Genomic DNA, 72,089 nt, shown 5'->3' with positions numbered 1-72,089 from the left:
GAAATCTGCTGAAAGCCTGATAGGGGTTCCTTCTTCTGCCTTACTGTTGTTAAATTTTTTTCTTTGTCATTAACTTTTGCCAGTTTTAATAGTCTATGCTTTGGAGGTCTTTTTGCATTGACATAATTAGGAGTTCTCTATTTTCCTCATGTACTTGTAAGTCCAGTTCCTTCCTCAGGTTTGGTAAGTTCTCAGCTATTATTTCTTTGAACAACTTCTCCACTCCTTTCTCCCTCTCTTTTCCCTCTGGAATACCTATTATCCTTATGTTGCTTTTCCTAATTGAGTCAGATATTTCTTGAAGAATTTCTTCCATTTTTAAAAATCTTAGTTATCTTTCTTCTACCTCCTGAAGCATTTCTATATTTCTATCCTCTAAATCACTTAATCTATCCTCTGTAAGTCAGCTGTATTTTTTATTGATTCTAGATCTTTTTAATTTCATTAATTGTGTTCTTCATAACCAGAATTTATGTTTGGTTTTTTTTCCAGTTTCAGTCTCTTTTGGTGAAGTATTCCTTCTGCTTGTTAATTTTATTCCTGAGCTCATCGATCTGCTTTTCTGGATTTTCTTGTAACTCTCTGAATTTCTTTATGATAACTATTTTGAATTCTCTGTCATTTAGATTGTAAATTTCTGTGAGTACAGGCCTGATTTCTGGAGACTTGGCATTTTCCTTCTGGTGTGAAGTGTTAATGTAGTTCTTCATGGTGTTTGATGAAGTGATCCTTTGCTGGCACATTTGTGGGAGTGTTAGGTTGCTAATTCCACCTGTCTCTGCTGGCGTGGGCAGAAGTTGTGTTTTCTGATCTTGCCCTGTGTACTCGAAGTTGTGCCAGTAGGGCTTCCTTGTGTTTGTGTGCTGGCTGCAGCCACTTGGCAGGTCATGCATGCATGCACAGGTGGGGCCTCTGTGCTCCACTGGTGGGTGGTTCTGCTGTGGGACCACTGTGTTCTGCAGGGGACTGGCCGTGCTGGTGCATTAGGCAGGAGGGAAAGTGTGCCTTCTTCATGTGCAGGCCAGCTCAGCTGAGCTGCTGTGCTTGGTGGGGGCTCCTTCATGGGGGCTGAGCTGTGCCACTCGGTGGAGAGTGTTCCCATGGGCAGGGCTGCTGTGTCATGGTGCGCACTCCCATGAGCTGGGCTACAACTCCAAAAGGGTTCATGTGGGCCAGGATGCCCCTGCATCTTCTTATAGTCATGCCGGCTGCTGTGTAAGGACTCTCGACTTAGATCTCTGTTGCTGGGGAGGATGAGGGGTACTCATCTAGTTCCACTGCCTCCAGGGGATCCAATGCCCCTACCTTCAGATGTATGGCTGCATGGATCTCTCAGATGTCCTGTTGTGCTGTGCAGGGAATCTTCTGCTGGTTAACGAATGCCCATTTAGTTGTAACTTAGAGAGGAGAGACAAAGGGAACAACTTACTCCACCATGATGCTGACATCACTCCTTCATTTCAACACTTTTTTTTTAACTTAATTTTTATTAGAGTTAAAAAAATCAGACAGTTCTATAAGACTTAAAATACAGCAACGTCTTGCCTGACCTCTCTTTAATCTAATCATTCTGGATTCTTTCAATAGTTTCTTCAGATATTTACCTCTGTATTCCTATTATAATATGTTTATACTGCTATTTCTACTTTTTCACTTTAGCTATTATCCATTGATTTTCTACTATGAAAGATAAGGATTTAGCACTCTTATCTCCTTCCTACCATCTCCATTCTTCCCTATCCCATCCTCCCAATATAGTTGTATAGTTATAGAAATATGAACAAATATTTAAGTGCCTACGTCGTTATGACTATGTAATAGTCTTAGCTGAGCCAGGTAGTATACTACAGTTAAATATCCATTCTTATACAGGTCTTTGTTTTTCTCTGAAGATAATAATTGCCTTTTTCTTTTTCATTTGCTCTGTACATATTGCTATTTCAGCTCTAAACTTTCCACAGAATTATAAAACTGCTTTCAATATAGGCAAACGCATTAACCAAACCATGTGTTCATATTTGCTTAGAGATATCCCTCCCAAAGCCTTTTGTAGAGGAGAGAGAGTCAGTTACCCGGCTCACAGGAGTGATGCAGAGATCTAGTGGTTGAACTGCTTTTACAGGAGCCATCCACCAGCCCTATTTTTTCAGCTTTTATGCTTACCACATTCAGAGACAGCTTGTGGCTCTAATTTCTGGGCTTTGAAGGGTTTGGCAACCTGCATGCTTTTTGATATCCTCCACCTCACCCCTACTGAAAACATTTCATTTCAACTTCCTCTAGTCTGCTAAGTCAGATATCGTGTCTATTTTGTTGACATCACTTGGCTGTTATTATCTCCTCTCCCGTTCTCTCTTTGCTTGTGAATTTTTGAGGTTTTCTTTATAAAATTTCCTTACCATCATTTCAGTGAGATTTTAAGTAATGAGAATGAAGGTAAACAGGTGTTTTACTTTGCCATATTTGAATGGCAGTCCAAACTTCTTGCATACTAATATAAATATCAATGGTGATTGCTTCCAAATGATCAGGCTTGTGGAGCACCTATATTCTTGGGCATCAGGAGACAACTGTAGCACTGTCTGCTAACTATTCCCCACTAATTTCTGGCCAATGGAATATAAAAAATTGACAGATACTAGTTCTGCTACCTGGAACATAAATATGGACAATGTGGATGAAGGAGGCACCCTAGAGATGGCAGAGCAATAAGATAGAAAATCTGGAGCCTTGACACTGTGGAGCTCTCACATCCTTATGGTTGGAAAGGTTGTTTGGGAAAAAAGTTAGCTTTAACTTTCATTTTGTACAAATTTCTCCTGTTGCTTTTTATTTATTGGTTGGGTTGTTTACTGCCACCAAACCAGTGTTTTACACAATAAACAACAATATTTTTTGTTGAAAAAGTCAAGGCAATGAGAACAGTCATAAACAGGAAGAGTGAAAAAGAAAGTTAGGAAGGAAAAAGAAGTTATTGAGAATTAAGTTTTTCCTATGAGCAATTTTATATTTTATTAAAACAAAACATCATTCTTATAAGATTTAGAGTACAAAAATTCTCATTCTGCTTTTGGAATCCTTTCTAAAAACATCTCCTGAGTACCATGTAATTCCGATTTTTTAAAAAATATAAAAATGTTGTGGAAAAATAGCATTGTGTTCTACTTGGTAGCTGACTAATCTTAGGTTTATTTTTATTACTAGTGAAAATGGAACTCTTTCTTCCACTCCTACATTTTAGTCAGACATGCTATCATGCAAACCCTACATTTTAAAAAATAGCTTTTCTCTTATGATTCAGCATCTTTGTCATTTATTACTCCACCATGTCTAGGTTTTTGGGTTGGAAGAAAATGATATTAGACTGATATGTTTTATTTAACATTGACTAAAAGAGTTCTGAATGGTGATATTACAACTTTTTTTTTTAAAGAAATGAGATTGGATTAGTTTTTAAAGATTTATTTTTATTTTTTCTTTGTTTTTTTAAATGGAGGTATCATTTACATAAAATGCACCTTACATGTTCTTTTTAACGAGTTTTGACACAACAAGACATAGAACACTTTAGCACCTGAGAACTTTTCTTCATGCTCCTTTCCAGGCTATTCCCTTCAAACATCCAGAGTTAAGCATTGCTGTGATTTCTGTCATCACTGATGAATTTTACCTGTTTTGGACTTCATATAAATGGAATCATATAGTGTGTATTCTTTTGCAGCTACTTTCTTTCACTCGACATAATTGAGTGAAATTTTTTAGACTCATCTTTGTTTCTGTGTGTATCAGTGGTTTGTTCATTTTTATTACTAAGTAGTATTCCATTGTATGAAAATATTACAATTTTTAAGTCTATTTTCCTGGGAATAGATGGATAGAAGTAGGCAGCTTCTGTCGTCATTCCTAATGATCCTCACCTCTTGGTATTCATACTCTTGTGGAATCTCTTCCCTTTGAACATGAGCTGGACCTCATAACTTTCTTCTAATAAATAGAATATAGCAAATGTGATGGGATGTTCCTTCCAAGATTTGGATATAAAAGACTTGACTTCCATCTCTCTCTCGTTCCTCTTGCTCGCTTGCTCTGATGAAGCAAGCTGCCATGTTGTGAGCTACCCTATGGAGAGGTCCACATGGCAGGGAACTGAGGGAGACCTCCAACCAACAGCCAATGAGGAACTCAGGCTAACATTCCAACAGCCTGTGAGGAACTGAATCTTGCCAACAACCATGGGAGTAAGCTTGGAAATGGATTCTTCCCCAAGTCGAGCCTTGAGATGACTGCAGCCCCAATCAAGACCTTTATTGAAGCCTTGTGAGAAAAGAGAGTGCTTATTTTGGCTGAGATTCTTGACCCACAGAAACTATGAGATAATAAATGTTTTAATTTACTAAGTTTTTGGATAATTTGTTATGCAGTAGTGGATAACTATTGCAATAGATATTTGAGTTCTTTTCTCTTTTTTTTGGCTATCATAAATAAGACCACTGTAAACATTCTTGTAGTCTTTTTGTCAACATGTTTTATTTAAAATGTGTTTTCTTTTTAAATATCATATAGTTGAGTCTTTCCTTCCCCCGCCAGACTAACAATCTCTACCTTTTAATTGGAGCGTTTAGTCCACTTGAACTTAATGTAATTATTGATACAGTTGGGTTTAAGTCTACCACTTCATCATGGATTTTCTATTTGTTCCACTTGTTCTATGTTTCTCTTTTTCTTGCCTTCTTTTGGCAATATCAATTACTATTTAATATTTCATTCTGTCTCATCTATTGACATTTTTATATTATATTTTATATTTAAATATTTATATTATATATTATATTATTATATATTATAAATTTTATAATTATATTATATTATTATTATATATATAATATATAATATAGTATAATATATAAACATATAATAATAATATAATAATATAAAAAATAAATATAATGCAAAAAGAATAGCAATGTATTGTGGAACATAGATATAATTTATAGCATGTATAGTAACAATATACTTAATTTAAAATAGCATCTTATAGGGGCCGGCCTGGCGGCGCAGCAGTTAAGTTCGCATGTTGCGCTTCGGTGGCCTGTGGTTCACCGGTTTGGATCCTGGGTGTGGACATGGCACTGCTCAGCAAGCCATGCTGTGGCAGGCATCCCACATATAAAGTTGAGGAAGATGGGCATGGATGTTAGCTCAAGGACAGTCTTCCTCAGCAAAAAGAGGAAGATTGGCAGCAGATGTTAGCTCAGGGTTAATCTCCCTCAAAAAAAAAATAGCATCTTATATTTACCTGGATATTTACTGTTTCCGGTGCTTTCCGTTCTATCTTGGAGATCCAGGATTCCATCTGATAACATTTTCCTCAGCTTTAGCTTGAAGAATTTCTAATAGCATTTCCTGTAGTGCAGATCTATTGGAGACAGCCTTTGTCTGCCTGAAAATGTCTTTATTTTATTTTATTTTTTTTTTAAGATTTTATTTTTTCCTTTTTCTCCCCAAAGCCCCCCCGGTACATAGTTGTGTATTCTTCGTTGTGGGTTCTTCTAGTTGTGGCATGTGAGACACTGCCTCAGCGTGGTCTGATGAGCAGTGCCATGTCCGCGCCCAGGATTCGAACTAACGAAAACACTGGGCCGCCTGCAGCGGAGCACGCGAACTTAACCACTCGGCCACGGGGCCAGCCCCAGAAAATGTCTTTATTTTGACTTCATTTCTTTTCAGGGGAAGATTCACTCTAAGCTAACATCAGTTGCCAATCTTCCTCCTTTTTTTTTCTTTCACCCCTCCCTGCCCCCAGGCCCTAGTGCATAGTTGGGTGCAGTTGTAAGCTCTTCTGATTCTTCTATGTGAGCTGCTGCCACAACACAGCTACTGACCCACGAGTGGTGTGGATCTGTGCCTGGGAACCGAACCCAGGCTGCTGAAGAGGAGCATGCAGAACTTTAACTTCTAGGCAATCAGGGTTGGCTCCTAACTTCATTTTGGAAGTATTTTTTTTAATATTTTGAATTCTGGGTTAAGAGCCTCCCTTCCCTCAACATTTTAAAGATGTTATTCCCTTGTCTTCTAGCCTTTATTGTTTTTGGTAAGAAATCAGTCAAAATTTACATTTTTGTTCCCCTGTATATATCTTTTTTCTAGTTTTTTCTTCTTTTTTTTTGCTGAGGAAGATTCACCCTGAGCTAACATCCATTGACAATCTTTCTCTTTTTGCTGAGGAAGATTTGCCCTGAGCTAACATCTGTGCCAAACTTCCTCTATGTTGTATGTGGATCACCACCAGAGCATGGCCACCAATAAGTGGTGTAGGTCTGTGCCTAGGAACTGAACCAGGGCCACCAAAGTGGAGTGGGCCAAACTTAACTGCTAAGCCACAGAGCTAGTCCTAGTTTTTGTTTTTGTTTTTGTTTTTTTAAGATTTTCTTGTTATTTTTTGTTTTCAGCAGTTGGACCGTAATGTTCTTAGATATGTTTTCTTTATATTTATCCTGTTATGTTTTGCTGGGCTTCTTAGATCTGTGGGGTCTTTTTAAAAATTAGTTTTAGAAAAAAATTTTTTAAGGATTTTAAACGAATTTAAACTTTATTCATGACAACAGTGTCTGCATTCTCCTAAAAGCAAGTAGTCTAGATATGTGTAAGATCTATCGTTGTTTCCATAAGTAGACAGAGCTTGGTGCCTGAATGGATGCAAGGAACCCATGGAATAACTTCTGCATTCATAGGTCAGAAAACACGTCTGAATGAGGTTGGCAGCTGCATTCCTGTTTTGCTTAAAGTGTTCCTGGTGGTGCTGTCCTTGTAGTTTAATGCAAAATCTGAGCCAAGAATGCTGGCAGGAAGTGCAAAGAAAGAAATGCCAAGGAGTGCAAAGCCTGCTGAGAACAATCTCCCCAGCCAAGTTAGGGGAGTTTTGTCTCCATAGCCAGTCACTGTCAATGTAATTAGGTTACCAGTTTCTTATAAAAGGATATGACTCAGGAACAACCAGAAAAATGAGTTGCATAGGGCAAAACATGCGGGAAGATGTGTGGAGCTTCCATGATCTCTCCAGCAGAGTCACTCCCTGCACCTCCACATTTTCACCAACCTGGAGACTCCTTAGGAAATTCTTGGCCACTATCTTCTCACATACTTCTTCTGACCCATTCTCTTTCTCTCTTCTTTATGGGGATCCAATTACATGTATGTTGTCCAACAGCTCTTGGATCCACTGTTCCATTTTGTTCACTCTTTTGTCCTCTTGTGTTTTCACCTGTCTTCAAGTTGATCCTTTCCTCTGCTATGTTCAGACTACTGTTGAGCCCATCAAATTGATATTTTACATTTTTTTATGTCAAGCATTTCCAATAAGTTCTTTTTTATAGGTTCCATCTCTCTGGAGAAAATTTTCATCTATTCATGCACATTGCCTAATTTATCCACTAAATCATTGAACATATTTAACATAATTACTTTAAAGTTCCTGTCTTTGGTCTATAATTTCATCTTTGTGTTTGCTCTATTGACTATATCCTTTCTTAAACTTGGCTCACGTTTTCTTGCTTCTTTATGCGTCCTGTAATTTTTTATCATATGCCAAACATTTTGTGCAAAAGAACAGTAGAGACTGAAGTAGACAATATTGCTTCCTTTTTCAGGCTGCTAGTCTGGTTGACTGAATCAATCCAGTCTATGGATTTTTCCTCCTCCCGCTGGTCTGCTAGTAATGAAAGCAACTGTGGATCTCACATCTTCTAGGATGGCTTATCACTTTCCGGAATTTAGTTATCTTAGAGTTTTGGGGGATGTTCTTATTTCTCTGAGTATTTTTTTATTATTGAGGTATAATTGACATGCAACATTATATTAGTTTCATGGTTCTGATATGTTTTTTAAAATTATGATTTTGTGCTTAATATCTTGTTTTCACCAGTAGAGAGGGAATGAGTGTCTCTCAAGACTTTCTAAATTTTAATTTGAAATGGAATTCTCTGTTTTTTGCTTAATATATTTAATTGTGTAGATGATGGACAAATGAGGACTTATGTAGCTCAGAAGTCAGTTTTTCTCTCCCCTTAAAACATGATGAAAAATTGTGAAAGATTTTGAAGTGGACAAATGTTTACCAGTGGCATTTTCAATGGACTATTAGATATTGTTTAGTTTACCCTCTGAGTTATCTGACTTTATAGATATCTTTGCCTTTTATTATCTTTGAGCCATTTCACAACTTTGTAAACTAAATAAAACTGACAGTAATACAAAGTATTCTTGTCTATAGAGACAAAAATTAATTTTGTCCAATGAAGATATAATTGATTATTGTCCTGTGGATATTGGTCAGTTTTGTGTCTATTAGTTAATTCATTTCAGCATTTCTAATTGCCTAAATCTGTGTCTCCTCTTTGCATTAGCCTTTGAAGTCTTTTTAGTTTTATCATTTTTTATATTTTACTGGATTCCTGATTAATTAAAATGAGTTAAATAAAATGTTTGATATGTGTTCATTTTATATTTACTTGAGAGTTATGACTGTGTCCTTTACGAAAATTATTTTTTAACATGGGTCACCTTTCTCTGGTATGTTGTTAGTCTGGAATCTTGTGCTGTCTGTGCTGCTCCAAGTTGGGCATGGACCACCCCGCACTCTGCTGCTGTTTTCTGGGCTTCCTGGGCACAGATTTTCATTAGTACGTTATTCCCTCTACTTGATCAGGAGGTAATTGTGTGCTAAACCCCACTTCCACTTACTACTCTTTCTCTTTATTCTCCACAACATCACCACTTAAGTTGGTAAAAGGTTTTTAGACTTTCTTGAAGGACTTGATAGACAGCAGGCATCTGTTACTTGTGTCTAATGAGAATCTTTAGAATACCTGCTTCGTATTTTGATAGTTGCCCAGAGTAGCAATCTTTCCATCTTGATGAAGAATACAAAAACATAATTTCCAGCTTCCTTGCTGCTGTATGCAGATATGTGATATAAATTATGCCAATCAGATGCATCTCATGAGACTGCCACAGGAACAAGTTTCTCGGTGAAAGAGGCAGAACACAGACTATGTATTTTACTGATATAAAACTAAGCAGAGGCATTGTTGTTTTGGGCCTTGCTGCCGTGACCAACTTCTCAATCATGACAGATGTAGCAAATGAGTCTATTTCTCCATCCTCTGGACCCTGGGTTGGCCAATACCATCATAATGTGAAGAAATTCAGTTTAGCCTACTGGAGAATGTGGGACCTCATGGAGGAGAAACAATGTTCCCCTGATAAGAGCCAGTACTATGATCTCAGAAATGTAGTGAGACCATCTTGGACTTCCCGGGCCAGCCTGGCTTCCACCTGAACAGAGTCACGTGACCAGCATCCAGAGTCCAGGTCAGACCAGCAGAACCATCCAGAATGCCAAATAGTAGAATTAGAAGAAATAATAAATTATTATTGTTTAAAGTCACTAAACAATAATAGGATGGTTTAGGGTGTTTTGTTGTCAGTAGTCAATAAAGAAACAGGAATTGGGGTGCTGCTGCAACAGACACCTAAGACATTGGTTTGGGGATCAGGCAGCGGGCAGAGGCTAGAAAGGTGGCAAGGAGACTGTTAGTGGAGGCTGGAAGACCAGTGAGGGTCTTCCAGAGACTACTGAGGCTGCAAAAAGGGCTGGTATAACTGGTATAATGTAGTAGTGGAAAAATTAGTGACACTGTCACCTGCTGTAACTTGTAAAGTAGAGAATGTACCTAGTAAATTGGAGACGGGTAATGAGAACACTGAAGGTGTCAAATGGCTTCTTACAGCTTTGGATGAAATGGTATTATAAAATACAGATGAAATAAAAAATGAACTGTTTTATTTGCAACAGAATTCAGAGGAAATACGGACATCCCAACTTGCTACCAGGTGCCACACATTCACTATTTCCTAAAAGAATTTATCTTCCTCTTCTCAAACCTACTCCTCTTCTTGTGCCCATATACGTGTAATGGTATCAGTAACACCAGATGTCCACACCAGAAAATTGGAGTAAGTTTAGATTTCTCCTTTTGTATTCATTCATCCTTTCATTTATTATGAACTCAGATACTTTGTGCTAGGGGATACAACTGTGTATATCAATTCCATATCCTCACAGAACTCCTAATCTGACAAGCTCTAAATGATCACCAAGTCCTATGAATTCTACTTCCTAAGTATCGCTGGAATCTATCCTTTCCTCTCTTTTCTTTCAGCCCTTACTTTCATCTGATTGTCACCATCTGACCATTCTGTATTCTGTATTCATTTCTCCCCTCATTTGTTACTCTGCTACCAGAATGGTCTTTTTATGTGCAAGCCAGCGAGTGTCTTCTCTTTCTCAAAATTCTTCAATGACACCTGCCTTCTTAAAATCCCCCAACGTAAAATTTAAACTCCATGATTTGATGATAGCCCATATTTTCTACCCTGCCTGAAGGTGGCATTCTTTTTCTCAACTCTGTATTTCTCAACTCTCCTTGCCTCTTCTCTCCAAAATACATCTGATTAATTCACTAGAAGATAGCAGGTGAAACCTAACCTTCCCTGTGAGACCATCCCCAACCATCCCATTCACACGTCTAACACAATGCTTATAAATCTTTTCTTGGCCAAATTCCCCCCTCGTGAGTAGAGGAAACGTAAGTATCAGGAGGATAAGGATTTAGCTGTATTCATGTTTGTTTTCTGAAATAGTACCTGGTCCATAATAGAAATTCAATAAAAGTTTTTTGAATGAATGAATGAATGAACCTGTGTCGTGGAAACAAGATTAAGCTGACCAACTCTTTTCTTTCACACATTTGGCAAATTTATTCAGGAGTTATTTGTTTGATGCCTACTTTGATACCAAGCAATGGGCTCGCTCTGGTTGCCGTGATCTGAGCCAATTAATCACAATGAGTTAGGGATCGAGAAAGGAAGTTTAATTAGACTAGCCAGCAAATTGGAAGATGGATGACTAATGTCTCAAAAACCCATCTTCAAGGATTAGAGAATCTTGAGGCAGTTATATAGGGAAAATGGGCAGTAAGGAAGGGGTCTCCTTCAGGCATGATAGACTCCAAGATCTTTTACTGTTCCATTCCTCTTCCATCTGTGATGGATACCTTGTAGGTATGTTTTCTGCTTGTGGTCAGCCTGTTCATGGAGAGAAACTCATAGAACAATGTTTTATAAAGCCATTGGGTCGTACATATGTAAGTGGGAGGCCATAAATTAGGAAAGCATGTGAACTTTTTAAGAGTATGTGCAAACCAGTGAGTAGTCACACACAGGAGGGGCTGGGGCCATTTAGCATAACAAGATGACCTCACTTTTGCTCAATTACTCTTTGTGCCACGTGTCAATCCCAACACAGCAATGATCAAGACACAAAAAGTCACTGGTCTCATGGAGCTTACATTCTAGTGGCAATGACAGATGATAAAGCAATAAATTATAAACAAGGAAATTTTCAGATAATGATAAGTGCTTTGCGTAGACTCACAGTGGGATGATATGATAGAGAAAGACTGGGTAGCTACTATAAAAGAAGATCAGAAAAGGCCTCTCTGAGAAAGTGAAATTTAAGCTTAGATCTGAACAACATGAAGGAGCCAGCCACGCAAAAATCAGCAGCCAAGTGTGCCAGATAGATGGGAAGCCTAGAGCAAAACTCTGGGGCAAGAATGAACTTGGCCTGTTCTCCAGGAACAGAAAGGAGACCAAGGCGATGAAGCTTAATGAGAGGGAAAATGCAGGCAGTGGCTTGGCTAGTACTATGTGGTTATGTAAGCTATTTCAAGAGTATGGAGTTTAGTCTATGTGCTACAGGAAGCTATTGGCTTTTAAGCAGGAGAGGCCATGATTTAATTTATGTTTTAAAAAGCTCCTTTTGGAGTCTATTCAGAGAATAGCTTGTGGTGGGTTAAGAGGGGAAACAAGGAGTCATGAAAGGAGGCTACTGCAGTTGTCCAGGGAGAGGTGACGGGATGGTGGCATGGACAGTGGTGGTAGCATTGAAGAAGGGGAAGAAGTGTACTGACTTTGGAAGATTATGGAGATTTCCTGTTGAATTTGATGAGTGGAATGAGAGGATAAGAGCCAGCAAGGATAATTTGATGAGTCTAAGTCTTCTATTTATCTTTGTTACCAGCTAAGTATTTGTCAAGAGAGAAAAGGGTGTAGAAGGGGACGCAAAGAGCTCGCTATGGCTACTGAACAGAATTTAAAGGTGGAGAAGAGTGTGTCCTTGATGGAGGCTGTCCATGGAAATACTGAGAATTTCTTTGAGGAAGGGAGTGCCCTGGCTACCAATACTTAACACGCCCAGGACAAAGACACCAAAACAGACAAGCAGGAGGTGCATAGAATCTACTCATGCCAGCAATATCAGAAGCTGAAGATGCCAACACAAAAAGTCCTCCTGGGCTTCCCTTTAGGTACATCAGTCACTGTGAGATGTGGAGAGACAATGGGACATGGCTCACTAAAGTATTTTTGAAACCACCATCCAAGAGAAGCATCAGGCAGCCTATCGTTTCTAGCCAAATGGGGAAAGTGAGAGTGCCTTGAGGGCAAGGATCAAGTCTTAGTCATCTTTGAACTCCCACTCAACGCTTAGCACCATGCTTGACATACAATAAACCCTAAGGTTCAACATGTATCAAATGAATGGAGCTGGGCGGAGGCTCAAGCAGAGAAAGAGGATAATTGTCTTTTGGGACCTCAGCCCTTTGTGCTCTGCATCCTCATCAATGTCAAATTTATGTGTTATGTTTTGGCTTTGATCCTATTAATACCAATTTCTCTTTCCTTGGAAACATGAAGTCATTTATCAATTCCTTCACTTCATTGTTTGGATTAAACCCAGTTCTCCCAAGTGCATTTCAAAATTAATTCATGTTTTTTGTTTTGTTGTAAATTTTGCATCATTTGATAACTAATTGCCACCTCAATTCTGTTCACTTATGTGAATAAACATAGTTTATAAATACTTTCTTTATTGAAGAAATAATAAACCTTAATGAATAAAAATTAGAGAAAATACAAATAAAGGTAGAAAATAAAGAGCACCCTTTACTTGCAAAGAAACTTTATATATTTATGTAGGGACTTTTGTTCTATGTATACGCACACACACACACACACACACACATATTTGGGAGGGGACAAAAGGGGGCATTCTAAACTTAATGTTTTGCAATTGGATTTAAACATTTTTTTTAAATATAATTAATAAGTGAGACAAACTTAACTTTTACTTTAAATTAGAGTGTCTGTATTTCTTTTTCTTCTCTTTTCCCTGAGTAGTTTTTTGTAACATTATTCTATGGGCCCAACTGGAAAAAAAAAAAAAAGAGTGAAAGATCAACTAGCTAAGATGTTAGCCCAACTTAAGGCACAACTGTGTAGAGAGGAGTCAAGGATCTGACCGACAGTTGGACTAGATGACCTCTCAGTTCTTCCACTCTGAGATTCTGTGGATTAAGAGAGGAGACAGAAATTTGCAAGGCTAAATGGAATTAAATGACTGAAATGACTAACGTAAGGGAGTTCTGGGAAGTTAGGTTGGAAAGTTAGATTTCAACCTGGTTGCCTTTATATTTTAGATCCAAAGCTGGGTATGTAAGTGTGTGTCAGGAGAACCTTGTGGGAGAAGATTTGCATAAAAGAAGAGTGACAAGGTCAGGAATCTTTTTCTTCCTCTTCTTCTTCCTCCTTCCTCCTTTTTATTTTCCTCTTCCTTTTTACTTTTACATGGAATGATCAAGTTCTCTCAACTTTGTGAGCCTCCTCTTTCTTGAATTCCCGTATGAGTGGAAGTTCAATGCCGGATACACAAGTTTGTCTTCTCTTTTCTCGTCAATCTGAAAACAGTAAATCTCCATAAAAGCAGTGACTAATTTTACCTACATCATTTTACAGTGTTACGCAAAGACTCACACGCAAATAGGACTCATTAAAATTTTTATTTTTAGTTTGAATTGTGGTAAAATACACGTAAGCAGAATTTACCATTAACCATTACTAACTGTACAGTTTAGTGGTATTAAGTACATTCACATTGTTGTGTAACCATCACTGCCATCCATCTCCAGAACACTTTTCATCTTCCTAAACTGAAACTCTGGACCCACTAAACAACCACTCTCCGTTCCTTCCATCCCCCAGCCCTTGGCAACCATGATTCTACTTTCTGTCTCTATAAATTTGCCTACTCTAGGTACCTCATATAAGTGGAATCATACAATATTTGTTCATTTTTGACTGACTTATTTCACTTATAATAATAATTTTTAATGTCCTCAAGGTTCTTCCATGTTGTAGCATGTGTCAGAATTTACTTGCTTTTTGAAGTTAAATAATATTCCATTATATGTATACACCACATTTTGTTTATCCATTCATCTCACTAAAAATTTTTGAATGATAATCTTGTAACCCATTGTTCCATGAAGGCCTCATCCTGCTTTTTGGGCCTGGAAAAGCTACCACTGTCCTACTTGAAAGTTTCCCAACATTTCCAGGTTTTCTTTGACAGCCTAGAATTCTTGGAAGTGTTTTTTATGCCCAGACATAGCTGCTGTTCTCTCAGGGAGCAGAGCATCGTAGGGCCAGGGCTGTGATGTAAATATGAAAAGAGCGAGGTCAAGGCCATAAGTTGGTTTATATTACTTTATTCAACAAATATTCACAGGTCACTCCTGTGTAGAATGTGCCACATTAGTTGGTCTGATAGTCAACCTTCCCATGATGGCCAGATGTCCATTTGGTGGAGACAGTGGACACGAGTGCTAAAACAGTGGGTGTAATACAACATAGCCTTTGCTCTCAATAACCAAGCTAGGCTGTTGGAAAGAAGTTGTGTATTTCACTCACACACAGGGATTGCCATATAGCTGCTGTTTCTTAACAGCTAAAGATGGTTAAGTAGCTCTTTATTTCCCCTCCCCCCAACCCCACCTCCCTGCTCCTGGTAGCTTGGTTTTGAGCACATGTTTAAATTGGCTGCCGGAGAGGACCAGGGAAATTGTTCCTCCTAATGCTCTTTCCCTGAACACTGTGAGCTCACCCTGAATCTCACGTCACGGTGTTTTCAGTAAGAATCTGCCTGCACGGGGTGCAGCACACCGAAACCGCACAGAATGACGTAGAATTAATTTTCTCCTTTCAGACAGTTTCATCTGTTTCTACAGATGTCAAGGCAGATGAAAAATAGGGCTGCCGTTGAGTCACAGACTCCTCAATTGCACACCCTTTCTTCTACGTGTTTCCAGAGAACTGATGTAATTTCACCAAAGATTTCTTGGAAAACAGCAACTTTTATGCGTCTCCCAGTAGTATTACTTTGGTCTGTGACCAGAAAAGCATTGGCTGGCTTTAATTTTAATTAGCATTTATTGAACTATTTTTTCCATATTCTTTTCTTCTGAAGTTCTCTTCACTATCCATATTTTTTTTAAAGATTGGCACCTGAGCTAACATCTGTTGCCAATCTTCTTCTTTTTTTTCTTCTTCTCCCCAGCCCCCCAGTACATAGTGATATAGTCTAGTTGTGAGTGCCTCTGACTGTGCTATGTGGGATGCCACCTCAGCGCGGCCTGATGAGCGGTGCCATGTCCACACCCAGGATCCGAACCAGTGAAACCCTGGGCCACCAAAGTGGAGTGTGCAAACTTAACCACTTGGCCACGGGGTCTGTCCCCACTATCCATATTTAATGTCTTTGTAGTAGTAGTGTGCTCCAAGAAGAAGTTCCAGACCGTAGAAATCAATCCAAAGACTAATCGTATATAAAAGATTTTCTACTTTTTCCCAAGAAGTGAAGCTAATTTGTATGAAATATGAGAAAGTGTACTTTTTCTAGGCTTTCATGTCTCTACCATAACAAGGAGCTTCTCTTTTAAATAAGTTATCTTCTTTCTTCCAGAATGCAGTTTATTACAAGAAGTCTAGTTTACCACCTTGGAGAGTAGATGGAAGTCCCATCTCTTTGAGTCATGGCGCGTAACTCAGTGGGAGTCAATTTCGCACAGAGTTGTAGTGATGATGATCTCACTGTTTTATGCCTCATGTCTACACTTTAGTTTATGTACAAAGTTTGCTTCCCCTGATGAACAAAGTTTCATCTAACACAAAGTTGATCTTGCCTTTTTATATGTCCCTTTTCCCCCCGGTTAGACACGAATCACACTCTTCATACTTTGGCATGTGATACTTGTTAATTAGCTCAACCAGTCAAAGATGGTTGCACTCCTGATTGTTACTGGCATTGTTATTTGACATCTATGAGTCTAACTGGTAATAAGTGCACATTAGCTGAAACCCTCAGTCAGCAGTACAACATTCCCAGAGGAGACAGGACCACTACAGCAAGCATGTGGCCCTGCTACTCTTCTGCTCCCCAGGTAGAGGCAAGGAGATAGGCACGTAGGTGCTATGATCCAAGGGGTGAAAAAGGCTGAGCTCTCCTACAGTATCTCCCTCACTGGAGTACCACGGTAACATCAAAATGCAGTCTTTCGTGGTTGGCTGTGGTGCTTTGGTGTAGCCTGAGCCGTTCACCCTGCACACAGATGCTTCAAAGCCTTATTAAAAATGTTTGGATCATCCATGAAGCCCTATTATATTCATGTATACCAGGAGATTTGAGTAGGAATGGGGTTGATGGGCTTCCATCATTTATGAAATCAAGAGTGCTGATAAAAGAAGTAAAGCTTTGAACGCTTCAAGTCCTGGGCCTGCTCATGGTCGTTATTAACCAGCTTTGCTTGGAGTGCACATCAGGGGGAATGCCAGGCTGGCTGTAAAGTTAAGCGAACTCTGTTACATGGGGACATGGAACATCTCTGTAGGCTTGTATAAGAGCCACTTCCTTCATGGCATGAATAAATATACCTGTAAGAAGCAAAAAAATAAAGCTAATTTTTTAGGTTAGTGTTCCAGCTCTGTAAAATTCCATTTAAACCATGATCCTTCACCTGGGTTCCATGGACTCCCAGCAATCTACAAATGGCTTAGGGGGAAGTGAGACACCTGAAATTGTATGCACAATTTTGCGTGGCTGTGGATGTTTCTGGGAAGAGAGTCCCTAACTCTCATCAGACTCTAGAGATGTCTGTCACTCCCTCCACTCTCTAAGTGATTTGGAGTGACTACATGATGATGTATATGGTTCCCTGTTATTCAATCAATCAATTTTCATTAGTAAATATAGGATAGGTGACCACCTAAGAATGGCACTATATTTGACATTTAGGCAGAGAAAATGATACAGTACAACTCTTGTTGTGGAAAAGATTACCATCTTCTTGGGATGAATTGCACAATAGTCCCCAAAAAGACAACAATCTAAAGCTGTAAATGTGCCCAGCCAGTGCTACGGGCAAAACATGCTACAATAATTTAGAGGGAGCAAGGGTCACTGCTCCTGGGGTTGTTGGACAAGGAGCTTAAGGAGCCTATACATGCATCAGCAAAGCCTGACACTGGTGTTCAGCCAGTACGCTCTGGGTGTTCATATCAGATGTCAAATAATGAAATATTTTTGTGCCAGTTGGTTGCAGTCTTCCCCATGCCCACCCCAGTGCCTGCACTGCCCTGGCCACACCTGTCCCTCACCAGGAATGCTCAACTCCTGCCCCCCAACCCTCCTAGCACCCAGTAACTGTAGGATTAATGCCTGGCCTAGAAAGGGTTCTCTAGTACTCTGGATAGACCTTTCTGATGGTTCAATGTCCATATTGACCACTTGTTAATATTTTGAATATCATCACTGCATTTAAAGTGTGATATGTGTTTGTTGGAAGTTCACTGGTACAACTGTATGACCGAAATAATAGAAAGGAGACGGAAAACAGCTCAGGAAAGGGAAATGGTAAGAGGGAGAAGAAGCCCAGTTTCTTGATAGGACTGTTCTAGAGTTGGATAGCTGACTAATTTAGTTGGATACAGAGGAGAGAAGTTACGGATGATAAAGTAAAAAACACAAGCGGTAGTCAACCTGTCGTGGAGAGTTTGGGATTGGGAGCTTGGGAAGGAGGGCTAGTCTTGCAGTCTGGAGTGTGGGCTGTATATGTTAGCGTCGTCTGCAAGCGCCTATGGCGTGGAATGACATAATGAAAGAATTGAGAAGAATAATCTGGCAGGAGTGTACAGGTTGTAAGGACAATGGCAACCATTAGCAGGGTAAATTTCAGATGTAAATTAGCCATCATGAAAAATCTTGTGGAAATGAAACAATCTACTATGAATTTTTTATTTTTGAGGAAGATTAGCCCTGAGCTAACATCTGTGCCCATCTTCCTCTACTTTTTTTTTTTCATATGTGGGATGCCTGCCACAGCATGGCCTGACAAGCGGTGCATAGGTCCCAGCCCAGGATCCGAAGGGGTGAACCCCGGGCCACCAAAGTGGAATGTGCGAACTTAACTGCTGTACCACTGGGCCGGCTCCCAATCTACTATGAATTTTAATGCAAGAGAGTATGGAAGAAAAGAGACATTGGCTGTGGCACATGAATGAAACTGGGTAAAATATTTGAAACTGAGTCTTAAGAAACCTGGGCCATCCAGTTACCTTGTCCGTAGGAGGAGGACAGATCAGGTTAGTGGCCACAGAAGGCACCTGTAGGAAGAGCAGGGAAAATTTCATTGCTGCTTGGGATAACTTGAGTAGTAAGATGGAGAGTAGATCACAGAAATGCCACTCAACAACCTCCCGTCCTTCTTATGTAAAGTTCATAAATAATAAGACAAAAATAGTTGAGCAAGACAATGAATCTTGGACTTATCATTTAACTGGCTTGTTCTTAGTTATTCTGTCGAATTCTATGTCAGCAACCAAGCAAGTCTTGGCAGTCCAGATCCCCTCCCGAGAATGCGTCACGCAACTCCAGGGAACAGCAGAGCCAGTAAGGGGCAGAGCAGAGACTTAGCCTGCTTCTCTTGGTGATTTGGAGGTGGTGCAATTTGTATGGCAAGCCAACCTTCCAGCCGTTGTTCACCCACCTGAGAAAACTTTGCTTTGAGTATTGGCACCAAAATTAGTTAGTTTTTGTTCTTCAAATAGTTGAAAAACAGCTGAGGTCAACCTCCCTAAAGCCAATAATGTTTTTATTCCAATTTGTAAAGTCACCAAGCAATAAGATCTGAAGGATGTTTTTTGTTTATTTTTATTTGGGATGAGGCTTGTTTTTATTTATAATTTCTCTGGAGTCATTTAAGCACTTAGTGGGATGAATTACCTCTGGTTTTATGTATCCAACATCATCAAGCTGAGGATATTATGTTATTAAAATGAGCCCTGTGTGTGAGGTCATTCTATCTTGTTACATCATACACTAGGGCAAACTATTTAGAATAAATTGAAATGAATAATTAATGAAAGAGGAAAGAATATTCCTTTCAAGGTTTCCAGATATACGAGTCCTTTTCTTTTTTCTGGCTTCTCCTTACTTCCTCTTTCCACTTGTTTGCATCATTTTGACCCGTTCACCCTCATAGTTTATTCCTTCCTTTCCATTTCAGAGTAGCTGTAACGGCAGCCTAGCTGCAGACAAGGAGCCATTGTTCTTGGAAGGACATGGCATGGAAGATGGGAACAGCTGTTGTTCTTTCTAGGAGGAACACGGAGAAATGCCTTTCCTCCATCCATGACCCTATCCCCCAGGCTGGCAAGAGGAAGAGGGCCCTATGCTCCTGACTGAGCCAGGGCAGGCAGAGCTGCACAGTACACAGTGCCCTTCCAATGGAATGGCATTTCTGCTCACTCTCTGCTTTTTAGTGACCCGGTTAGGCCACAGCCTTGCTGCTCAAAGTATAGTCCAAGGACCAGCACCATCAGCATCATCTAGCAATGTTCAAAATGCAGAACCTCCACCCTAAACCTCTGGAGTCAGGATCTGCATGTTAACAAGATCCCAGGTGATTCGGAGGGGCGTGAAAGTTCGAGAAGCACTGGTCTATGGGATGTCCTCTTGGCCACAGACACATTTTCCCTTTCTTGTAACTGTGGCACACATTTCAAGTGAAATCAACAGAACTCATATACTACACTGAGATATATCTTAGTGGAAATTACGTCCCTACATATAACTACATTCACAAAGACCACACAGAAAACAACTTTAACTTCGAACAAAAAGTTGAGCTCTTTTGCCTGGTAAGTAAGTATTTAATACTTACTCTGAATAGATCTGTGAACTTCCTTGTTTCAACGACTTGACGTTTCCTGTAGAAAACTATTCAAAACAGGGAAATAATCAAGCACCAACCCAAATCTTGCTTCTTGGCAATTTTGAGAACTCCTCATATAGCCCCTCAGCTAAAAACAAACTACAAATTCCCAAATCAAAAAACAAAGATAGCCAAGCAAAATAAATTCCTTCTAATATTTCGTTAGCTGTTTTCACTATGTTTATGCATGCTCTCTTAAGAGCTGAGCTTCCTGAGAAGGTACGTTGATGTTTTTGGATGCTTTGCCCGATTCTTTCTCACTTGAGATTTTTCTTGATAACACAATCAGAATTTAATATTACGATTTTTGCTAACATTTCAAGGCTATGTTCTCTTTAAGCATTCAGAATCTCAAGGTTCTTTGAGCATTTTCTCCCCTGTGATTTTATGTTCAGGCCAAACACTTGAGTTTATCCTACTGTCAGTTCTTCCTAAGAGAGTTCTGTCGGAGCAGTATTCACTTTGTATTAGATAAGCAATGTAGGAAAACACCAGCAGTATGCTGATATTTCCTTAAAATGAGTTCCTTAATATAATATTGAAGTTTACTGCTTAGTAGCTTACAGGCTTGGATATTAAGGATCCATGTTTTTGGTTTTTTGAGGGAGTTTTTTGGTGAGGAAGATTCGCCCTGAGCTAACATCCATTGCCAATCTTCCTCTTTTTTTGCCTGAGGGAGATTAGCCCTGAGCTAACATCTGTGTCAGTCTTCCTCTATTTTCTGTGTGAGATGCCTCCACAGGCCAGGTCCATGCTTGGGATCCAAACCTGCGAATCTGGGCCCCTGAAGCAGACCGTGCAGAACTTTAACCAGTCCACCACCGGGCTGGCCTCTCAACGTTTATTTTTTAGTCTCTAATTCATGAGCAAAACATTTAATTGTTTCTCTTTTCAGCATTATCGAAGACAGTAACTTCATTCTCTAAATACTTTAACAAAACAGAATTTTTTGATTGATCAATTATATTAACATGAGAAATCAGTGGCTCAGGCATGATTCCAAAAGAAAACGTTATTTATTCTTTCATTTTATTATTATTTTCCTTGGATTAACTTCTATTTCCAAATATTTGATCCATCACAATATTTTATTCACTTATACAAACATTCATACACACTAACATGAAAACTTATACAAAAGGGTTCTAACATTGGGCCCAGAGAATTTGACTCTTACCCATGTATCTAACCAATAGTTAGAAATAAGTATTTATATGGCATGTACTAGGTATAGTCACTGTACTAGTAACTGAAGATCACAGGAAAGGAATAAAAAATTGTCTTCGTCTTAAAAGTACTTCTCCAGGTAGGAGGACAAAGCAGAAGAAATGTGCAAGAAAAAGATGGAAAAAAGTTTTCACCAATGTGAAATGCTCCCATTTTTGGAGCACTTACTATGGCTAAGGCACTGTGCTTAGCGGTTGACATGTAGCAGGATCTCATTCACAACAGCCTCATGTTACAAATGAGAAAACTGAAGCAGGGAAAGGTCAGTAACTTGAAATCGGTATTGAAACTGACATCTGACGTCAAAACCATGTTCTTAACTATGTAGCACTGCCTGCCTGACAGAGAGGAAGGGATGGGATGCTTAATTTCCTTTACTTTGTTTTTTAATCTGTTGTCTCCTATTTTATTTATTTTTTCCAGCTTTGTTGAGATATAATTGACATACGACATTGTGTGAGTTTAAGGTGTACAACACGTTGATGTGATACACTTATATTTTGCAAATAGCGTTGATTTAATACACTTACATATTGTAAAATAGTGTTGATTTGATACAGTTATATATTGCAAAAATAATTCCACCAAAACCTTAACTAACACCCCCATCACGTCACATAATTTCCATTTCTTTTTTGTGGTAAGAACATTTAAGATCTACTCTCTTCGCAACATTCTTTTACTTTTACATACTCCAGTTGCAAACCTCTTGAAAACAAGATGATGTTACTTAATTTCCTGGTATCCCCCAGGGTCTTGCACCATGCTGGGTACATTCTAAGTGTTCCAGCTTCCCCAAGGATGAAATGCAAACTGGAACACCAAAATCTTGGCAACAGAGGCAAAAGCTTGGTGTACAAGACCTTTTCTAAAAAGAACAGCATAATATAATGGATATCAGACAGTTTCCTCATGGTTTGCACACCCACTAAACTCTTGGTGCCTCCCAGGTTGTTTCACGCCCTTGGGATTTTTCGCCTGAACTTCTGTCTCAGTCTACCTCCTCTAACTTGAAGAATCCACTTAATTTTTACCTCTTCTGTGGCAGAAACTTCTTCTCATCTCCTGAGATAGAGGGGACTACCTTCTCCTTTGTATTTTGCTACGCCTGGAATCCTACCTTTTCATAGCACACACTGCATTGTATGGAACACTGATGCGTGTATGTGTGTGAATTTATAGGGAAGTCCGGGAGGAGTTGATTGCCATCTGGTGGGGAGATAAATGTGTAACATAATATATATCTCATTATCATTGTAGTGTGGATTTACATGAGATGTCCAAGGCATCTCGTGGGACATAATACTTATTGAATGCACTATAGACACTCAATAAATAATAACTATTATATTAGGAGATCGTATAATTTAGTGTGGGGGAAGAAAAAGTTTTCCTTGACCCTCTTAGGGTTCCTGGCTAGGTCTGAAAATCAAACTGACAAAGACAGATTTACAGGAGAAAAGCATACAGATTCATTTACCATAAATTTTACATGACATGGGAACCTTCATAAGGAAATGAAGACCCAATGAAACAGTTAGACGTGAGTGTTTCATGCTAGTTTTGAAGAAGAGTGGGCAGTCGTGGAGGAATATGATAGGTTAAGGAGAATGGGGTAAGTGCAGTGAACCAGGGGAGATGTGTTAGGTTCCTTCTCAGCATCCCTTTGTCTTCCAGGATATGGATGCTCCTTTCCTCCAGGCATAGGGAGACCGTCTCTCCCAGGAGGGTTTTAGGACCTCTTTCAGAGAAGGACGGTGGAAGGGGCAAGATCAGAGGAACTTTCTTGCTTCTGTTTTCTCAAACCCCTTCAGCTTAAAATATTCAATACGCCAAGGTACCATATTTGGGGGTATCATGTTCTGAACTTCATCATTAGTAAAGCATTACTCAAATTACCCCATTAGAAACTCTTCAAGATTTTAATAGCTCCTTGAAAAAAAGATTTAGTGGTCAAATTAGTCTGATAAATTAAAAGTTTCAAGTCAAACTTGTTCACATGTGCTTTAATTTTTCCTGCAATACTTCTCAAAATTCTTAACGTCCTGATGTGCACTCTGAGTCTCCAAAAGTGAATGCAGTATGCACCATATCCTAATCATGGCTGGCCATAGAATTCCTTCTTCTTTGAGCACCATAAAACACGGTGTGGAGACACTGATTTTATGGTTGAGAGTGAAGTATGACATCAAAGTCATCACATAATAACTGCATGATTTTGGGTCACCTCTTTAAGCCTTAGTTTCCTCATTTGCAAAATGAGAAGAATACCTATACCTTCATATCGTTGTTGGCAAAATAAAAAGGATATTGAATGCCCAAGAGTTCTCAGTAGACGTTAGCAATTGCGACTGTTAATAATAAAATGTCCAAGAGCTGACTAGTTGTCTTTAGAACCACAGCACTTGGCAGAGTACTGGACTTGAAGCTGAGTTGAATTCAGACTGTTACACACAGTTTGGCTTTGGTACGTAGGTGGCCAAAAGGCTTCCCTACTACCTGCACCCTTTGCCCTTTAACAGGATCTGAGTCAATATCAGACCAGCCCTGTTCTGGCCATAGTCCTGCTGCTTAGCATCTTCTTACAAAAAACAAAAATAAGATAAAAGAAGAAACGAGGTTGAACTAAACTACCTTTAGAGTTCACGCTCTCTGAAGTTCTAAGGTAGAACAAAAGTAATTCTCAAGTTGGAACAGATGGAGTTTTTGTACTTTCCAACAAAAGTCCTTATCACGCACCACTTGTTTTTTTTCATTTAGTTCATTTTAAACTGATTCCTATCAATATTATTGAGCTAAAGGAATTTGACTTTTGTTAATCTGTTATTTTAGACTGCTATATCAGTTACTATATGTGAGTATACTGCACTATAAACTAGTGTTTCTGCCTGGAAATAATTTTGATTCTTCTCCTCCTTGACCTTTATTTATGAGCAAGTGCAGCTGTGGGGCGGTTCTTGGGGTAGGATTAAGAAACACTGCAGTTCTTGACATGAGCCAGATTTTTTATTTTCAAAGGAAAAGATCACACCTAGTGATGTGTTTATTTACGAGCTTCACAACAAAACAAAAGACTGTAAGAAAATTTTCAAGGGACATAGGTCATAGAAGCCAACTGGCCACCACAGCTTTGCCAACCTCCTGGTCCAGAGGATGTTGCAAAAGACACACAGAAAAGTTGGTCTTGTGTTGGCTGTAAAAATTTGTAGACGAAGGCTGTGAACATCAATAAATTACAAAGAAAGTTACAACCTGAAAAGAGACTTCTGTTTTGACCTTATTTTGTTTCAATCAACTTTCCAACTGTATGCCCAGTAATATACACACACACACAAAAGAGTGTTTTTTAACACTCGTCCTGAATTAGTGTTTATGGACACTTCAGGAATACTTTTGGGATACATTCCAGCAAAACGAAAACGGAACAACCACGGTTTAAAAATCGAAAGTGAAAATAGTTATAGATTGTCCGTCATTGGAGACACCGGGTTTGGTATTCCGAGAGGTGGTGAGTTTTTCTCGCTAACCACTATTTGAGCACAGTTTCTTTTTCCTTTTCTTCTTCTTCTTCTTTTTTTAAGGAACTAAGCTGTTCATCTGAGCGTCACCCACTCTGAACGGCACCTCGGATCTCCCGAGGCGCTTCTGGATAAGGCAGCACCAGCCTCGGGGACCCGGCGCCGCCCCACGAGGCTTCCGGGAAAGGCGGGCGCGCCGGGCCCGGCTGCGGCAGGTGAGTGAGGCTCCCGTTCCCCGGCCGCCGTCCCTAATCCTAGGAGCCCCGGGCTAGAGAGGCCCTGGGTGGGTGGGGGAGGCGGATTCCGTGGTGCCAGGGACGGCGCGGGGCAGTGCCCGGCCACGAGCGCCCGACGCCGCCCCCAGCACCCCCGCGCCCCCCGCAGCCCGAGTCGCTGCGGCGACAAGACGCGGAGCGGGCGCGCCTGCCCCCAGACCCCGATGCCTTCTCTGTGCCGTCCAGGCCTCTGACCCAGTCTTCTTGGTCTGTTGTGCTTCCTTCTGGAAACTGAAACTTAAAACGGCTGTGTTTCCCCATGTTCTGGTGTCTCTCGAGATAGCTCTTAGGAAAACTGATTTTTTAAGGAGATTTACTCCTGGCAGGCGCAGGATTTGGCAGTCGTTCCTCACGTTTCAGAATATTCAGGGATTTTCTTGAAGGAGACATCCAAAGGAGAATATTATCTTTCCCTGTCTATATAATATGCATAAGTGTTTAAAAAACTATATATGTGTACCACCATTTTATTAATTACCACCTCCTTCCTTCCTTTCTTCCCCTCATTGCCTTTCTTTTTGCTGCCAGATATGGGAAGATTCTGTTCTATCGGGCCTGGCACCACCGTGACATGAGGATATTAGGAAAAGAGGTGGTGGATGGATGGTGGTGATTTGTATTGTTTTTTTCATTCACTGTCCTAACAAATTACCACGGATTTAGTGGCTTAAAAACCACAAGTTTATTATCTTAAAATTCTGTAGGTTAGAAGTCCGACCTGGCTCCCTGGGCTGAAATCAAGGTGTGTGCAGGGCTTCTTCCTTTGTGGAGGGCCCTGGGGTGAAGCTGTTTTCTCGTCTTTTTCAACTTCTATACGCTGCCCCCCTTCCTTGGCTCAGTGGTGCCCTTTTTCAGTCTTCAAAGCCAGCAGTGTTGCATTTCTCTGACCTTTATTCTGTTGTCACATCTCACTCTGACTCTGCTCTTCTGTCTTCCTCTTTCACTTTTAAGGACCCTGGTGATTACATTTGGGCCCATGGAAAGTTCAGGATGATCTCCATATTTTAAAGATTTTATTATTTTTCCTTTTTTCTCCCCAAAGCCCTCCAGTACATAGTTGTATATTCTTAGTTGTGGGTCCTTCTAGTTGTGGCATGTGGGACGCTGCCCCAGCGTGGTTTGATGAACAGTGCCATGTCCGCGCCCAGGATTCTAACCAACAAACACTGGACCGCCTGCAGCGGAGCGCGCGAACTTAACCACTTGGCCACAGGGCCAGCCCCTGATCTCTGTGTTTTAAAGTCAGCTGATTAGCTCTTTTGCAGTGTAACATAACATACTCGCAGAATCTGGGGATTAGGACGTGGGCATCTCTGAGAGGGTTATTGTTCTGCCTACGATCTGATTGCATAAAAGAAAGCCTATTACTGTACATCTCACTCATGCAAACAGGGACAGTATCGAGAGCTAAATATGCCAAAAAAGTTCTGGGGTGTCATGTAGTAGACCGTGTATATGAGTTAAATATACAGAGAGCCTTTATTACAAGCTCTTAAGAATACTGACTTTTAAAAAAGCAATTAAATAATGTTGCAGTTTTTGCATTCCGAAAATGTGATAAGAGGACATCATATGCATGGATGTCTTGAGCAGCACAGATACTTAAGTCAAGATGCTGCACAGGGGCTGGCCCCATGGTGGAGTGGTTGAGTTCGCGCACACCGCTTCGGTGTCCCAGGGTTTCACCAGTTCACCTGGACGCTGACATGGCACCACTCGTTGGGCCATGCTGAGGCAGTGTCCCATACGGTGCAACTAGAAGGATCTACAACTAAAATACACAACTATGTACTGGGGGGATTTGGGGAGAAAAAGCAGGAAAAAAAAAAAAAGATTGGCAACAGTTGTTAGCTCAGGGGCCAATCTTTAAAAAGGAAAGAAAAGATAGTGCACAATTCTATAAATATTGAGTGTTTTCAGTGTGTCTGCTTGTATTGTGTTTTGAATGGATGCAAGGAGGGGTGGACATAGTCTCTGGCCTCAAGGTGATGACCATATCTAGTCACAGGTACACAGGAAAATGACAGAGGTACACAAATAAAGCTCCTCAAAAGAGGTAAAAGAGGGAGAACTAACGTGCTTTGGGAGAATCAGAAAGGCTTCAAGAACTTGGGGAAAATTTGGGGTGGACCTTGAAGAAAAATAAGATTTCGTAAGGTGGAAATCAAGGTTGAAAAAGGAGGAAGAATGTGACGTAATGAGGGACAGGAGGGAGACGAGGGACCCTTCGAGTGTTCAGTGTGGTTAGAGGACTTAGTGTAGAATTTGTCTAAATAAGACCAGAAAATAAGTTGGAGTTAGATCGTGTAAGACCTCGATGAAGGCCGAATGCCATCGTAAGGATTCTGCAGTTGTTGATGCAATAGGGAGCTACTAATATATATATTTTGAAACCATCTCAAACTTACAGGAAAGTTACAAGTACAATACAAACGGCTTTTCATTTTCCTGAATTTTTTGGGAACAAGTTTCCAACTTCCTGACCCATTACTGTGGAATTCTTGAGTATATCTTTCTTACGAAAAAGGTATTTTTCTTTACATAACCCCAAGATAGTGATCAAAATCAGGAAATTAATATCAATACATTGCTGCCATCCAATCCTTGGATCCAATTCAAATTTGCCAGTTGTCCCAATAATATCCTGTTTAACAAGAGGACCCAGTTCAGAATCATGCATTGCATTGAGCTGTGATGTCTCTTTCCTCTCCTTCTGTCTGAAACAGTTTCTCAGGCTTTCCTTGGCTTTCATGAACTTGACACTTTTGACGGGAACAAGCCAGTGTGTCTAATGTTTCCTGATTCTTCGATTCAGATTATGTATTTTTGGTGGGAATATCATAGAAGTCGTACTGTGTTCTCAGTGCAGCCTATCAGATGGCAGATGATTTGATTTATCTCATTTACTTTAATTATTTCATTATGGTGGCATCTGCCTGGCTTCTTCACTGTGAAGTTACTCATTTCCTCTTTGAAATTAATAAACACTTTGTGGGGAATATTTTGAAACTAACTAAATGATCCTTTCCTCATCAAAATGTCAATTTATTTATTTATATATTTATTTATTTATTTATGTCAGTATGGACTCATAGTTTTCTATTTTACTCAGTGGATTTAATTATTACCGTCATTATTTATTTTTACGCTTAATTTATTCCCAGATTTGGCCAGTGAAAAATTCCTTAAGCTGGATTCTCTGCCCTTTTGGCATGTCCTCATCATTCTTTGAGCATTTCCTTGCTTTCTGGCACCATAAGATACCTGTCTTATACTTTTCCAGTTCCGGTCCTGGAATCAGCCATTTCTCTGAACAGCCTTGGTTCCTTGTAGTGGAGAATGGTATTAGAAACCAATTTCTGGGTGCTAGATGTGCTCATCGCTATTGTCTTTGCTTCGGGTCCTGTCAGCAGACAGAGTTAGGGAATATATTTACAGATAGATATATATAGAATGTGTGTGTGTGTGCACGCACGCACACACACACACACACGCAATTATATCTGTATTTATATCTCTGTATCTTTCTATCAGTTATCTATAGGAAATCATGAGATTATACCAATATTGCCAGTTCAAATCCACAGCATTCATTCTGGTTTTCTCCCTTTCCATATTTACATTACTATCCCAGGCAATGAAAAACCTGGTTCCTGTTATTGTCCAGATATTTACTTACTTGATAAATCCCCTTTTTGTACCTTTGGCCACTGGGAGCTCCAGGCTCATCTTGTGTATTTCCTGCCCCAGACATAGAACTATCCAAGGAGCCCTGGTTCCTTTTATTGGAGAATAGATTAGAAACCAAGGTCTAAGTGCTACTTGACCCCTTCTTATTTTTGACACTGCTTGTGTTCACACTGGGTAAACTAAGACGTGACTAATTTTTTGCTAGTCTTCTATTTTATTTTTAAAGAGGAATAAATGTCTTTTCTTCTTCTCCTACAGAAATAGTGAGAATTTAACCACTTGCAATCTTGGAAGATTATATTACAGACTGGTATTAACATGTTTCTAAAAACATAAAAATAATCGTGATATTCCTTGTCTCATTTATGATCTGGGACGTCTCCATCTCAGTCAATTCCTATACAGACAAGGAATCCTGACTTTTTTCGTGCCATGGACTTTTTCCTAGTCTGGTAAAGCCTATGGACCTTTCTGAAAACAAATAAAACGTTCTTTAAATGTATAAAACAAAATACACAGGGGCCAGCCAGGTGGCACAGCGGTTAACTGCACACGTTCCACTTTGGTGTTCTGGAGTTTGCTGGTTCAGATCCCAGGTGTGGACATGGCACCGCTTGGCACGCCATGCTGTGGTAGGCATCCCATATATAAAGTAGAGGATGATGGGCATGGATGTTAGCTCAGGGCCAGCCTTCCTCAGCAAAAAGAGGAGGATTGGCGGCAGTAGTTAGCTCAGGGCTAATCTTCCTAAAAAAAAAGAAAAAGAAAGCATAGAATTATAAAGGAAACCAATTATACTGAAATATGATTATCAGAATATTAAAAAAGCAAACTGATTAGTAATATATATCAATATATCACAGTAGATCACAAGACTTGGTAGTGAGTTTAATAACTACCATAATTTTGAAGCAGGGTTAAACACAAATGATATTCCAGGATATCTGCAAAGGTTATAATATTTTATGAAAATACCTATGCCGTCTTGGTGATTCTTATCGCAGGTGCTGCAAACACTGTGTGGCTTGTTGGCCATCTTCATGTTTGAAGAGAATGCTAAGTTTCAAGCAGAGGTGATTAGAAGTAAAGATGTAATTTTTTTTCCATCCAAATATATGGAATCAGGCGGAGGGTTTGTGAAAACTCCAGGAAAGAATTTGTGTACATATAAACGAAGGGTGTTTTGGAGGCCTTTGGGGAGTGCAATAGGGAGAATTAAACGTTTAAATCAAAACCTTTTAAAAAGGCCAGAAGACCAACATAGTAGTGTTTTAAAATGGAGCATCATGTTATGATTGAGATGTGAACTACAAAGGCATGTCAATACTCATTATTTTCTATTATTATGTTGAAAAGCAAAGAAGTTTTAGAACACTCATATATTTATAGGTGTGATAGTTATTTGAAATATAGTCTTTATTTGGATATAAGCTACATGATAATAAACACTTTGATGCTAGGAAAAAGAAGAGATGTTTCTTCTGGAAAATGGTAAAATTTGTTATTTCTTTCTTCTTGAATTTGTGAGTATACACTATTTTAAAAATATTAATTTTTTAATGATAATCAGGAAATCATGGCGGCTGATGACGATAACAGAAAACAAGTTCTTCAGGAGGATTGGCCGGATGAAAAATTTATGAAAGATGAACAAAATGAGGTAAAAAGGAAAAAAATTACTGGGTATTATTAAAAATTAATTTATATCTGTTAGTTTTGCATGTTTTGTATGTCTTTGTCTAACATTACCTTGAATTTGGGAAGATACTAGGGTTTTCAAAATGTTTGTACTTCCACTATTCAGGTCTTATAAGAAGAATCATATTTCTCTCCTGTCTCTTACAAGGCTGACAACATTAGCTACTTTTTCCCCTTCTCCCTCGTTTCTTTGATTTTCACCTAGAAGTTAAGAGCTTTGTCAGCAAGGATCTGATCAGACCCGGAAGGGAGTGGAGGCTCCCGATAGCTTAAACCACTTACCCAAGGCCATCTATCTGGCGTGTCAAGGCAGCTGTACTGTGGGAATCATAGCAAATTTTTTAATAGTACCAGAGTAACATCTGTCCACAATTACAGTGCAATTTAAAAGTCATATTGTAGTCACAAATAGCTAGGAAAGGAATTGATAGAGCACTGAAGTAAGATTCAGAGGATCTGGGTCTCAGTTCTTGCTCTCCTATAGAAATCCCTGTGACCTTTGGTCTAGGGTGAAAGGTGGTTTCCTTGTTTGTATAATGAAGATAACAACACTTGGGAGTGGTAGGAGAATTGACAGGTGATGATGTAAGACATTCAGCAAATGTATTATTCGTGTGATCCTATTTATTCTGAGATTATCGAATATGTTTCTGTGCCTTACTCAGGGTGAGAGAAATTTAGCCTCTTTAATTCGTTTGGGAAAATGAGGTCAGGCGCTGTTTAATTTGTTAATGCTGTTTGATGTTTTTTTAGAGGTTGATTGCTGAAATTGCAAAGGAAAATATTCAGCTAAAGGAGGAGATCCAAAAGCTCGAAGCTGAGTTACAAGTGACCACCAAGAGCTCCCAGGTGCTTCTTTACTTATTTTATGTATCACATTTTCAGTGGACACCATTTTTTAGCAAAAGCAATTTAATTATACAAAATTCAGTTCTAAAACGTTATGGTCATCCATGGCACCACTCTTTATAAGAGCCCCACATTGAGAACATCCCAATTGTCCCTCCAGAGTAGAATGAATGAATAAATTGGGGTGTATTCACACAATGGAATACTAAATAGCAATGAGAATGAACAGACTACAACTATATGCAACAACGTGGGTGAATTTCACAAACACAATGTTGAGCCAAAAAAAGATAAAAGAGGGCCTGCCATATGCTACCATTTAAATAAAGCACAAACGCTGTGTGTTAGAAGTTAGCATAGTGGTTACCCTTGGAGGCAGGTAGGAAGTGGAAGGGAACCCAAGAGGGCTTCTGGGGTGTTGGTCATCCTCTGTTTGTTGGTCAGGTGCTGGTCACGTGTTTGTGATCACTTTGTAAAATTTCATCCTTCTGTATACTTACAATAATGCACTTTTTAATATTTATGTATGTGTTAATACAAAAACAAAAAAAAGTTCATTATCAATCACTTTTGGGTCAAATTCTTGGTCTTCTCACTAAGTTCCTTTATTGGTCTCCTCATCCAAGTAATTTCAATGAGTTCACAGTTAAGAAAAACTGGGGGATGGCCCAGTGGTGTAGTGGTTAAGTTTGTGTGCTCTGCTTTGGCAGCCTGGGGTTCACAGGTTCAGATCCCAGGAGTGGACCTACATACCACTCATCAAGCTGTGCTGTGGCAGCATCCCACATACAAAGTGGAGGAAGATTGGCACTGATGTTAACTCAGGGCCAGCCTTTCTCAAGCAAAAAGAGGAAGATTGGCAACAGATGTTAGCTTGGGGCCAATCCTCCTCACCAAAAAAAAACAAAAACAAAAACAAAAACAAAAAAAAACGGATGTTTATCTTCACCATTTAAGTTCTCTCCTAAATTTCCCTGTATTTGAATTACACATAACTTTCACCCCTTTTTTCTTCATAACAACTCATATTGTTAAAAAAAATACCTTCTTTAAACAATTTGAATGCTTAAAACATTGTTACTTTTTGTTTCTGAAATGGGTGGTAGCTTACTGAATATCAGGAAGTGAGGTTTCCTTTGTTTATGAGACTTAGAGAAGGTTCTGTTGAGATTCTGGTGATTTCTCAGACAGGAGCTGGAATCATTTAGTCTTACAACTCACAGGGCTTTGAGAACCCAGCCAGCTCAGCTGACCCCCTTTACAGGGGACTGAGACTGTGGTCCAGAGAGCATGAGTGACATGTTCTCTGCCACAGTGTCCTCAGGACTAGCATTGGGTACCCTCACTCCAAAAGCTTTCGACTTCTCCAGATGCACTGGATGCTTCCACGTTACTGGGAAACACTCTCCCTTTTCTCAGACATTGCAGATTGCTTTGAAATTGGACTTATGGTAATCAGAAATTCTACTTACGTTACATGTAGAGATATAGAATAAACATAAGATTAGATCAAATGACTTGTCAAATATTTCTATTCCCTTTGTGATAACACTTTCTCTGTCGGCATGTAAAATAACCAAGGAGAATAGAAATGCAAACACCTCACTCATTTGTGCATGTATGCGTAGTTGTACATGTCTGTTAATCCCAACGATTTTAAGCAGCTAAGTATAACCACTTAACTTTATCCTTCTGATTATGAATTTTGTCGATAGTGTCCCTTCACATTTTTATAAACTTAAGTTGTGGTAATGGTTAAAAAGTTGCTGGGCAGGTGTTGGAGAAGGGGGAATGTAAATTTCATAAATTTTAAATCATAGAATTCAGGAGTCTTTTTTGGATTAAATGATCTGGATTTGCTAGCAAAATAACTGTAGTATACACCTGAGTATTTTGCACCTCTTTGCGGTGAGAATAAACACTGTCTAGTGATTCCCTTGTAATATAGTCTATTATTGGCCCAGTTGTTTAAAAGGTGCTTATCCACAAAAATGGTGTAGACTTTAGAATCGAGCACCACACAACACTGACCAGTTTAAACATTGATTAGAAAAAGTGGGAGATTATATTCTTAAAATTTCATGCGTGAAATAATATTAAAAGATCAGCATCTGAGTACATTGCTAAGTACTTACCTGGGAGGAAGCAATTACTAAAGATGTTAAATAAAGATATTAATAAAGATATTACGTAAGACCACACAGTATTCTGAAATCAGTGGAGAATGAATTATTGGGCAATCACATCCCATTATCACTGGAAGGACCTAAGTTATTTCTTGTCTTGATTTTAATCAAACATTTCCTTTTGAATTAGATTAAAGAGGATATTCCTGCCACTAAGGTGAAATTCACATCTGCAGAGACTCCCAAGGATGACAGCCAGCTTTTAAATGTCTCCTGTTCCTTTCAAATGAACTTGCAAGCTCATTATGAGCTACAAAAAGGACAAGCGCTCATCACCTTTGAAAAAGAAGAAGGTATGACTCATGCTCAAGAATGTGACCATGTTACCTTTGGAAAGCACTTGGACTCTCAAAGAGCTTTCATAGAACTTTGCCTCTTGCTTTGCACTTTTTACATAACATTTCATCTCCTCCTCATAATGACACACCAAGACAGGTATGATTATCCCCATCGTTCAGGTGAAAAACTGACTCTGGGATGTTACACGTCCTGAATGTGGTCACTCATTGAGAACATGATGACTCTGGGACGCTAGCCCCAGGTGCTGTGATGTCCGGTACCAGCGTCTTTCTAGTCCACCTGCTACCTCCAAGTGACAATACTGGTAATAATGTTTTCAGGTGGTAGAGCTCTACACACTTCTCAGAGAGTTCTCCAAGACATCATCTCATTCTATACTTACTCAACTCCATCAAAGCAATAGGATAGGAGAGTTACTATTTACATTTTATAGCCAAGAAAACAGATTCTTAGGTGTTTAAATAATTGATCTAAGGGCACATGCTCAGTGAATGGAAGAACCAAGGATTCAGAGACTTGGGATGGAACCTGATATTTGCTAAGCCCACCAGGGTCTAGGACCCTCTTGAAGCTGGGAACGCCTTAATGAGGAGGATCTGGCTTTGAGTGACAGCTTTGCCTCTTTGGGAGGTATGATTTGGGTTGGGTTTTTTTTTATAAATCTTACATTTTTATGACAGGCTTTGTGGTAGTACTTACCTCGTGGGGCTGCTCTGAGTATTAAATGAGAAATGTTGGTAAAATACTTAGCATAGTGTCTGACACATAATAAACAATAAATGTTAGCTATTATATTGCTACCTGTTAGGAATTATCCAGATAAGGAAACATAAGCTTCAAGAAGATAAAGAACTTGTTTAAGGTTCATAGAGTAATAAATTGCAGAGCTGAGGGCCAAACCCCAAGCGCTCACGTACTTTCTACTGGACCAACTTTCCTCTGAGCAGGCCATCATCCTGGGCCTTTGTTCCTGTAATTGTCAAGTTGTGGGGTGGGACCAGACGGTTCCTTCACAAGCCCTTCCAGTGCTCAGATTCTGAGAATCTATGATTATAACCCACATCTCCTGATGCCTGGTTCATCACTATAGCCTGAAAATGAATGTTAAAAAGAAAGGCATTCTAGGGGCTGGCTCCATGGTCGAGTGGTTAAGTTCACGCGCTGTGCTGCGGTGGCCCAGGGTTCAGATCCTGGGCGTGGACATGGCACCGCTCATCAGGCCACGTTGAAGTGGCGTCCCACATCCCACAACTAGAAGGACCTGCGACTAAGATATACAACTATGTACGGGGGGTTTTGGGGAGATAAAGCAGAAAAAAAACATAAAAAAGGAAGATTGGCAACAGTTGTTAGCTCAGGTGCCAATCTTTAAAAAAAAAAAAGAAGTTAAAAAAAAAAAAAAGAAAGGCATTCTAGCACGTCAGTATATGCACATACTGTTCATTCACCCAGGGTCCACACTCGTCTACACCTGCAGCTAAAAGTGGAAGAGGAGACCAAGAATCAAGTGGCAGTTAGCATTGGTAATTGGGATATAACTAAAAGATGTAAGTGGAGATTTGGGAGGTAGGAATTCTGTGCAGGAATTTTCTGGGAATGCCGGGACTAGGATCCTCTTCAGAAACGCATACATCTGCTTCCACCCTTGGCATGGCTCCAAGGTCCTGCTCTCTGGGGAGAACTTTGGGTTTCTACACAGTTAAATAGGAGTTGGCTTTTGACAATCAGAGTCACAAAAGTTGAAATACAAGTGGTCTCTCTCAGCTGTGTCGGATCACCAGATGTTGGAGGTTGGGGGGGCATTGGAAGGGAGACAGCATCATCTGAGTATTACTTCATTAATATTTTCTGTTATTGTTGCCTGTTGTCATTAACAAAAAAAAGTCATAATTCACGTTATAGTCATATCACGGTACGATGAGTCTGAATTCCCATATGACAACGCCCTGCCTTCTTAGCTCCGGTTTTCTCTTCTGCCAGCTGTGGTGTGATAACTGGTTCTCATAAACACATGTGAGATTTGTAAGACTTGGAGTGGGAATCTCTTGTCTTAAAAAAATTAGAGTAAGTGGCTCCAAATATTAACAACTGAAGTGTGATAAACTTTTGTGTCACACAATTTGAAATAAACACACACCCACATGCATTTTAAACTGACATATAGTTGCTGTTTGGAGTTCTAATGACTTTTGGCATAATTATATTACTGAGCCTCTCCCATTTGCATGGATAAATTGGACTTGATGGTTTTGTGATTGGTATAGCAATGCTATCAACTTTTTAATGAATGGTCTCAAGAGCATTTTAGCGAAAGTAGAATTGCTCATTAAATATGGCAAAAAAAAAAGATTCACTCTTTGATATTCAAGCCTATGTGGTCTTTAATATATAATCCTTGGGAAAGACAGAGACGAAAATGAATAGTTATTTCTGTGATACTTGCAACATATTAAGGAGGAGCAACAAATGGTAAGTAAGATTAATTGCCAGATCCGCAATTAATTGACTGATCCGCAAAAGTGTTCCCAGCTTACACAACATGGAAGAAATTTCTGGCTGTGCTTTAATGTACTAAGGGAATTCTCCGGTAATTCTGTCAACAGTGGAAAGGAAGGGTGTGTGGCTGTGCTGAAATAATTTATGAATTTTTGAAGATTATCGGGCTCTCTCTTAAGAGGTGAATCTAGAACTTGATAATTTCCATACTGTAATTTTTGTTGATGTATTTTGACTAATGTATCTTACTTTGGTGGCAAGACCATTTTCACTTGGAAATCCTAAGAAAAATTTAAAAATTAGAATCTTTAACATTAAAGAAAATTTGAAAAATTCAGGATAATTTATTCTTAAAGCAAAAGTGTAAAAATTTATTGAAATATTGGAAATTAATACTTCTGTATTATTTTTCAGTTGCCCAAAATGTGATCAAAATGAAGAAACATCATGTGCAGATAGAGGATGTAAATGTCGAGGTTATGGCCAAGCCGGTTCCATTAACATCAGGAGTCCAATTCCAGGTAACAGGGTGACCAAAGCTTTTCAGAATTCTGTTAAACATGGACACTTTTCTCATCCATCTTTCTGAATATGAAACGGTTTCCCAGGTTTGTGTAGAAGTATCTAAAGTGAAGATCAATGTTACTGAAATTCCTGATGAATTGCCTGACAATCAGATGAGAGACAAGCTAGAACTGAGCTTTTGTAAGTCCCGACACGGAGGAGGAGAGGTGGAATGCGTGGAGTACGATAAGCGGTCTGGAAGTGCTGTCATCACGTTTGTGGAAACTGGAGGTACTCACACATTTGGGAAATTAAGCAATACTCTACCATTTAATTTATGGTCTGCCATTTCTGAAAGTATTCCCTTTCTACTTCTTTTATTTGGAATTTATTAGACAGCATAATAATAGAGGATTTTTTTTAACCTTATAAAATGGTAGAGTCCTGAAAGTAATTTCTGTGAATGCTAGTGAGAATGCTAATATTACACATAGCAAGTACATAAATCTTAGTGCATGCTCATCACATGCCAGGCGTGGAGCCAGGTGTTGTAAATGTAGTGTGTCTCCTCTGATACACAGCAGGACTCCGGAGGTAGGTGTATACTCGCATTATGGATAAGGAAACTGAGGCCCAGGGAGGGTAAGTAACTTACCAAAGATCACACAGTGGGTGTGTGGCAGAGAAACTTAGAAATATGTATATAAAACGGTCTCTTCCATCCACCTATTATGACTGACAGGGTCTCTCAGGTGGAAGAATCCATTCCAGGGAGGACAAGAGGTGAATGGAAAAAACAGCTAGACAGACATCTCTTCCTCTTTTAGGCAGATTTGGACTTTTATCAGATCATCTTAGGGAGGTTTACATTCTTATGATTAAAAATAGAATACCCTGCAGCTGCTTTTGTTAATATGTTCAAGTGATTCCCAAAGTAAAAATTTCTTCTCTAGTTAATCTAATTCTTAGGGCTTCTCCTGGGTTTGCACATAGAATAGAAATCTTTCTACACCATTAAAAAACATTGCCGATTAGGATTTTCCATAACAAAGTAATACACGCTTTTTGAAGACAATTGAAATAATAGAGAAGAGCATTAGTATAGTAAAATTGAGACATTCCTTACACTTCTCTTTCTGCGACTGTGTAGTTAGTTGAGTGTCTATCTAGGTCTTCCTGGAATTGCTGGATCATATGGTAATTCTATGTTTAATGTTTTGAGAAACTGCTATGCTGATTCCCACAGTGGCTGTGTACCATTTTACATTCCCACCAGCAATGTACCAGGCTTTCAATTTCTGCACGTCCTCACCAGCGAGGGCCTACGCTCTTAACCACTGTACCCTGTTGCCAGTCCAAGGTGGGCTGGTGGGAGGAGAAAAAACAAAGTGATTGGATATTCTCAAGGACTCTTCCTGTTATGCAATCTTGACACATTACCTTTTTCTCCTATATTCTGCTAAAAATAAATCTTATTATTCTTTGTGTTAGAGAAACCTGATGAAATCTTGTTATTTGCTTCACTTAGATGACAGTCGACCCCTGCCCCCACTTTGGATAACATCATTGTATCAGTTTACTGCAAATCATGTATTAGTTTCAGAATAACTAAGTAATTTTATATATTAATATTGTACATATTTATTTATATTATTAAATAATACTAACCATATTATTAGTTAATGCTAATATTAGTTAATAATTAATACTAACTAATCATAACTAACTACATAGAAGCAGAAATGGAAGTTTAAGGAAATGTCTCAGTTTTTACTAAATTAATGTTCTTCTCTATTATTTCAGTACCTACTTATATTACATGGATTACTATATTACTATAGTATGTATATATATGTATATATATACACTACAGTAACTTAGTATATATGTGTGTGTATATATACATATATATACTCTAAAATATATACGTAGTATTCGAATCATAGTTTTATTTTTTTTTAAGATTTTTATTTTTCCTTTTTCTCCCAAAGCCCCCTGGTACATAGCTGTGTATATTTTTTTAGTTGTGGTTCCTTCTGGTTGTGGCATGTGGGACCCTTCTGGTTGTGGCATGTGGGACGCTACCTCAGCATGGCTTGATGAGCAGTGCCATGTCCGTGCCCAGGATTTGAACTCGTGAAACCCCGGGCTGCCAAAGCGGAGCGCTCGAACTTAACCACTCGGCCACGGGGCCAGCCCCCATAGTTTTTGTTTCTACTTCTTGAGAAACTGGGAAATACCAGTCTTGTTGGGATGGGGGGTTACTTTCTGCAGATGGTTATTGCATTTTCTGTAGCTCAAGGTCGATCTGTCTGAGGACACTGCAGCCCTGTGTGCGTTGATTGACTCTAGTGGATGGTTGAAGACAGAAGGATCTATTTAGACCTCCTTATTGTTTGGTCTTATAGTTTTCAACATGATGTACTGAGAAGTCTTTAAAGTGGACTGTAGAATTTCTTAAAAATTAATCACTCAATTCATTATTTACTGTGATATTGTTCTGTTTGAAGAAAGTTTTAACTCTGGTTAAAAACATCTATGATATAAAAAAGAAAATAACTTTTCAAAAATTTCCTTCTAGTTGCTGACGAGATTTTGAAGAAGAAAGGCTATCCTCTTTATACAGGTCATAGCTGCCATAGAGTTACTGTTTCTCCGTACATAGAAAAACACTTGAAAAAGTTTCAGGTAAAGTCGTCTCTTTCTTTTCATTTTGGGAACTTACTGCTTGACCCCACCCCATGAAAAATAAAGTAACAAGTCCCTGTGTTACTGTTTGAATCTTATTAGTAAGGGATATCAAAACAGTTTCTTCATCTCTGCTTGGTGCGGAATGAGTTTTGTCTTTTTAAAGAATATTTTAATGCAAAACTGTACCTTATTTAACATACGCTTTTTCAAGCTGAAATTACTCAGATGATGGCACAATCTTTGGTTTTGTTTGTGGAGACAGCCACATTTCCTCATGTGTCTACTATCATTGGACATTAAAAGTAATTCTTCCAGCTCATTTTCTCTGAACGTGTTACCTTTACTCCAAACCTGCTGTCTTTTTCTGTTGCCACTCAGGTGTTAAGTGGTACCACCATCTCTCTAGTCCACCACCCTGAAAGCTAGAACTCATGCTTCACTCTTCATCTTACTTCACCTCCAGCATTCCTTTGGTGACTCAGTCTTGTCGCTTCCACCTCTATCTACCTCTCTCACTGGTCTTTCTATTCATAGAGTTGCCCTTCTTTTCCCTATTTGTCATAATGCCACCAGAGTCGTCTTTGTGAAACTCAGATCCGATTCTGATATTCTGCTTGAAAAATCTTCCTGAGGCTCCTTGTCTCTCTTAAGATAAAATCCAAAATATTAAGCACAGCTTATCAATGTGAAGTTTTGCAATTCAAAGTTGTTAGAAAATTTTCTACTTATCTTTTTAATTTTCCTTCTTAGGTATTTTCAGGAATATCTAAGAGGACGGTGCTTCTGACTGGAATGGAAGGCCTTGATATGATGGATGAAGAAACTGTGGAGGATTTAGTTAGCATTCACTTTCAACGGGAGAAGAATGGAGGTGGTGAAGTCGATGTGGTCAAATGTTCTCTAGGTCAACCTTACATAGCATACTTTGAAGAATAGACTCATGAGATCATAGCAAAATTGGAGCTTCTGAGCCCAAATCACTGTCACTGTTTGACAAAAATGAGTATCCTTTTCCTTAAAAAAATGAAAACTTTAATTCTTTACTATCATTTATTTTTAGATACAAAATATGTTTCCACATTTTTGAATTCTTCTTTCTTTCAAACTGTGCTGCATGTTCACAAATGCAATAAGTGCACTGAATTAAAAAGAGTTTTGTTAATAAATTATGTGGGTTGGTGCCACGTCTGTTGAAATCAAGCCTAAGTAATCCAGTTGTTCCCAGCCGTGTTGGCTCATTCTGTCATGGTCGCGTGGGCCAATTCTGTTTTGGCCCCAGGTCCACCAATATGCAGACTTGACTCAACATTTCCCAAAAGAAATGCTGTATCCAGTAGTTTGATTTCTGTAGATTTTACTGAATTTTCAAGGGCCTTCAAGAGCGATCATTTCCCACTTTGCACAGCATTTCGCTCCACAGCTCCAAAGGTATTTTTCAGAGCCTACTGTGGTCTTTTTTCTTGAACTTCATCCAGAGTGCCGGGTGTCCCCTGATTCCTTCCAAGACATCTCCTCTCCAAATAGAACTTGTAAAGACCAGAATTTTCTTTGTTTTACCCTTATAATCTAAAGAATCAGTTTAAGAGATTGAAAACCTTGGAATAAAGAAAGAGGTAAATGAAAAGCTAGTGGTTCATCACTCATCATGCCAGATGCTGGGGATGCCTGAAGGGCAAAACACAGTACCTGCCCTTTAGGGGCCTAAAATTTAGTCTTAAGAGACCCCATTTATTAGCATTCCACTGCCTTTAACTTGCAGCAACTTTAAACGGTAAAATTCAAGGGTGCTATTCAGAGAAGGTAAAATTCTCTTTGGTAAAGAGCATTTGGACCACTTTCATCCTAAGACGGTATGTTTTGCGACGAGCCAACAGAAGAATTAAATTCACATGAAAATGTTGGCAGAGATGAAATGCTTTTAAAAAAGGTTCTAAACTTAAACCTATCTGATGCTGCCTGCTATCTGAAATAAACAAAGGGAAAAGCTGAAAAGAAAGCTTGGTTTGGCTTCTGATATTTTATTTTTAGGTTTTCAAGTTGTTATGCTGCCATCAGAAGTACTGTACTCATTACTCTCACATTGCTTTTCGAAATGAGAGATGGTGTCTAAAAACTGGGCAATTTGTAATAAATCTTAATAGTTACTGTTTTAGAAAAAAAAACTCTCATCAGTTGCTCTTTGGAAATAGTAAGATTATTTCAAGTTCCCCAAAATATTAAGAAGAAAAACTTAAAGAACGTTATTTAATTTTGATTGGTACAGCCTCAGTAGCACAGAGGGTGTCATTTTTAGTCTGTGGCAGACTGCCAATCAGAAAGAATTTTTTCCTATTTAGGACAAGTTTTGAAACAGTCACTTTTATTTTTTTAGGGGGTCTTCCTCAGGCAGTAAAATAGATAATTTCATTCAATTCTAAATTTTCACAATGGTTTTTGGTAAATGTTACTTATCTTAGAAAATTATACTTTTCCTTTGGGTTCGTTTTCCCCCTGTGCAATCGGGCTGGATCTCAAACATTGGCTCTCCTGCTTATTTCTAGAGTTCTAGAGATTTTACTAGATATTTCTAGTAAAATTTCTAGATATTTCTAGAGTTCTAGAGGGGGAAAGTAGACTTTGAAAATTTGCCAAAAGATACTGTATTGACTATTTAACATATTGCATATTAAGTGAAGAAGAAGCCTTAAATTGTGTGTCTAGGATGAGATAGCTTCACTTAATGTGTGAAAAGACATTGTCAATATATGTCTGGAAAAACAGATATGTGGATTCACAAGTCTTTCTTGTTGTTTGTTGATTTATCAGTCAAGACAGGCTGGGTTACGTTGTGATAACAAACAATCTCCCAAATCTCAGAGGGCTAACAAAATAACAGTTTAATTCTCACTCATGCTGGATGTCCAACACACGTTGGCAGGCGACTTTGTTTGTCCTAATCACTTAAGGCCCCATCACAAGACATGCTTCCAGAATCATGGAGTCAGGGAAAAGTAAAGTCTGGGGAATGTTGCACCAGCAGTTAAATACTGTGACCCAGAAGTGACCTGTGTCATTTCCTCTCACATCTCATTGGCCAGAAATAGTCACATGGCCTCGTTGGAACTTAAAGGGACTAGAAAATTCTGTCTTGTGAAAATGAGGAGAACCAGAAATAGTTGAGCCAGAATAGAAATGAGTGTAGTCTGTCCTGTCCTACTGATCATCAATATTTGATCACTCTTTTTCACATACAAAACACAGTCACACTCATCCCATCTCCAAGGGAGAAAACCCAAAAATTCCACCCAATTGTGGCATCAAACTCAAAACTACTTGAACACTACGTGATTTGTGGTAGTTTCTATATCAAGTATGAATGTTATTCTTCTTTATCCAGACCCCCCCCCCCCCCAAATAAACAGTAGTGGACCTGGAACAAGATAACTGCAATAAACTCTCTCACATTTGGAGAGGGAAAGAATGGGAGACACATAGCAGTCACTGGGCTAAAGCCATTCTGAAATTCCATTGAGCAGAGGTGTGCTCCATTCCTCCTGAGTGTGGAATTTTGATTAGACCATGACTCCACTCCCTGGAAATTCTTCTCTTGCTCATTGTCCTCATAGCTCCAGGACATTCTTCTTTTTTTATTCTCCTTGGCTATATCTAGAAGGGACATTTGAAATATACCCTTCCTAAAGGCTGAAAAGCTTCCTCACTCAGTATACTACCTATGGTCAATGTTTGGGACCAAAGTTTTTTAAAGTTTTGACCAATCACAGTCTCTTTACTCTGGCTAGTGGCTAGTTAGCTGGTATAATTCAAAAACTTAATGGCCTTCTTAGCCATTTTATTCTGGTTGGCTTACATGTGCTAATAGCCACACCCACAGGTTTTTTCTAGACTTACTTTTTAGAGTTGCTATAATTCTGTGCTTGCTTGGCTCCATTCTTCTCTCTCTCTCCACTTAATTGTGGGTTCTTTGAGTCTATTGGGCCACTTTTAGTTTCTTTTCCCTGAGCCAGTTTGTCCAGTTGAGAGGTTTTACTGAATGCCACAACCTTAGTTGGTGTTTTTCTTCTTAGAAATCTTAATCTGTTCAGAGACTTCAACCTTGATTTGCGCATTGATTTAATCCTCACCATGAAGCAGTGTTTTACTCAGCCTTTGTTACTCAGAGGTCTTCTCAGTTTTATCATTTCAGAATGAGAAATATTATTTTCAACCCTACAAGTTCCTGTATTTCTGGACTTTCTCTAGTCCCTTTCATTCCTGCTTTCAAACTGGCCAATTCTTTTCTAAGCTCATTTCTTTCTTATATTTGTCAAATGCACCCAATAATGACAGATGCTACTAATTTTGTTTTCACACTCTTTTTTTAATAAAAACTACAAGCTATTTAGGTACATTATCTTCCTTCCAAGCTATCATGTGTGATGCTTTTACCAAATGTTTTCCTGCTACATTATATGGATCACCATCCTAATCTCTGATAACTATTTTCTGATTACCTGCCACTTGGCCCCTAAGCTAAAGCCATGTATTTTAGATTGTGCTGTGGATTGTCTTTTTTTTTCCTTTTGGCTATAGTAATACTTCACTTAAGAATACCAATTTCTGTATCAATCAGGATAGACTACCTGATACTGATGTGACAAATTGTCTCTAAATTTCAGTGACCTAAAACAACAAAAGTTTACCCCTTGCTCATGCTACACCTCCATGATGAGTCAGCAAAAAGAGTGCTCGTGGTAGACACTCAGAGACCCAGGTTCACAGCAGCCACCATCTTTACTGCTGCCTGCCATGCTGGAGAAAAAGAGCTTTGAAGGATCTTGAACTGCCAATTAAATTCTTCATCCAGAAAGGTCCCTTCCATTTACAACTCAACCAGAACTAAGTATATGGTCCCACCCAACCCGGCCATAAAGGGGCCTGAATGTCCAATCCTACTATATGCTTGGAAGGTGGAAAGCCACAACTGTACTGTGAATAACATTAATGATATCCAGTTAGTATTAACAAAGAAAAGATGCTCATTGTTGAAAAATATATAAAATATAATGAAGATAAAAAAATCACTAAAAATTCACCCCCAGAGATAATGGGAAACATTTATGTCCTCCTGCCCAGTCGTTTTTTCAGCTATATCACATTCCATCCTGTGAGCATACTCTATGTTACTTATTATCTCCCTGTTGTTGGACATTAAGGTCGTTTCCAATTTTTTTCACACTTATAAGTGTTACGATATACATAAACCCTTGTGTATCATGGTATACAAATCTTTTTCTGTAGTTCTGACCTTACTTCAAGATGATAGTTACTAGGTTGATAGGTTGAAGGATACGTGGGAGAGGAAGAAATTTTCCTCTACCCTTCTAGGTTCTGGATGGTCTAAGAATTAAATTGACACAGACTAACACGAGAAAATCAAATTTATTTTTGTACCTATGGAAACCCCACATACATGAGAGGGTCAGAGACAAAAAGGTAAAATGAGGTATACATGCCATCTTGAGCTAACAAGTGGGATACGGGCCCAAGGCTTCAAAGGGCAGAAGAATAGTTCACAGGATGATCAGAAGAGCAGAAGTTCAGTAATTAGAAGTTTGCTCTGCCATACAGATAGGTCATAAAAATTTATTTCTGGTAACGATTCTTATTATGGGCAAGGCCCCCAGTTTAAATTCTTTTAAGGGAGAGGTAAAAGTTTCTCTTGAGCCTGCAAGGTCTTGATTGCCTTTAGCTCAAAATATTCCACGTGTGAGGGGCCGGGCGGTGGCGCAGCAGTTAACTTCGCACGTTCTGCTTCGGCGGCCCAGGGTTGCCGGCCCGGTTCCTGGGTGCGGACACGGTACCACTTGGCAAACCATGCTGTGGTAGGCATCCCACATATAAAGTAGAGCAAGATGGGCATGGATGTTAGCTCAGGGCCAGTCTTCCTCAGCAAAAAGAGGAGGATTGGTGGCAGATGTTAGCTCAGGGCTAATCTTCCTCAAAAAAAAAAATTCTATGTGCAGAAGTGGTACATCTTGGGGAGGCCTGTTTTGAACCCTGTTAGATAAAAGTTCTTTTAAGGATCTTGATACATATGGCTACAACTGCTTTCCAGAAAGGCAGGCATTGGTCTGTACTTTTAGTAACAGTGCAATAAAGGACTATCTCACTGCTCCCTCTCAGCACTGAGTATTAGTCCTTTAGAAATTATTTCCTTTTAATCCCGTTTTTAGAAATCTTCATAAGTTTATGCCACAGCTTATGAAAATAAATAATTATCAAAATACAGGTAAGCCATCCAGTAAAGGGATTTATTTATGTTTTTTGGTATCACAAATTAAAAACATTCAGGAAAGTGTTGGCCAATTTGATTGTACTTTAGCTGTGAGATAAAAAAAAGTACAATGAGATGGGAGGCTTTATAACTGGGGCTACAAGAGAGTAAACATTTTCTTGGATGCAGTCTTAGTAATAAACCGCTAGAATTATTTTGGCCACATTTGGAGTGATGCTTTCTCAAAGACATTTTGGCACTGTAGGGGTGGAAAAAGTTTTCCTCAACCCTCTTAGAGTTCCTGGCTGAATCTGGAAATTAAACTGACAGACAGATTAACAGGAAAGAAGCATATCAATTTATTTAATATAAATTTCACGTGACATGGGAGCCTTCGTACGGAAATGAAGACCTGAAGAAATGGTTAAACCTGAATGTTTTCATGCTCGGGTTAGATGAAGAGTGGAGAGTCACCGAAAGCAGAAAATACTAGAAAAAAGAGTATGAGCCAAGTGTAGTAAAGTGGAGGAGACTTAGCAAGACCTGTTGGTTCAGATTCCTCTTGGTGTCCCTTTGTCCTTGGAGATAAGGACACCGAGGCACCACTTTTCTACCTTCTCTCTTCATATGTTTGTCTTTTTGGTTAAACAGAGTTATACAATATGTGGCCTTTTGTGTCTGGTTTCCCTCATTTAACATGGTGTTTTTGAACTTCATCCTTCAGCATGTATCAGTATTCCCTTCCTTTTTATTGCTGAATAGTATTACATTGTATATATAGACTGCATTTTGTTTATTTTCTAAGCAATTGATGGCTATTTGGGTTATTTCCACCTCGTGCCTATTATGTATAAGTAGTTAAGAACATTCGCGTTTAAGTCAACGTTTGGACATATGTTTGCATTTCTCCAGGGTAGTTATCTAAGAGTGAAGTTTCTGGGTCCTATGGTAAATTTATGCTTAGCTTTTTGAGAAACTGCTAAACTGTTTTAAAAGGTGGCTATAACATCTCACTTTCCTGTGAACAATGTTTGAGAGTTCTCTTTTCTCCACATTCTTGACATTTGCTGTTATCTGTCTTTTTGATTACAGTACAGCCATTTCGGTCAGTGTGGGGTGGTAGCTCACTGTGGTTTTAATTTGCATTGCTTTAATGACTAATGATGTTGAGCACATTTTCATGTGCATATTATCCATTTATGTATCTTCTTTGATAAAATGTCTATTCAACTTTTTTGTCCATTTTTTAATTGGGTTGAATTCTTACTTTTGAGTTGTAAAAGTTCTTTGTATACTCTGGATACAAATCCCTTATCAGATGTGTGGTTTGTAAAATTTTCAGGCTGTTCTTTTATTCTAGTGGGATATATCAGTCAGGGATTGCTAGGTGATACTGCTGAAAAAAATTCAGTGGCTTAAAACATCAAAGTTTTATTTCTCATTCCTGTAAATTTTGCTGTGGGGCCACGTGATTCCCTAGTGCAACGGTGTTCTCTGTGTTGCCTCAGTGATGCACGTCGGAGACTCTTATGCTGGCAATGAAATGCTTCCACCCAAATATGAGACTTGTCAATTCTCCTCACATTTCACTGGCTGAATGAATCCTGTGGCCATGTCTAACATCAAAGAGCGAGGAAGGGCAATCCCCCCATGCGCCTGCCTGAATTGAGAAGAACAAGGCATACTGGTGAGCAGTACTGATGTCTATCATGTGAGAAACAAGCAAGAAAAAATAAATATATGAAGATATTCTTAGAATGGGGTGAGTGCTATTAAGGTGGAGTAATGGGGTGCTGGAATAATGATTCACTGTGGGGGAGGGGAGGAACAAATTTAGACTGGGTGATCAGAAACAGTCTCTGAAGGGCGCATTTGAGCGGAGATTCCATTGCCGACAAGGAGACAGCTAAGTGAAGATCAGGGAGGAACTGACCAGGCCTGGACACAGAACCAAGGCCAGGAAAAGCCCCCAGGCTGGATGGTTTGTCCACCTCATCAGAACCGGGGGAGTGAGGACAGTGCTAGGGGATTTGTCAGAGAAAGCAGATCAAGGCCATTTTGGTTTCCTGGTGAGGAATATAAATTGAATTTAAAGTGCAACAGGAATATGACAAAATGTTTAAACAGAGATCAGTCCTGATTTACGTTTTAAAAATATCATATCCAGAATGAACTGTAGGGGAATAAGGCAGAACGCAGACTTGATCTGGGTGGTGGAGATGGAGTTGGGGGGAGTGTGTAGTTTACGGGATGTACTGACAGAGCTATGGAAAAGAGAAATCAAGGAAGACAAGCAGGCGTCAGGAGCTTGAGCTCTCAGGTGGGTAGTGCTACTGTGTACTGAGGGGGAAGAAAGGGAGGAAGGAGAGTTCTGCTTGGTCTTGTTAAATTTCACATGTTTATTAGTCAAGTGGGCTTTTAGGTATAGGAATCTGAAGATAAAATATAAAGTGGGCAATTACACATAGATCTACCTTGCTCTGTTTTAAAATATTCATAGTCTTAAGCCTTATAGATGTGTCATCGGCCATATAATAAATAGGTCTATTCATGGATTCTGGATTATTCATGCTAGCCTGGTGCTCCAGTGGTTAAGATTCTGTGCTCTCACCGCTGCCTCCTGGGTTTGTTTCTTGGTCAGGGAACCACATCACCTGTCTGAAAGCTATGCCACCAGTATTTTGAATATCAGCAGGGTCACCCGTGGTGGACAAGTTTCAGCGGAGCTTCCAGAATAAAACAGACTAGGAAGAAGGACCCAGCCAGACCCAGCAGGTTCAGCTCTGCTGAGCACAGGGTTGCTGGGAGATGGAATCAACTGGATTGTACTAACAACAAATTCATGGATTAACTGGGTGGATTCCAGTTTTTAAAAAAATTATTATGTTTATTACAAGCAATGCACAATTAAAATTTCAGTACAACATCTTAGCTCCAACTGTGCACTATAGCTTCAGTTCTGAAAGTGGAATTGCTAAGTCTAAGAATATGTGCATTTTGTATGCTTTTTTGCACTTTACATTTTGAAAGGGACCAATTCCTTAGGAATATCTGCACCCACCTACGCCTGCAGCAATATTCATGCTTCCTCACACCCTGCCTAACACTGGATATTATCACACTTAGATTTTTGCCCATCTAACCGTGGAAAAGGGATGCCATTATGATTTCAATTTGTATTTCTTTACTCATATTTGCCAGCCATTTGCCTTACGTCCTCAAGCTGTCTTTGACTTTGAAACTATGTATGTAGATTCCCTGTGTCCCCGCAGGTGTCAGAATCAGGAGTCTGAGTATAACGTGGACGGGGTGGTGAGCTCTCTGTTGGCAGGGACCGTGCGCTTTTCATCCTGCGCACCTGGCCGCGGCCGGCGACTGACCCTAGGCTGGGCCGGGCAGGTGACAAGGAGAAAGGAGTGTGGTGTGGTGAGAAAACGACGGGGGAGCAAATGAGGGTGTAGGAAGGGCTACCCAGATTCCCCTGAGCACAGGGCAGACCCAGCACCCGGGGAACCCCCGAATCACACCGGGGGCTTCCTCGGCCTCTCTCCAGTGCTCTTTCAGAAGTCGCGAAACCTCCGAGGGCGGCCCGGCTGGCGAGGGCAGCAGCCGTCCCGGGTCCCAGCTCCCAGCCCGGAGGCCATGACGCCGAAGTACAGCCGGGTGGCGTGGAGGGGCCGCCCTTTTCTCGCCTCGTCTCCTAGCGAGCGGAAACAAAAAAACCGAAACCAAAACCTGCCTGCAAAGCCCTCACCCGGTCGCCCGCACTCCGCTAGAGTCGGGCGCTGACGGCCGCCGAGGGCGCACTTCTCCTCCGCCATGGCAAGTTGCTTTTGCTTTGGATTTTGCAGGGCAGGGTCGTCCCGGTCCCCTCGCCACGGTCCCCCCGAAGGACGCGGAGCCGGGTGGGGGCTGGCGCGGGTGCAGGGCTGACCCGAGCGGCGCGCGGAGGGGCCCGCGGCTGGAGGAGAGGCGCCACCCCGGAGGTCATCCGGCCCGCGCCCCTCGCCCTGCCTCTCCGCCCTGCCGGGTGGGCGCTGTGCGTGCTGAAATTCACAGCAGGCGGGCGAGAGAGGCGCGCGGCCGCCCCCGACCCGGTCCCCCGTCGTCAGGGACGCAGCGGTTTGGTCGAGGGGTCGCTTTGCAGGCTGTGTTAGTGCTTAACAGTTGTCCACGCCTTGGGGAACAAGAGCAGAGTAAATGGAGGCCCCAGTTTCCTTTCGAAAAGGGCCAATAAGAAGGCTTCGAGCCAAGGACGCAAGTTAGGGCGGCATCCTCACGTCTTGTCTGCCTTGGTGGAGACTCTTCTCTTTTGTGGCCTTAGTTTTCTCTCCAGATACAAAGGGCTCTGTGTTTTCACCATCTGTGCTGGCTAGCGAGAACAGTTTGCAAATTCAAGAGTTAGTCTTCCGTGTTCTTTCCAGCAAGTGTCTGAAGGCAGTGGCAGGGCCTGGAATTTCTGCTCACAAATGCTAGGGTCTCAGAAATGCAAGAGCCGTTGTGAGATGCAAATGCGATTTTGTTTACCTGGTGGCAGTAAAGGCAACGTCAGTGAGAATAACTGATTTTAAGAAAAGAAATAGAAACGAACACAGTGAGTGAATGTAATTATTTGTCGCTAGTGCCGTACTTACAAAAGTAAACACATTTTTTTCCTTATATCTTTTTGTTTTCTGATTCACTGGTCGAAAGTCTCATGAAATATACCATTTACAGGGAAAATGCCATCACTTTAATACCTCTTGGCCCAAATCCAGCTTTTGTTTCAAAATCCTGTATCTCAATGTGGTGATTCCAGAAAACATCTCTTTTTCTTCTTAATCGTGGATAGAAGAGATTAATAGCCATCATTGTTCATTATTAACCTCAATAAAAGTATATGTGTTTGCCACACTGTCTCAAACTTAGGAAAGAAGGTTAAAGAAGAATATTGCAGGTATTGAAATAATTCCTTAGCTGATTCATAAAAATTAGTGACTTCTTAGAAAACAAGACTGTATCTTTACTGGTATAATTTTCTTACATTCTCCTTCCTAAAAATAGTGGCTCAAGGAGAAGTTCCTTTGATTTAAAAGATAAGTTAAATGTAGACACTTGAATAAAGAAATACGGTTTTAGTATTGATGAGGCTAGAGGTGGAGTAAGATTTTCTGAATTTAAATTGATTGAAGGTTTTTCTATGATGAAGAGCAGAAATGAAGCTAATTCACCAGCCGTTTACCCGTTGAGGCTGGTGTGGACTGTGAGAGCCAGCTGTTGTATAGTAAATCAAGATGCATCTCTTTGGAAATAAAATTCCCTGAAAATCTGAAAAATCCCTTTCATCGCTTTTTCCTCTTCTAGGAAGAACTATTTTGGGATAATTATACCTTACTACTTGGGGCTAGGATGGAGGAACACTTTTATATATTTTTACTGTTTCCTATGCAATCAAGTTGTCCCTGAATATTTTAAGAAACTTTTCCTCCATTACAAATACCTTGCATAACAAATAGTACATAGATTATTATGGGTTTCACCTTCAGGAGACACTCTCTTTGTTTTATCTGTCTCAACATGAGCCATTTTCATCCCCCACCCCTCTGTCCCTTTGTTCTTGCTGTGAACTCTTTTGCATTTTTAATTAAATTTGACCATTAATTAAAATTTGACCTCAGCCTTCAAGGATTCTCTTTCGTAGAAGTCTTTGACTGCTTTAGCCAGAACTGATCTCACTTCATAATCCCAGATGGCATTTATTGTACATTTTAGTGGTTTATTGTGAATGGTTTTATTTATTTAAAAAAGGTTTTTTTTTAATTTTTATTTTTTTGGATGTACATCATATTTTGAATTCTGTATACATTACATCATGTTCACCACCCGAACACTAATTATAGTGCATCCCCTCACATGTGAGCCTAATCACCCCTTTTGCCCTCCCCCCTCCCCCCTTCCCCAATGGTAACCACCAGTCCAATCTCCAATGCTGTGTTTTGTTTTTTTTTGTCGTTTTTATCTTCTACTTATGAGTAAGATCATATGGTATTTGACTTTCTCCCTCTGACTTATTTCACCGAGCATAATACTCTCAAGGTCCATCCATGTTGTCACAAATGGCCGGATTTCGTCATTTCTTATGGCTGAGTAGTAGTCCATCGTGCATAGATACCACATCTTCTTTATCCATTCGTCCCTTGATGGGCACCTAGGTTGCTTCCATGTCTGGGCTATTGTTTATAATGCCACAATGAACATAGGGGTGCAAGTATCTTTATGTCTTTGTGTTTTCAAGTTCTTTGGATAAATACCCAGCAGTGGAATAGCTGGATAATATGGTAGATCTACCCTTAATTTTCTGAGGATACTCCATACTGCTTTCCATAGTGGCTGCACCAGTTTGCACTGCCCCCAGCAGTGAACAAGGGTTCCCTTCTCACCACACCCTCTCCAACATTTGTCGTTTCCTGTCTTGTTAATTATAGCCATTCTGACCGGAGTGAGGTGATACCTCATTGTAGTTTTGATTTGCATTTCCCTGATAGCTAATGATGTTGAGCATCTTTTCATATGCCTGTTGGCCATCTGTATATCTTCTTTGGAGAAATCTCTGTTCAGATCTTTTGCCCATTTTCTAATTGGATTGTTGGTTTTTTTGTTGTTGAGCTGTATGAGTTCTTTGTATATTTTGGATATTAACCCCTTATCTGATATATGGTTTGCAAATATCTTCTCCCAATTGTTAGGTTGTCTTTTCATTTTGTTGATGGTTTCCTTTGCTGTGCAGAAGCTTTTTAGTTTGATGTAGTCCCATTTGTTCATTTTTTCTTTTGTTTCCCTTGCCTGGTCAGACATGGGACTTGAAAATATGCTGCTCAGACCAGTGTCATAGAGCGTACTGCCTATGTTTTCTTCTAGAAGTCTCATAGTTTCGGGTCTTACATTCAAGTCTTTAATCCATTTTGAGTTGATTTTTGTGCATGGTGTAAGGGAATGGTCTACTTTCATTCTTTTGCATGTGGCTGTCCAGTTTTCCCAACACCGTTTATTGAAGAGACTCTCCTTTCTCCATCGTATGCTCTTGGCTCCCTTGTCGAATATTAGCTGTCCATAAACGTGTGGGTTTACTTCTGGGCTCTCAATTTTGTTCCATTGATCTGTGTGTCTGTTTTTGTGCCAGTACCATGCTGTTTTGGTTACTATGGCTTTGTAGTATATTTTGAAATCAGGGAGTGTGATACCTCCAGCTTTGTTCTTTTTTCTCAGGAATCCTTTGCCTATTCGGGGTCTTTTGTGGTTCCACATAAATTTTAGGATTCTTTGTTCTACTTCTGTGAAAAATGTTGTTGGAACTTTGATAGGGATTACGTTGAATCTATAGATTGCTTTAGGAAGTATGGACATTTTAACGATGTTAATTCTTCCAATCCACGAGCATGGAATATCTTTCCATTTCTTTGTATCTTCTTCAATTTCTTTCAACAATGTTTTATAGTTTTCGGTGTACAGATCTTTCACCTCTCTGGTTAAGTTTATTCCTAGGTATTTTATTCTTTTTGTTGCAATTGTAAATGGGATTGTATTCTTAATTTCTCTTTCTGCTACTTCATTGTTAGTGTATAGAAACGCAACCGATTTTTGTACATTGATTTTGTATCCCGCAACTTGACTGTATTCCTTTATTATTTCTAAAAGTTTTTTAGTGGACTCTTTAGGGTTTTCTAGATATAAAAGCATGTCATCTGCAAAGAGTGACAGTTTCACTTCCTCTTTTCCAGTGTGGATCCCTTTTATTTCTTTTTCTTGCCTGATTGCTCTGGGTAGGACTTCCAATACTATGTTAAATAAGAGTGGTGACAGTGGGCATCCTTGTCTGGTTCCTGTTCTTAGAGGCATAGCTTTCAGTTTTTCTCCATTGAGAATGATATTTGCTGTTGGTTTGTCATATATGGCCTTTATTATGTTGAGATATTTTCCTTCTATACCCATTTTATTTAGAGTATTTATCATAAATGGATGCTGTATCTTGTCAAATGCTTTCTCTGCATCTATTGAGATGATCATGTGATTTTTATTCTTCGTTTTGTTAATGTGGTGTATCACGTTGATACATTTGCGGATGTTGAACTATCACTGCATCCCCGGAATGAAACCCACTTGATCATGATGTATGATCTTTTTAATGTATTGTTGTATTCGATTTGCTAGTATTTTGTTGAAGATTTTTCATCAGTGATATTCATCAGTGATATTGGCCTGTAATTTTGTTTTTTTGGGTTGTCCTTGTCTGGTTTTGGTATCAGGATAATGTTTGCTTCGTACAAGGAGTTAGTAAGCCTCCCCTCCTCTTCAGTTTTTTGGAGGAGTTTTAGAAGGATAGGTATTAAGTCTTCTTTGAATGTTTGGTGGAATTCACCAGGGAAGCCATCTGGTCCTGGACTTTTATTTTTTGGGAGGTTTTTCATTGCTGTTTCGATCTCCTTACTGGTGATCGGTCTATTCAAATTTTCTACATCCTCTTGGTCCAGTTTTGGAAGGTTGTATGTTCCTAAGAATTTATCCATTTCTTCTAGATTATCCAATTTGTTGGCGTATAGCTTTTCGTAGTATTCTCTTATTATCTTTTGTATTTCTGAGGTGTCCGTTGCAATCTCTCCTCTTTCATTTCTGATTTTATTTATTTGAGCCTTCTCTCTTTTTTTCTTGGTGAGTCTAGCTAAGGGTTTGTCAATTTTGTTTATCTTTTCAAAGAACCAGCTGTTGGTTTCATTAATTTTTTCTATTTTTTTTTTAGTCTTTATTTCATTTATTTCTGCTCTGATTTTTATTATTTCCTTCCTTCTGCTGATTTTGGGCTTTGTTTGTTGTTCCTTTTCCAGTACCTTTAGGTGTACTTTTAGATCGTCTATTTGGGATTTTTCTTCTTTGTTGAGGTAGGCCTGAATTGCTATAAACTTCCCTTGTAGAACCGCTTTTGCTGTATTCCACAGATTTTGGCATGTCGTGTTTTCATTTTCATTTGTCTCCAGGAATTTTTTGATTTCTTCTTTGATTTCTTCATTGACCCAATCATTGTTCAGTAGCATTTTGTTCAATCTCCACATTTTTGTGGCTTTTCTGGTTTTCTTTCTGTAGTTGATTTCCAGTTTCATACCTTTGTGGTCAGAAAAGATGCATGGTATTATTTCGATCTTCTTAAATTTATTGAGGCTTGTTTTGTGGCCTAATATGTGATCAATCCTGAAGAACGTTCCATGGGCGTTTGAAAAGAATGTGTATTCTGTGGTTTTTGGATGGAATGTTCTGTATATATCTACTAAGTCCATCTGGTCTAATGTGTCCTTTAAGGCGAGTGTTTCCTTATTGATCTTCTGTTTGGATGATCTATCGATTGGTGTAAGTGGAGTGTTCAAGTCCCCTACTATTATTGTGTTACTGTCTATTTCTCCTCTTATGTCTGTTAATAATTGCTTTATATATTTAGGTGCTCCTATGTTGGGTGCATAGATATTTACAAGTGTTATATTTTCTTGTTGGATTGTTCCCTTTATCATTATGTAGTGCCCGTCTTTGTCTCTTATTACAGTTTTTGATTTAAAGTCTATTTTGTCTGATATTAGTATTGCTACCCCTGCTTTCTTTTCTTTGCCATTTGCGTGGAATATCTTTTTCCATCCTTTCACTTTCAGTTTGTGAGTGTCTGTAGGTCTGAAGTGTGTCTCTTGTATGCAGCATATAAATGGATCTTGTTTTTTTATCCAGTTGGCATTTGATTGGAGCATTTAGTCCATTGACATTTAAAGTAGCTATTGATAAATATGTATTTATTGCCATTTTGTCATTTTTTCTCTTTTTTTCTGGGTGTTTTAGTAGTTCTTCTCAGTTCCTTTCTTTTTCTCTTGCTCTCTTCCCTTGTGGTTTGATGACTATCTTTAGTAATATGTTTGATTTCTTTTTTCTTACTTTTTTTCCTGCTTGTTATAGGTTTCTGGTTTGTGGTTACCATGAGGATCCTATTTAATACACTATGCATATAACAGTCTATATTGAGTAGATAGACTCTTTAGCTTGACCTCTTTCTAAAAGCTCTGCTTTGTCACTCCCCTCCTCCCACATTATATGTTTTTCACATCGTATACAGTCTTTTGTTTAGCGTGTGTCTATCCATTACCCTCTTATCATTGAAATAGGTGATTTTAGTACATTTGTCTTTTAACCTTCATATTATCTTCACAGGTATTTTATCTGCTGCCTTTACTATACTTTTACCTTACAAGTGATTTTATTGCCTGTTTTTTGTTGTTGTTTTGGGTTTTTTGATAATTGTTTTTTTTATCTCTATTTGTGGTCATTGCTTTCCCACTTAAATAAGTCCCTTCAGCATTTCTTGCAGAACTCGTTTCTTGGTGATAAACTCCTTTAATTTTTGCTTGTCTGGGAAGCTCTTTATCTCTCCTTCCATTCTGAATGACAGCCTTGATGGATAGAGTATTCTTGGTTGTAGGTTTTTTCCTTTTAGCACTTTAAATATGTTGTGCCATTCTCTTCTCGCCTATAAGGTCTCGGCTGAGAAGTCCGCTGACAGCCTGATGGGCTTCCCTTTATATGTCACTTGTGGCCTTTCTCTTGCTGCTTTTAGGATTCTCTGTCTTTAATTTTAGACATTTTGATTATAATATGTCTTGGTGTGGGCCTCTTTGGGCTTCTCTTGATTCGAGCTCTCTGTGCTTCCTGAACTTGGATGTCTGTTTCCTTCCTCGGGTGAGGAAAATTTTCCTCTATTATTTCGACAAATAAATTTTCTGCCCCTTTGTCTCTCTCTTCTCCTTCTGGGACCCCTATAATCCGAATGTTAGCACACTTGATATTGTCCCAGAGTTCCCTTACACTGTTCTCATTCTGTCTAATTCTTTTTTCTCTTCTCTGTTCTGCTTGGGTGATGTCCTCTAGTCTTTCATCCAGCTCGCTGATCCGTTCTTCTGCTTCCTCTACTCTGCTATTGAGTCCCTCTAGTGAATTTCTCATTTCGAGTATTGTGTTCTTCATTTCTGATTGTTTTTTTTATATCTTCCAGTTCTTTGCTGATGTGCTCACTGTATTCATCCATTCTTCTCCGCATATTTGTGAGCATCCTCATTATATTTTGTTTGAATTCTTTGTCCAGTAGGTTGCTATTTTCTGTTTCACTTAGTTCTTTTTCTGGTGTTTTGTAGTGTTCCATTGCTTGGAAAGTATTCCTTTGCCTCCTCATTATGCCTCCTTCTCTGTGCTATTTTCTTTGTACTAGGTGAGTGGGCTATGTCTCCTGATCTTGGAGAAGTGGCCTTATGTATGAGATGCCTTATGAGGCCCAGGAGTGTGCTTCCCTCTCATCACCAGTCCATAAGAACCAGGAGTGACCCCTTTGTGGACTACTTGTGTCCTTCTGCTGTGGCAGGGTTGCTCCCACTGCAGATACCCAGGGAGTCTGATCTTTCCTTCCCTAGCCAGCTGTTTGTAAATCTGGTCTGGGGGGACCTCAGCACTGTTGGCTACAAAGTCTATCAGCACACTCTTATTGCAGTTGTCCTCTTAATTGGGTTGGTACCCAGTGTAGCTGGTTGCTAGGCTCAGGGGCTACAGTTGTGATAGGCCTGAGGCCAACAAGGCTGTTGTCAGTTCTGTTAGGAGTGCAGCTGAGTGGGGCTAGCCCTTGGCATGGGGGCACTCAATTGTTTCAGGCTTTGAAGGGGGGTGCTGATCCTTTTTATGGCTATTTGTGAAGCACAAGTCTTCTGCCGCTGATAAGCCTCACCCCCCACCAGACCACATACACTGTCAACACAGTCCTGGTCCGTGCACACTTCTCAGCCCCCTGGAGCATACCCCAATGCCACGCTGCAGAGGACCCCACTTCTGCCCCACTGCCCCCCACAGTTCACCTGGCCCTCACACAAGCCCTGCCCCACAGAGGCAGACACCCTTGCCTGCCTGTAGAGGATCAAGGCACTCAGTCAATGCAGGCTGAAAAAAAGCCTGAGGGCTTGCTGTTAGGTGGGGCCAGTCCCTAGGGCGGGTTGCCTGCCCTGGCTGAACTGAATTAAATCCGTGCTCTAGTGGGTGTGGCAGACCCCTGGGCTAACAGCCCAAGGAATGCACTTCAATGGCCCCCACCGGGTGTCCATATCAGCATGCCTGCACCAGCTCAGAACAATGGCCTCCACCAATGTCTCAGTCTCCGGAGAGGACCCTCCTCTCACCAAGATGTCCCCAGAGCCCACCAGGTGAGTCTCGTTTCACCAAAGGACAGTCAGCCTTCTCTCTGGTGACTTTAGGTTGCTGCAATGAGTGAGTTTGTGCGTGGGCCTTTTAAGACCTGGATCTTTTCGGCTTTTGGCCGATAGCTTTTCTGGGGTGTCCTCGCTGCAGTTATTAGTCAGCAAAGCCAGACAGTAAGACCCCTGTCTCAGTTGGGCTGAGTCTGAAGGATGGTTATAGCAGTATTGCCCCCACTCCGGGCCTCACTCCTCCAGGGAGGGCTTGTACCTTAGGGTGGCTCCCGCCTGGCCAGCTGAGAAGCTCCGCTGCTCCCAAAGGTGGCTTTTTTCCTCTCTGGCCGGAGTTACTGCCTCTTCTGCCTTCGTCAGGACTGTCCCTTGTCGTGGGGGTTCTTTTTATCCAGTTTTCAGTTTTCAATCCAGGGTGATTCTTCCCAAAATTGTTGTAACCTAGTTGTGTTCATGGGAAGAGGCGAGTTCAATGTCTGCTCACGGCGCCATCTTGACAAGATCTGGTTTGTGAATGGTTTTATAACCTTCTCAAATTGTTGGATGTTGGTCTGTTTCCTCTTGTAGAGAATTAGGTCTCCCTCTTTCTGTGCCTACCAAGCTCAGTTGAAATGATTTATTTCTGTGTCTCGGAATTTGTGTATTGACGTATTTATTTATGTCTTATCTATAAGGTAGGTTTTTTTTTTTTAATGTTGGTGATCCCACAGCCTATCCAAGTGCTCCACACATAGTAAATGCTCAGTAAGTTTTTGTGTTGGAACTGAATTTTAGGGCAAGGGGTATACTTTATTGGTTTATGTGTGTCATCTGTGGTACTTAGCATATTGTCAGGTGTACTGAGTTTGTTATTGATTAACTCATTAAAAAGATACTATATATTCTAAGAAATGCCATTGTAGACTGTGAGCTTAAAACACTGTTTCATCAGACGGGTACATTTGCCACTTTATTTTAATAGCTACAGGTGAAATACCAAAGAGCTGCTGAGAGGATACGTATCCTGGAGGGAGTCATCATTGACTTCAGTCATTTTCTATTGAGTTCCTACTATGCTAAATGAGGATTTCACTCAAGTAACCTCTGACTTCTTCTCTCACCTTCCAAATTTGAAAGTTTTAATACTATTTTAAATTTTATGGATTATTTTTGTAACTTCCATATCATACTTAAAATTTTGATAGGATTATATGATTCTCTGTAATATAAGAGGAGATTATTCTATCTTTTTCTCAATGTCTTTTCTGCTTTTATTCTTACATTGACAGAGTTGAATGTTTCCATTTTATTCTGTAATTATATTTTAGTCTTTGGCATTTTGAAGACTTAACAGAATTAGTCTAAAAGTTAAAACTAATAAGAGTCTTTACATTCTTTGGCAAGCAGTACACACTGTTTACAGCAGGACCTCCCAGTGTGCTGAGATTTTTTTCTTTGTTTGGTCCAATGTCATGTGTATTTTTCTTTTTCTACTTATAGGAAAATGTTCCTAGCAGCTGGGTCAAATGGATTCTCTTTTTTTCTGGTATTCCAGAATTTACTTCAAATCATGCCACGCTTCAGTCTGCTATTGATCTTTAGGCTGGATCCCCTTTGAATGCCAGAAAAGGTGGGGGGACTTGCTCTGGGGTGCCGGCACCCATACTAGCAGGTCAGATTCTCTCTAGAGTGCTCATTCAGTTCTTTTGTTGTTATTGTTGTTGGGAAAGATTTGCTCTGAGCTAGCATCTGTTGCCAATCTTCCCCTCTCTCTCTCTTTTTCTTCTTCCTCAAAGCCCCAGTACATAGTTGTGTATTCTAGTTGTAAGTCTTAGTTCTTCTGTGTGAGCCACCACCACAGCATGGCTACTGACAGATGAGTGGTGTGGTTCCGTGCCTTGGAACTGAACCTGGGCTGCTGAAGCAGAGTGCGCCAAACTTTAACCATGAGGCTGTCAGGTCCAGCTCCAGTTATTTTTTTAAAGTAAAATAATCCTCAAGTTTTTTCCCTGCGGTTGTGGCCCAGCTGCCTTCATTGTAGTATGTGTTTTGTGTGTTCAAGTGTGTGTGTGTGCATTGGGGGTAGGGATTGTGGAGCGACGACTGGAGCAGCTGTTTTGCTATTAGCCTTGCAACTAATCTTTCTATTATGGGTGCCTTTTTTCATTTCTGAGATTTTGCCACAAAGGTTGTCACCTTCTCCCTGCAATCCCCTTTCCTATTCTGGGTTAGCTCCTTCCTTCTGTCTCATCCTTCCACATACTTCTATGTGTTTTTGGTCTTCCAGAAATTTGTTGAAATCTCTCCTTTGCTGATTGCTTCCCTTAACTGAGTTTGTTCTCTTTTTTCCTCCTTTTCCTTCTATCTTAAGGTGCTCTTGGGATGGACAGGATACAGTGTGTGTGCTTATATTGTCTTCTTGACCTTTTTTCTTTTTTCTTTTTTTTTTGAGTATAGAGTCCTCTGAACTGAAAGCCCAAAACATCTTTGTGGTCTATGAACCATTACTTGGGCCTATGAGACATCTTGTCCTCCCTGGGGGTAATTTAGGGTAGATTATGTCTGAGCTCTGAGCTCTAGTAGAATCAGGCTGGACTAACTATATAAGCATTGGGAGAGGCTTATAGGTCCATTTTCCTAAATGGGACCTGGGAACAAATAAAAGCATTTAAATAGAAGCCCCTTAACTGGATAATACGAGAAAGTTCAAAGAGAGTGAGCCCAGGGAAGGATCTTCTTGCGTTTGATAGTCTGTGTCCAGTGAGGTGGCAGAGTCTGCGATAGCATGTACTCTCAGTGGTTGAATTCCATCTCAGAGATGTGCTGGAAGGCAGGATTTACTCCACTGCAGCTCCATTGTAATTGACAGGGTTTGATTTTTTTATGGTGACTTTTTCCTGATTCTGGCAAAAAAAAGTAGGGGATGTGTTTCTGATTGACTTATGTACTTTGGACTATACAATCAAGAAAACATACAGAGCCATCTCCAAACTACCATATTTCTTGGTTAGCCTGACTTTTTAAAAAATTTTAATTAAAAAAATTTATCTCTTGATCTTTTCCTTGGTGACTTCCGTTACTTTTAGGCATTTCTAAAATCAGACAAATGTTAACCAATGTTTTCCATTTATTAAAAAAAATGAAGGGTTCACTTTTCTATATTTAATTCTCAAACTCATGTAGAGTTTATATTGGAATATGGTGTGAGGCAAGGATCTATCCTTAATATTTTTTTTCAAGTATCTAGTCAGCTGTACTGGCACCTTTATTGAATAAAATAACCTCTCTCACTGGTGTGTGATGTTGCCTATATTAAGTAGAATCTTATATATTTAAAGAGTAACCTACTATTTCTCTTGCAGGCATCAGTTTTGAATGTCAAGGAATCCAAAGCTTCTGAAAGAACGGTTGTAGTTGCTGGTCTTCCAGTTGCCCTTTTTAGTGATGAATTACTGGCCATATTAGTGAAGAGTCACTTCCAAGATATTAAGAATGAGGGTGGAGTTGTTGAAGATGTGATATATCCAACAAGAACCAAGGGTGTGGCATATGTAACATTCAAAGAGAAAAAAGGTATTTCTAAATCAGATTTTTGTAATCTTAGAAATACTTCTGCAATGAAATTAAAAATCAAATTCCATTAAAATGATTCATGGGATTGGTAAAGTTTAAAGTAGCGTTAAAGGAAGTTACTCTATTCTGAATATAAAAGTGGCACAGTATTGCATTAGCAAGAGTATATGTGAAAATGGCTCATGATAGAGTTGCTAGTGATGGCAAATTCTTGAAGACTTTCTTTTTGTATTTGGAGTTTGTTTACATCTTGGGATAAAAGTGATACATTTTACTGTAGAAAACCTAGAAAAAAAAAGCCCACAAAAATGATCTATAATCTCACAAACAAGATAACTACTTTGGGAATTTTGAGGTGGCTTCCAGCAATATGGTCATGCACATGGCACTGCATAATGATATTTCGGTCAACAACAGACCCCATATCCAACGGTGGTCCCATAAGGTTAGTTCCATCTAGCCTGGGTGTGTAGTAGGCTATACCATCTAGGTTTCTGTAAGTACACTCTATGATGTTCGCACAGCGATGAAATTACCTAACAACGAGTTTCTCAGAACGTATCCCTGTCATTAAATGACATATGACCGTATAATTATACCAGTTGCTTCTCTTTGTTCAAACAAACAAATGGATATTCTAATATAGTATCTGCTTTATTACTGGTAAAATTGGACTGGAGAAATGTGGTTTGGATCTGAGATCAGATTGAGCCATTCTGTTCCCCATCCCCATCCCTGACATAGGTGAGGAAGTTGGGTCTGCAGAGCATAATCACTCCTCCAGCTTCCTGGAAGGGGGCAGCCTTCTTTACAGCTTAGTGGCTGGCAGAATAAATAGCCAGAGAAAGATGAGTCTCCATGCCAGCATCTTGGAGGTGAAAGTACCACTTGGGAGTAAGAGAAGAAACATTGCTCTGCTTGAAGGAAGGCAGGGTCCAGAGAGAGATCCAAGACATGGATTATCAGTACCTTTATTTATCACCGTTAGTTAAGTCATTTCTTCTCAATGGGAATGTTCAGGTAAGGGATGGCGGGAAAGGTTCCTTATGATTTCTTTAAGGGGATCCTAGTGTTTTTGGAAGTTAATATATTATACATTGAAGTGGTAACTCAGAGAAAAAGAGGACTCATTCATTCATTTATTCACAAATATTTATTGAGCACCTATTATTTGCCAGGCACCATTCTAGGCCTTGAGGATATAGCAAGGAATGAAATAGACAAAATGTTTTCTTTCATGAAGCATATATCTGTGGAGGTGGACAGATAATAAACAAGCAAATAAATGGTAATATAATATGTTGGGTGCTTCATTTACTTGCATATTCATATATTATTTATAAACTTATTTATGTGTATTTATATTTATTTGTATGTTAATATATGAATGCTATGAAAAAATATAAAGAAGAATAAAGGGATAGAATGTGATAGAGGGCGCTACTTTAGATAGAGTGGGTAGTGAAATACTCTGTTTAGTGACATTTGAGCAGAGATCTGAATGAAGTGAGGGAGTGATTCATGCAGATAAGGGGGAAGAACATTCTAGGCCAAGGGAAGGAGGGGGAAAAATTCTCTGAGGAGGTAGCATGCTAATGTTTTGAAGAACAGCAAGGAGGCCTGTGAGGCTGGAATGAACAAGGGGGAGAGAATTAAGAGATGCGGCTAGACGGGTAGCTGGGGCCAGCTTATGTAATTAGCTCATAGGTCAAGGCAAGGTGTGTGGGTTTTTTTCTGGGTGAGAGGGGAAGCCATTGAAGGCTTTCGAGCAGATGACTGGCAAAATGTGACCACCTTTTCTTAGATGGCCAGTCCAGCAGCCGTGGGGAGAAGAGGAGCCACTAGTTGTGGCTGGTTTTGACTAGGGTGGCAGCAGGGCAGGTGATTGAGAACCGGTGGGTACTCGGGATTTGCTGATGAATTAGGTGTCATTTTCCGAGATGGGGAACACTGGAGGAAGAGTACTTTTGCGAGGGGGACAGTTATTAAAAATTGAATTTTCCCAGAGGTCACGGAGACGCCTGTTACGATAATGAAGTAGAAATTTCCACAGGCAGAAGGGAGAAAGGTTGAAGCTGAAGATAGAATTGGGAAGTGATACATGCGGAGATGGTACCTAAAACCGTGGAAATTGTTGAGATCACCCACTGGGTGAGTGTAGGTTGGCAAAGAGGTATAAGGCCTGAGGCCTGGGGCCTGGCATCATCTAGAGAATGGGAAGAGAAGGAGAATTAGCAAAAGAGACGGAGCAGTCAGCCAGTAATTAGAGGGCAACCAAGACACTGTGGTATTCTGGATTCAAGAAGGTGAAGTCTCCTCAGGGCCATAGGTAACAGAGTGGGGGATTTACCTTTAGGTTCTTGTTTTCTATTCCTATATATATCTATAGAAATCATCTAGAATATATATAGAATTCTATGTGTAGAAAATATATAGAGAATTCCTATATAGAGAGTTGAACATCTCTATTATTATTAATTAAAATGATTATTAGTGTGTCATGCCACAAACATTTCTGATGGCAGTGTTTCCACTTAGTTGCAGAGAATGTCATCAGAAAAAAGAACCACTATCTAGAAAAGAAGGTTATACCCACTCCACTCAAAGTCTCTCATCTTAGTGAAAAGGTAAGATGTGATGCTGAAGGGGTGCGGATGGTCCTGGATCCCATTTCTTCCGCAAAGTGTTCCCTGCATAGGAGACACAAAGTACCATGACTTCTAGGACAGAAAAGGCAAACTCCCTAACCTGAGTCAGTGTTAGAGGCCAAAGCTGTGCTTGACATCTTTTGGTTATTGCCTGGCCTATGTTTCATGTTTCTGCATGTCCCACTCTATGCTTTTAAAGTGACAGTGAGCTTTTATGCTGTCATGGATGATGTATCTACGTAAAGACTTATTTTGGGGGAAAAAAAATCCAATTAGGGTGAACATTAAAAGGGAACTTTGGGGGCCGGCCCAGTGGCGCAGTGGTTAAGTTCGCACATTCTGCTTTGGCGGCCCAGGGCTGTGGTAGGCGTCCTACATATAAAGTAGAGGAAGATGTGCACAGATGTTAGCTCAGGGCCAGTCTTCCTCAGCAAAAAGAGGAGGATTGGCAGCAGATGTTAGCTCAGGGCTAATCTTCCTCAAAAAAAAAGAAAAAAAGAGAAAAAAAGGAACTTTGAAGAGGCAGGAAAAGTGGAAATAAGAGGCAAAGGTTTAAATTCAAAACTTTGGTTTAATACTTTATTTGGTAATAAACCCAGCTTCTGTGCAGCCATCTGATGAACTTCAAACTTGGAGGGCTCTCTAGGGGGCCCCTCTCCACAGAGCAGAACCAGGGCAGTGTTTATCTGCCGGTGCTGCTTAAGACTTTGTTTCAAAAAAGCATTCTGCCTCTACGAAATATTTGGCCACCGCTGTTTTGGGAAACACAGTGAATGACTGTGAATCTCAAATTGAACACTGTGGCCTTGATGGGCTTGTGGGGTCCCTTTGATGAGCTGCTCTGGTGCAAGAAGACAGTCTGGTTGGTCGGTTGGGGCCAAGTTTAGGGCCACTGCTGAGGAGACAGAGAAAGTGCCAGAAAAAGAATGTGTTTATGTCGTCTCCTCCACCAAGCAGTGCTGTTTTAATTTGTCTCTGTTTGATTTTAGGTCTTCAGCTCTGTAAATGCTATCCTTGATCTTTCTGTTTTTCGAAGTCAAATCATTCTAGAAAGTCTGGTCATGGACCTGAAGAGGAAAATCCCAACTTTATGCTTCAGTTGTTTGGGACCCAGTGGAAGAATCTCCGTGCGAGGATCATTTCTGGCTATCAAGAGGCTCAGAGAATCTTTGCTATCAAAAGCAAGTTCTCTTTTGGAAAAAAACAGGAATTTTATCACTGAGGGGAGAAAGTGGGATAGACAGAGCCCCAGAAGGAGTCTCCAGAGAAGTAATTCTGTGGAGCCACTCAGGCCCTCAGTACCTAAGACTAGCAGAAGTGGAGAAACGCTCATTCTCGACACAGATGTTTTCCTTTATCTGAAAAAGAAATGCAAACGCTATGAAAGCATCCTGAAAAGTTTTCATGTTTTATGTCAGGAAAGAGTGGATGGTGAACTTACCACAATCTGTATACAAAATGCTTATGCTGTTTCTTATCCAAACAATGAAACACATGTGAAAAAGCTCATTGAGGAACTTTCACATGTTCTTCACTTTGAGCTTAGAAAAGAGACAATTAATTTGGAAGGAAAGGAAGCTAGAGAGAAAAGAAATATTAACGTGGCATGTGAACAACTGAGTTCGAAGTACCCTCAGGTTCTGATTAATTCTTGTAAGACACACATTGACATTATAGGATCTTCTTCTGACATTTACTCGTTTAAAAAAGAGGTCATGAAATTACTAAGGCAAAGGGTTAGGAAATGAAATCTCAGCAATAGTATGATTATGGCTGCTGTTTTCCTTGACTTAGCCATGACAATGCCATGTATGACACTAGCTTTGTACGCCTTATCTTGTTTAATCCTTACAACCATCCTTCATCGTAGGCATTGCTATCCTTATGTTATACAGGGAAGAAACTAGGATTTGGAGAGGTTGTTTGAGGTTATCCAGCTGGCAAGGAATGGGACTGGGGTAAAACCCAGTCTATCTGACTACAAAGATAATATCTAAGGTATAAAACTTTGAAAAAAGTCTCACTAAACTGTGAAGAAATCTCACTTTCTCTGCAACCGCAGATTCTTAGAAAAAGAAGTGGCCTTAATTCTGACATATGAGAAGTTCAGATGATTATTAGGCCATTGGCAATTTCTTAACATTCACAAAGTTTGCACTTACTCCAAATAGAATAAGCATGCTGGTAAAATTCACCTGAGAAGCCACCAGATGGAGAATATTTCTGATGCGGGCAATCATTACTTGAGTAAATTCCATTGGTTCTGGATACACAGGACATTTTTACTTCAGGATATTTAGCCTAAGTAAGGGCTTACATAAAATGTTGATTCTTCTGTTTTAATTATGAAGAAAGTGTAGCCTCTTTTTTTATTCCCTTTTTATTTGATAATTGTATTGTTAGAGTAACAGCATTGGAGGAGGAAGATCACGGATGACAAGAATACTAGCAAACCCTTATTCGCCAGGGATGATTTTCAGTGCCGTATGTATCTTTACTCATTCAGTCCTGATGTGAACTCTATGAGGTGGGTGCTGTCTTTATCCCCTTTTCACAGATGAGGAAGCTGAGCCCAGAGATGTAATTAACTTGCCCATGCTCGTAGTTTCTGCACTGTGCTCCCTTTTATAGAATTAGTCTCCCCAGTTCTGTTTAAACAATTGAGAAATGTTTCCTTAAAGATGACAGAGGATTTGAAAATTCTTTACTGAAGAAGGGAAGCCACAGCTTGTAAGCCATTTAGTTGTCTGTGACTCCCCTGAATTTAACTTTGGATTAAGCCAATTTTGGGTATCTGGGGCACTGTAGAGACCTCCCCCACCCCCACTTAGTGTATACATCTTGCTCAGGTCGAAGTAAACAAATGTGATTATGATGATTAGAACTGTATATATCAATAGAAAAGCATAAGGAAAATATCTCTGTGCTTTCATTTTTCTTAGTCATCTAAATCCCAAATATTTCCATTCCAAAAATAAATAATTTCCATTTCTTTAAATATGACGTTTCATTTCTGTACGAGTAACACTTTTTGTCATGGGAAGCTGCTGTTTCTATCAAGCACCTAATAAGGTACCTTTAAGTTAAAAAGGTACTCATTTTTGTTTTGCTTCTAGGAGTTTGTCTCAGTCTGGGTTTAATCAGGAGAGAGAAGGTGCATAGTAATTTAAACGGGAAAAGTTTAATACAAAGAATTGTTAACTGTAACGGGGATAGGGAATAATGAGGGATTGACTAGTAAGAAATAAAGAGAACCCTAAAAAATTTAGGAGTAACAGATATAAGAAGCAGTTCAGATAGAGCACTCAAGGAAGAGTCTGCCCTCTCCTCTTCCCCGGGGCTGAGATCCAGACCTTGCTGGAGGGCGTGTGCCAGGGGATCTTGCTGGAAATCCATCCCCTAGGGTACTGGAGGAATCTCGGCCCAGGGGCATCTCACCGGGGCACTCCATTTCAAAATACCTGAGGGGCTAGCTGGGAGGAGCTGCTAGTGGCTGGGTGCTGCTGCCACCATGTGCTCCAGGTGCTCAGTGCTGGGGAGGCCTTGTGTGCTGGGGGCTGGACATTGGAGAAGCTGCTCATGCTGCAGAAACTGGGTACTGGGGGGAGCTTCCTGTGCTGAGGAGCTGGCTTCCCAGTAGCCTGCCACTTGAACACTGAAGCAGGAACAAGACTCTTTCCTCTTTTAGTGTCTCTCCAGCGCCCTCTACTGAGAAAGCTCAACAGCCTGTCAGCTACTAAGGAAAAATATTTAAAGAGCCTAGATCCATTCTTAAAGAGTAGACGCACAGGATGAATTTAAAGCTGAGTCAATAAATTGATAACTGGTAGAGTTATATTTGATATCTACCAAAGTTTTCATTATTCTCACAAATTTAATACCAATAGGATAGTCTTTGAACAAGGAGCTGAGGCAGAATAGTGAGGCTCATTCCATGATCTGATAAACATTGATTACTAATTGATTTACAGGTGTGGTTACAGCATCTTCTGCTTGAGAAGATTATGTACTTCAGGTGTTTTTACATATTGCTGTCCATTGTAGAGTTTGTTTAATGGCACTTTTCTTACAATATGCTAGTTGTGTAACCAATTTCTATCCTTAATAAAAACTGACTTTTTTTTCAAAGTGGTAGTAGTGATTTTTATTAAAATTTATTTTTGAAGGTTACTGCTGCCCAGGCAGGTGGTGTGAATTCCATCCTGTTGTCAGGCCTAAACCCTGGTGTGTGTCTGCCATAAGGAGGAAAACCTATCATTTAATTAGATAATGAGGTGATACTTTTCAAAGAGGCTGCAGGTGGTGAAGAGAGCCATTATCAAGTTAAAAAAGAAGATGTAGGAGTTTAAGGTCATGACAAAGGAGAAGAGTGGGAGGAAGGGCTCCTAGGCATTTGGGTGTGACACTCATTCAGGAACTTTTGTAGAGCTCATCTTCTGGGACGGCCATTTTGCTGGGTTGTAGAGACAACATTGGGACGTAAGATAGAAATGTTCACTGACTACTTTGAAGCCACTGCCTAGTCTGGCAGAGAAGGTAGGCAAACAGGCCATCACTATAGTGCCGCTAAAGAAATACTTGGGGTAGAGTTGGGGGCGGGGGTCAATTCTTCCCTAGGGTATGTTAGTCATTTCTAAATTATTGGCATAATTCTCACAGAAAAAGAAAGCATGCGTCAAAGTTTTATTTACCTTATTATTGATAAGTAAACTAGCAGAATGAGAAAACTGTTCAAAAAGAACATAAGAATTGGAATTAAAAAGTCAGTAGGGAAAAGTATATTAATAAACATTGTTAAACTAGGAACAAAACTGATCGATGCCCTGTAGTACTATGAAACAGTGATTTGGGGGGTTATTTTCTCTGCTAGACCGAAAAGAAAATAATCCACACTTCCAGTTTTTTTTGGAAGTTAAACTTCTAACTTTACAGAGTTGTAAAATGTCATTCCCCTAATTAATTGTGATATTAAGTAAAACCAAGTTCTATTCCCCAAAAGAGATGGCCCACGAGTGGGCTTATGGAGCATGTCTAGCATGGTATTAAGAAGGCAGATATTTATTTTTTGCCTTATTTCTGTGTTTTGAGAACTTTTCTTTGACAAGGGTCAGAAGCAGCTGCCCAGAGGCTGAGAGCCGATGGATGGTGTTTGCCCTGGGAAGGGATAAGGAGGAAGAGAAGATAGCAGTTGGTTTGGTAGATGAACACCAAGTTCAGGGATGGCTGAATTTTGACAGCTTAGTGTTTACAACTCCTATTTCATGGGTGAGATTCCTTGATTCTTCAATCGGAGACGCACACATGCAAAGGTAGACGGAAGGGAACGTGTAATTTGCTCTGTGAACTTCTCCATGTAAACCATCTTAGTGACAATGTATGGCGTTTCCAAAAGACAGCATATAATTTAAGGAACTGAGCTATCCCGACTGGATTTCATTACTCCAGTACCATTTCCTGGTATAAATACCGGGCGAGGAAAATAAAAACCCTTTCAACTTGAATGGGCTCTCTTCCATATTCTCCACTGACTCCTCTTCAAAACTGAATGATTCTGGAAGGGTTCCTCACCCTTCTGGCCTCAGTGTTCTCAGCTGTAACCTGAAAATAGTATTTCATAGTGTTATTGTGAGTTTTGGAAATCATGTTAAGTAATAGATGTTGAAAAACAGTAGTTATTATTCTAAGAACTTGGCAATACCAACACCCCAAGAAAAGCTCCCTCTGCTTGGAATGCCTCATCTCAGCACTGGCATCAACGTGTTACTCAAGCTAGAAGACAAGGGGTCATTCAGGACTTCTCTTTCCTCTTTTCTCTGTTTGTGTGGCCATGACCTTCCGTCAGGCCTATATCATTTCTTGCCTGGCTTAGTGGGTTAAATAGTATCCCCTCAAAATTCACATCTACCTGGAACCTCAGAATGTGACCTTATTTGAAAATATGGTCTTTGCAGATGTGATTAATTAAGGTGAGGTCATACTGGATTGGAGTAAGGCCTTAACCCAATGACTAGCATCCTTATAAGAAAGGAAGAGGACACAGAGACTCAGAGGAGGCAGGGGAAAAGGTCATGTGACAACAGAGGCAGAGGGTGGGGTGACGCAGCTGCAAGACAAGGAATGCCAAGGATGGTGGGGGACCACCAGGGACTAGAAGAGGCAAGGAAGAATTCTTCCCCAGAGCCTTCAGGTGGAGCAGGATTCTGCCAAGACCTTGATTTTAGACTTCTAGGCTCCAGAACTGCAAGAGATTAATTTCTGCTGTTTTAAGCCATCAACTTTGTGTAATTTGTTATGGCGGCTCTAGACAACCAATACACATGGCTTTCTTTCAAAAAAATCCTTGGAGCCTCTGATCCTCGCAGCTGGTTCTGTGTGTGGCCCTTGCTGTGTTCTCTCTACCCTCTCTTGTGACAGCATTTCACGGTAGAATTTGTTTGTTGGTTTCTTTCTCCCTTTCCTACTGTGTGGTCTCCTTGAGGGCAAGAATTTGTCTCTTTCTACTTATTTATCCCCTGTTTATAAAGGAGTGCCTGGCACATACTAGGCATTCCACAAATACTTATGAAAGATAGGAACAATTGTTGTACACCCCACAGAATTTAATACAGGGTTTTGTACTGAAATAAGCATCTTATAAATGTGTGTTCATCGGTCCAGGAATTTTCTGTCTTTTTGTACAGTCTTCCCACCTGCCAACATCATTAGACTAACATTCATCTCTTACCCCCTGTTTAGAATGTGTCCTCATTTCTTACTTGTATTATTTCCTCCAAGGTAGGAAATTCAGGACAAACTCAAGCAGCAAGGTATCCCATGCTTTTATAGTCTTCTCAAGCAGGTTGGCCAATAATTGCTCCTGGCAGGAAGGCGTGGCACCTGGCAGTGCCTGGGTGGTTCTCTCCATTTGCCTCTCTCCTGACTAGGTTTCACCAGTAAACAAAATGTCCCTTGTGACTTAATTTCATAATTATGAAGATTTGCTGGGTCTGTCTCTTCTGGTGTCTGGGTATTGTCAGCTATAGGAGGTCACTGGGGACTTCTCAATGTCTATTAGCTGTCTACCCATTAATGCTTGAGATATTAAAATGTTTAATCAGTAGAAAATACTACATAGTATGTGTTAGTGTGTTAAGACTGTCCTGCAGTTAACATATTTCTAGCAATTCTGCGAAAAACAATAGAAGTAGAATAAGCCTCTTTTTGATTTTTTATGAAATTTAATATTGGAGAAAATTAACCCAACAAATGTTTTACTGATTCACATATTGTAAGAGTACTAACTTAAAGAAGAGGGACTTTTAGGAGTGGGTGGGAAGAGGGGTACAGAATATAAAAAAGGCTTTTTGGTTATGGGAGAAATTTTTTTAAATGAATAAGTGATTTCATGAGGGGCATAAAAGGATAAAATGTAGAAAGGGTAGCAGTTTCATGGGATGCGTATGCGAGTTGGGAGGAACAACTTGCTCCTGATGAAGACTGATGTTTAGGGTTAACAGTTTAACATTTATAAAAAATATTAACCAAAGTAAACAGTTTACCCCCTTCATTCTCCTTGGCAAGATGCCTCCTAGACTGAAAACCCCACAATTTCCTTGCCTCATTCTATAAATCACCAAGCATTTTGGATTCTGTCTCCATACCAACCGTTGTATTTGTTCCTCTTTCCCATTCTCTGTGCCACTAGTGTAATTAGCTCGTACCTGAGTTGTTGCAATATTCTCCCAACTGGCTT

At 39.8% G+C, this 72,089-nt stretch overlaps 2 protein-coding genes across 3 annotated transcripts; both read left to right on the top strand.

The window, feature by feature from the left end:
* Positions 1-24,405: 24,405 nt before the first annotated feature.
* Positions 24,406-40,825, top strand: NMI (N-myc and STAT interactor). The gene is made up of 8 exons (XM_014831258.3): positions 24,406-25,185; positions 30,506-30,595; positions 31,387-31,482; positions 33,799-33,961; positions 36,879-36,985; positions 37,073-37,259; positions 39,550-39,656; positions 40,410-40,825. The coding sequence occupies exons 2-8, from the start codon at positions 30,512-30,514 to the stop codon at positions 40,593-40,595; spliced, it is 930 nt and encodes a 309-aa protein (XP_014686744.1). The 5' UTR covers positions 24,406-25,185; positions 30,506-30,511; the 3' UTR covers positions 40,596-40,825.
* An 8,378-nt stretch (positions 40,826-49,203) lies between these two features.
* Positions 49,204-67,254, top strand: RBM43 (RNA binding motif protein 43). Of its 2 annotated transcripts, none has more exons than XM_044768936.2 (4): positions 49,204-49,734; positions 61,499-61,709; positions 64,248-64,336; positions 65,347-67,254. In XM_044768936.2, exons 1-4 carry the CDS (start codon positions 49,732-49,734, stop codon positions 66,103-66,105), a joined length of 1,062 nt encoding a protein of 353 aa, XP_044624871.1. In that variant the 5' UTR covers positions 49,204-49,731; the 3' UTR covers positions 66,106-67,254. The 2 variants fall into 2 exon arrangements, with proteins under 2 accessions (XP_044624871.1, XP_070363809.1); XM_070507708.1 differs by lacking the exon at positions 49,204-49,734 and adding an exon at positions 57,945-58,154.
* The last annotated feature ends 4,835 nt before the right edge of the window (positions 67,255-72,089 follow it).

This window comes from Equus asinus, chromosome 4, assembly GCF_041296235.1.
Source record: "Equus asinus isolate D_3611 breed Donkey chromosome 4, EquAss-T2T_v2, whole genome shotgun sequence".
NCBI lineage: Eukaryota > Metazoa > Chordata > Mammalia > Perissodactyla > Equidae > Equus > Equus asinus.
This window is presented reverse-complemented; position numbering and strand designations above follow the sequence as displayed.

Excerpts from the sequence above, each read along its gene's own strand:
- NMI (XM_014831258.3), top strand. The coding sequence starts at position 30,512 with ATGGCGGCTGATGACGATAACAGAAAACAAGTTCTTCAGGAGGATTGG. Across the intron at positions 33,962-36,878 it reads CACCTTTGAAAAAGAAGAAG|TTGCCCAAAATGTGATCAAA; the intron begins GTATGACTCATG and ends ATTATTTTTCAG. Across the intron at positions 36,986-37,072 it reads CATCAGGAGTCCAATTCCAG|GTTTGTGTAGAAGTATCTAA; the intron begins GTAACAGGGTGA and ends ACGGTTTCCCAG.
- RBM43 (XM_070507708.1), top strand. The coding sequence starts at position 58,062 with ATGCCTGCACCAGCTCAGAACAATGGCCTCCACCAATGTCTCAGTCTC. Across the intron at positions 58,155-61,498 it reads ATGTCCCCAGAGCCCACCAG|GCATCAGTTTTGAATGTCAA; the intron begins GTGAGTCTCGTT and ends TTTCTCTTGCAG. Across the intron at positions 61,710-64,247 it reads AACATTCAAAGAGAAAAAAG|TTGCAGAGAATGTCATCAGA; the intron begins GTATTTCTAAAT and ends GTTTCCACTTAG.